This window comes from Aegilops tauschii, chromosome 2, assembly GCF_002575655.3.
Source record: "Aegilops tauschii subsp. strangulata cultivar AL8/78 chromosome 2, Aet v6.0, whole genome shotgun sequence".
Taxonomy (NCBI): Eukaryota; Viridiplantae; Streptophyta; class Magnoliopsida; order Poales; family Poaceae; genus Aegilops; species Aegilops tauschii.
Genome location: NC_053036.3, coordinates 156996485 through 157068573, shown reverse-complemented (window position 1 = coordinate 157068573; position 72089 = coordinate 156996485). Strand labels below are relative to the sequence as shown.

The following is a 72089-nucleotide window of genomic DNA, read 5'->3' as shown; positions in this document are numbered from 1 at the left end:
TACCACACCATATTGTACATCTCCTCCCACAACCACTTGGAGACATCAAACATGGCACCGGAACCCTTCTTGGTCTTCATGGCCACAAGCAAATCCACAAGATAACCATAAACATCATCTTGATTCCCAACCTTGGGTAGCAGCACACAGCGGAACACACGATGCAGAATATCATAGACTCGCACAAGGTCATTGGACTTACCCACGATACCATGACCCGGGATGTACAGAGGGGCAAGCTTCTCCTTGTCCGTAGGGTGGTCTCGATCGTGAGGACGGAGACCACCTTGGCCCTCCAACCCGGTATCCTCATAGCCAAGAGCATTGCAGAAGGCTCTCCAAGGGACATGAAAGAACTCATCACGGCACATAAAGGACAGGTGACGCGCATCATCGGTGCCGAAGTGGACGGTAGCATAGAACTGATGAATGAGCTGCACATCAAAGTCACAATTCACAGTCATGAGCTTGATCAAATCAAACTCCTCACAGATCTCCAGAGCCTCTCCAAAGTAACCAAGGTTGTTCCTCCAGTGATCAATGTCAATGGACCACATCCGGGTGAACTTGTTCTTGTGGTGCTCAAAAATTTCGGACACAATCCTTATCTGCAACTCATTCCGGAACTGAGGGTTGTTCCAACGAGGATGCGGTGCCACAGAGTAGGGATCCTGGAACGGAACTTTTCCCAGTCTGTAAGCTTCCATTTGTGCATTGGCATCGCAGCACGCTGCTTGGCAGCAACAGACTTCTCCCGGCGAGTGGCTTTGGTAGGGATCACAAGCTCGCGAGTATCCTCACTGTCATCCAATGGTTTGCCCCTACGGGCCCTCTTCTTGGTGTTCTGAGACTACTGAGCAACACGAGAGCTAGAGCCACCTGCAAACGCACACAGAGAGCACACAGATACCCCAGCAAAGATGAGAGGAATGTACACAAGATCAGAAGAATAAATCTCATGTTCGTGAGTAGAAGAAGAATAGTGCAGATGGGTTCGGAGAAAGCGGTTGTTCCGGTTGTTCGACTGGTAGAACCGCCTGAGCAGTAGTACCACTGAGAGCGGATCTGCCGAGTTGAAGAACGGGAACAGCCCTACTTTGAATCTAGATGCAATATTCCTACTTCTAGCTACGCACAAGAAAAGGGGGAGTTTATAAGGATCTCTCCCACCAATCATTTGGCTAAAAATGTGGGAGTACAAGCAATGCCCTAGAGGAAGGATTCAACAAAAAGGAACCCTAAGAACAAGCGGAAACAGGTCATTACCGGTATCCATGGGAGGAGATCGGAAGGGAGGCGACCTCCATGGAGCGGATCCGATAAAGGGCCGACCGATCCGGAACGCTTGAGGGCGCTTCGGGGCAATGGGCGGAGCAACTAGCGGCTAGGGTTCAGATGCGGGATGGGCGCGAAGGGGAAATAGAATACCCCTTCAGCCTGCGCCCTTTATATATACGCCCAGGTGTCAGCCGGTGGTACCTGATACGTCTCCAACGTATCTATAATTTTTGATTGTTCCATGCTATATTATATTCTATTTTGGACATTAATGGGCTTTATTATACACTTTTATATTATTTTTGGGACTAACCTATTAACAGGAGGCCCAGCCCAGAATTGCTGTTTTTTGCCTATTTCAGAGTTTCGCAGAAAAAGAATATCAAACGGAGTCCAAACGAAATGAAACCTTCGGGAACGTGATTTTCGGAACGAACGTGATCCAGAGGACTTGGACCCTACGTCAAGACATCAACCAGGAGGGCACGAGGTAGGGGGCGCGCCCTCCACCCTCATGGGCCCCACGTTGCTCCACCGACGTACTCCTTCCTCCTACATATACCTACATACCCCCAAACTACCAGATACGGAGCCAAAAACCTAATTCCACCACCGCAACCTTCTGTACCCGTGAGATCCCATCTTGGGGCCTTTTCCGGAGCTCCGCCAGAGGGGGCATCGATCACGGAGGGCTTCTACATCAACACCATAGCCTCTCCGATGATGTGTGAGTAGTTTACCTCAGACCTTCGGGTCCATAGTTATTAGCTAGATGGCTTCTTCTCTCTTTTTGGATCTCAATACAATGTTCTCCCCCTCTCTCGTGGAGATCTATTCGATGTAATCTTCTTTTGCGGTGTGTTTGTTGAGACCGATGAATTGTGGGTTTATGATCAAGTTTATCTATGAACAATATTTGAATCTTCTCTGAATTCTTTTATGCATGATTGGTTATCTTTGCAAGTCTCTTCGAATTATCAGTTTGGTTTGGCCTACTAGATTGATCTTTCTTGCAATGGGAGAAGTTCTTAGCTTTGGGTTCAATCTTGCGGTGTCCTTTCCCAGTGACAGTAGGGGCAGCAAGGCACGTATTGTATTGTTGCCATCGAGGATAACAAGATGGGGTTTATATCATATTGCATGAATTTATCCCTCTACATCATGTCATCTTACTTAAAGCGTTACTCTATTCTTATGAACTTAATACTCTAGATGCATGCTGGATAGCGGTCGATGTGTGGAGTAATAGTAGTAGATGCAGGCAGGAGTTGGTCTACTTGTCTCGGACGTGATGCCTATATACATGATCATACCTAGATATTCTCATAACTATGCTCAATTCTGTCAATTGCTCAACAGTAATTTGTTCACCCACCGTAATACTTATGCTCTTGAGAGAAGCCACTAGTGAAACCTATGGCCCCCGGGTCTAATTTCCATCATATTAATCTCCCGTCAACAAGTTATTTCTAGCGTCGTCTTTATTTTGCTTTCTTTACTTTGCATCTTTATCATAAAAATACCAAAAATATTATCTTATCATATCTATCAGATCTCACTCTCGTAAGCGACCGTGAAGGGATTGACAACCCCTTTATTGCGTTGGTTGCGAGGATTTATTTGTTTGTGTAGGTGCGGGGGACTCGTGCGTGGCCTCCTACTGGATTGATACCTTGGTTCTCAAAAACTAAGGGAAATACTTACGCTACTTTGCTGCATCACCCTTTCCTCTTCAAGGGAAAACCAACGCAGTGCTCAAGAGGTAGCAAGAAGGATTTCTGGCGCCGTTGCCGGCGAGTCTACGCAAAAGTCAACATACCAAGTACTCATCACAAACCCTTATCTCCCGCATTACATTATTTGCCATTTGCCTCTCGTTTTCCTCTCCCCCACTTCACCCTTGCTGTTTTATTCGCCCTCTCTTTTCTGATCACCTCCTTTTTGTTTGCTTCTTGTTTGCTCGCGTGTTGGATTGCTTGCTTGTCACGATGGCTCAAGATAATACAAAATTGTGTGACTTTACCAATACCAACAACAAAGATTTTCTTAGCACCCCGATTGCTCCTCTTATCGATACTGAATCTTGTGAAATTAATGCTGCTTTGTTGAATCTTGTCATGAAAGATCAATTCGCCGGCCTTCCTAGTGAAGATGCCGCTACCCATCTAAATAGCTTCATTGATTTGTGTGATATGCAAAATAAGAAAGATGTGGATAATGATATTGTTAAATTGAAGCTATTTCCTTTTTCGCTTAGAGATCGTGCTAAAGCTTGGTTTTCATCTTTGCCTAAAAATAGTATTGATTCTTGGAATAAGTGCAAACATTCTTTTATCTCTAAGTATTTTTCTCCCGCTAAGATCATCTCTCTTAGAAACGATATCTTGAATTTTAAGCAACTTGATCATGAACATGTTGCACAAGCTTGGGAGAGGATGAAATTAATGATACGTAATTGCCCTACACATGGTTTGAATTTGTGGATGATTATACAAAAAAATTATGCCGGATTGAATTTTGCTTCTAGAAATCTTTTAGATTTGGCCGCGGGAGGCACTTTTATGGAAATCACTTTAGGAGAAGCTACTAAACTCCTAGATAATATTATGGTTAATTATTCTAAATGGCACACTGAAAGATCTACTAATAAAAAAGTGCATGCGATAGAAGAAATTAATGTTTTGAGTGGAAAGATGGATGAACTTATGAAATTATTTACTACCAAGAGTGTTTCTTCTGATCCTAATGATATGCCTTTGTCTACCTTGATTGAGAATATAATGAATCTATGGATGTGAATTTTGTTGGTAGGAATAATTTTGGTAACAACGCATATAGAGGAAACTTTAATCCTAGACCTTATCCTAGTAATTCCTCTAATAATTATGGTAATTCCTACAACAATTCTTATGGAAATTTTAATAAGATGCCCTCTGAATTTGAGACTAGTGTTAAGGAGTTTATGAATTCGCAAAAGAATTTCAATGCTTTGCTTGAAGAAAAATTGCTTAAAGTTGATGAATTTGCTAGGAACATTGATAGAATTTCTCTTGATGTTGATTCTTTAAAACTTAGATCTATCTCTCCTAATCATGATATCAATGATTCTCTCAAAGCCATGAGAATTTTCATTGATGAGTGCAAAGAAAGAACCGCTAGGATGCGTGCTAAGAAAGATTGCTTTATGAAAGCGTGTTCTTCTAGTTTCTATGAAAATAAAGATGAAGATCTAAAAGTGATCGATGTGTCCCCTATTAAATCTTTGTTTTGCAATATGAATCTTGATAATGATGGGACTGAATATGATCCACCTTTACCTAGAAGGTGTTCCAAAAATTCAGAGTTTTTAAATCTTGATGCTGAAATTGATAAAAGTGGGATTGAAGAGATAAAAAATCTAGATATTAATGAACCCACTATTTTGGATTTCAAGGAATTTAATTATGATAATTGTTCTTTATATATTGTATTTCCTTGTTGCAATCCGTGCTAAATTCTCCTCATGCTTATAGTCAAAATAAAGCCTTTACCAAACATATCGTTGATGCTTTGATGCAATCTTATGAAGAAAAACTTGAGTTGGAAGTTTCTATCCCTAGAAAACTTTATGATGAATGGGAACCTACTATTAAAATTAAAATTAAAGATCATGAATGCTATGCTTTGTGTGATTTGGGTGCTAGTGTTTCCACGATTCCAAAAACTTTATGCGATTTACTAGGTTTCCGTGAATTTGATGATTGCTCTCTAAACTTGCACCTTGCGGATTCCACTATTAAGAAACCTATGGGAAGAATTGATGATGTTCTTATTGTTGCAAATAGGAATTATGTGCCCGTAGATTTTATTGTTCTTGATATAGATTGCAATCCTTCATGTCCTATTATTCTTGGTAGACCTTTCCTTAGAACGATTGGTGCAATTATTGATATGAAGGAAGGGAACATTAGATTCCAATTTCCGTTAAAAAAGGCATGGAACACTTCCCTAGAAAGAAAATAAAATTACCTTATGAATCTATTATGAGAGCCACTTATGGATTGCCTACCAAAGATGGCAATACCTAGATCTATCCTTGCTATTATGCCTAGCTAGGGGCGTTAAATGATAGCGCTTGTTGGGAGGCAACCCAATTTTATTTTTTAGTTTTTGCTTTTTGCTTCTGTTTAGGAATAAATATTTGATCTAGCCTCTGGTTAGATGTCTTTTTATGTTTTAATTAGTGTTTGTGCCAAGTTTGACCTATAGGATCTTCTTGGATGATAGTTATTTGATCTTGCTGAAAATTCCAGAAACTTTCTGTTACAAAAATAATTGTTAAAAATAACCAGAACGTGATAAAATATTGATTCCAATTGATGCTGATCAATAAACAAATTGTCTAGGTTTTCCTATTTTTGCTGAATTTTTGGAGTTCCAGAAGTTTGCGTTAGTTACAGATTACTACAGACTGTTCTGTTTTTGACAGATTCTGTTTTTCGTGTGTTGTTTGCTTATTTTTGATGAATCTATGGCTAGTAAAAGAGTTTATAAATCATAGAGAAGTTGGAATACAGTAGGTTTAACACCAATATAAATAAAGAATGAGTTCATTACAGTACCTTGAAGTGGTGTTTTGTTTTCTTTCGCTAACGGAGCTCATGAGATTTTCTGCTGAGTTTTGTGTTGTGAAGTTTTCAAGTTTTGGGTGAAAGATGGAACAAGGAGTGGAAAGAGCCTAAGATTGGGGATGCCCATGGCACCCCAAGATAATTTAAGGACACCAAAAAGCCAAAGCTTGGGGATGCCCCGGAAGGCATCCCCTCTTTCGTCTACTTCCATCGGTAACTTTACTTGGAGCTATATTTTTATTCACCACATGATATGTGTTTTGCTTAGAGCGTCTTGTATGATTTGAGTGTTTGCTTTTTAGTTTACCACAATCATATTTGCTTTACACACCTTTTGAGAGAGACACACATGATTCGGAATTTCTTAGAATACTCTATGTGCTTCACTTATATCTTTTGAGTTATATAGTTTTTGCTCTAGTGCTTCACTTATATCTTTTAGAGCACGGTGGTGATTTTGTTTTATAGAAACTATTGTTCTATCATGCTTCACTTAGATTATTTTGAGAGTCCTACAAACAGCATGGTAGTTTGCTTTGACAATGATAGGCATTCAAGATTAGTAAAAAAATTCTTATGAGTGTGTTGAATACTATGAGAAGTTTGATGCTTGATAACTGTTTTGAGATATAAAGATGGTGATATTAGAGTCATGCTAGTTGAGTAGTTTTTAATTTGAGAAATACTTGTGTTAAAGTTTGTGGTTCCCATAGCATGCACGTATGGTGAACCGTTATGTGATGAAGTCGGAGCATGATTTATTTATTGATTGTCTTCCTTATGAGTGGCGGTCGGGGACGAGCGATGGTCTTTTCCTACCAATCTATCCCCCTAGGAGCATGCGCGTAATACTTTGCTTTGATAACTTGTAGATTTTTGCAATAAGTATATGAGTTCTTTATGACTAATGTTGAGTCCATGGATTATACACACTTTTCCTCCTTCCACCATTGCTAGCCTCTCTAATACCGCGCACTTTTCACCGGTATCATACACCCACCATATACCTTCCTCAAAAAAGCCACCATACCTACCTATCATGGCATTTCCATAGCCATTCCGAGATATATTGCCATGCAACTTACCACCGTTTCGTTTATTATGACACGCTCCATCATTGTCATATTGCTTTCCATGATCATGTAGTTGACATCGTATTTGTGGCAAAGCCACCGTTCATAATTCTTTCATACATATCACTCTTGATTCATTGCATATCCCGGTACACCGCCGGAGGCATTCACATAGAGTCATATTTTGTTCTAAGTATTGAGTTGTAATTATTGAGTTGTAAGTAAATAAAAGTGTGATGATCATCCATTTTTAGAGCATTGTCCCAAGTGAGGAAAGGATGACGGAGACTTTGATTCCCCCACAAGTCGGGACGAGACTCTGGACGAAATAAAAAAATGAGAGAAAAAAGAGAGAAGGGACAATGCTACTATCCTTTTACCACACTTGTGCTTCAAAGTAGCACCATGATCTTCATGATAGAAAGTCTCCTATGGTATCACTTTCATATACTAGTGGGAAATTTTTCATTATAGAACTTGGCTTGTATATTCCAATGATGGGCTTCCTCAAAATGCCCTAGGTCTTCGTGAGCAAGCGAGTTGGATGCACACCCACTTAGTTCCTTATGTTGAACTTTCATATACTTTTAGCTCTTAGTGCATCCGTTGCATGGCAATCCCTACTCACTCACATTGATATCTATTAATGGGCATCTCCATAGCCCGTTGATACGCTTAGTTGATGTGAGACTATCTTCTCCCTTTTTTGTCTTCTCCACAACCACCATTCCATACCACATATAGTGCTATATCCATGGCTCACGCTCATGTATTGCGTGAAGATTGAAAAAATTTGAGAACACTAAAAGTATGAAACAATTGCTTGGCTTGTCATCGGGGTTGTGCATGATTTAAATATTTTGTGTGGTGAAGATAGAGCATAGCCAGACTATATGATTTTGTAGGGATAACTTTCTTTGGCCATGTTATTTTGAGAAGACATAATTGCTTAGTTAGTATGCTTGAAGTACTATTATTTTTATGTCAATATTAAACTTTTGTCTTGAATCTTTCGGATCTGAATATTCATACCACAATTAAGAAGAATTACATTGAAATTATGCCAAGTAGCATTCCACATCAAAAATTCAGTTTTTATCATTTACCTACTCGAGGACGAGCAGGAATTAAGCTTGGGGATGCTTGATACGTCTCCAACGTATCTATAATTTTTTATTGTTCCATGCTATATTATATTCTGTTTTGGACATTAATGGGCTTTATTATACACTTTTATATTATTTTTGGGACTAACCTATTAACCGGAGGCCCAGCCCAGAATTGTTGTTTCTTGCCTATTCAGAGTTTCGCAGAAAAAGAAAATCAAACGCAGTCCAAACGGAATGAAACCTTCGGGAACGTGATTTTCGGAACGAACGTGATCCAGAGAACTTGGACCCTACGTCAAGACATCAACCAGGAGGGCACGAGGTAGGGGGGCGCGCCTACCCCCTTGGGCGCGCCCTCCACCCTCGTGGGCCCCATGTTGCTCCACTGACGTACTCCTTCCTCCTACATATACCTACGTATCCCCAAACTACCAGATACGGATCCAAAAACCTAATTCCACCACCGCAACCTTCTGTACCCATGAGATCCCATCTTGGGGCCTTTTCCGGAGCTCCGCCGGAGGGGGCATCGATCACGGAGGGCTTCTACATCAACACCATAGCCTCTCCGATGATGTGTGAGTAGTTTACCTCAGACCTTTGGGTCCATAGTTATTAGCTAGATGGCTTCTTCTCTCTTTTTGGATCTCAATACAATGTTCTCCCCCTCTCTCGTGGAGATCTATTCGATGTAATCTTCTTTTGCGGTGTGTTTGTTGAGACCGATGAATTGTGGGTTTATGATCAAGTTTATCTATGAACAATATTTGAATCTTCTCTGAATTCTTTTATGTATGATTGGTTATCTTTGCAAGTCTCTTCGAATTATCAGTTTGGTTTGGCCTACTAGATTGATCTTTTTTGCAATGGGATAAGTGCTTAGCTTTGGGTTCAATCTTGTGGTGTCCTTTCCCAGTGACAGGAGGGGCAGCAAGGCACGTATTGTATTGTTGCCATCGAGGATAACAAGATGGGGTTTATATCATATTGCATGAATTTATCCCTCTACATCATGTCATCTTACTTAAAGCGTTACTCTGTTCTTATGAACTTAATACTCTAGATGCATGCCGGATAGCGGTCGATGTGTGGAGTAATAGTAGTAGATGCAGGCAGGAGTCGGTCTACTTGTCTCGGACGTGATGCCTATATACATGATCATACCTAGATATTCTCATAACTATGCTCAATTCTGTCAATTGCTCAACAGTAATTTGTTCACCCACTGTAATACTTATGCTCTTGAGAGAAGCCACTAGTGAAACCTATGGCCCCCGGGTCTATTTTCCATCATATTAATCTCCCATCAACAAGTTATTTCTAGCGTCGTCTTTATTTTGCTTTCTTTACTTTGCATCTTTATCATAAAAATCCCAAAAATATTATCTTATCATATCTTTCAGATCTCACTCTCGTAAGTGACCGTTAAGGGATTGACAACCCCTTTATTCCGTTGGTTGTGAGGATTTATTTGTTTGTGTAGGTGCGAGGGACTCGTGCGTGGCCTCCTACTGGATTGATACCTTGGTTCTCAAAAAGTGAGGGAAATACTTACGCTACTTTGCTGCATCACCCTTTCCTCTTCAAGGGAAAACCAACGCAGTGCTCAAGAGGTAGCAGTACCGCTCTAAAGAGCGGTAGTACCGCTCCTGTAGCTAGCCGGTGTTTGAGGGCGGTATTTTCGCGCCAGAAGCAGCGGTAGTACCGCTACCAGATACTGGTACTACCGGCCAATGGTACGGGTACAAGCAAGCGCGGTAGAACCGCTCGTGCAAGACCGGAAGTACCGCTGGGACTACACAACCTAGTGGAAGAGCGGTAGAACCGTTCTGACCACCGGTTGTACTGCCAAGATGCATCAGCCCATGCACAAAGAGATCAAACTTGTGTACATTTGGAAAAGATGGCTTGGGATGAGAAGGCTTAGGATGGAAGCAAGACACTGTATTATGATGACGAAGCCCCCAAGAGTGCAAGAAGCAAACAATAAAAGCCACTCCTTGGAGAATTCAAGCATCTAGGAGAACCGAAGGAGCAAGGCAAAAGGAAACACACAACAAAGAAAACACCCTTGCGCAAGGGCTGTGGCCGGAGCCACCTATGTTTGAGTCAAATGGTATGGCGCCGCGAAGAATTATCCTTGGGCCCATGACCAAAACTCGTCTCTGAAGCACAAGTACCATCAACAATGGCTAATGTGAAAGAGTTGATCAATTTATGCATAATGGGGGAGGGAGAGTTCATTAAGAGAACAGCACTCCCCCTATGTCCATGCCTACACCTAAACAAGACATCAAGATGAGTATGGTGGGGTGTGCAAGGGTTCAAGCTACATTGCTCGAATCAATGATATTTAGCTCATGCCTTAACTCGCGAAATCTTGCTTCATCCAAGGGCTTCGTGAAGATATCTGCAAGGTTATCATGAGTGTTGACATAGTTGAGCTCGATCTCCACTCGCCTAATATGATCCCGGATGAAGTGATATCGAATCTCAATATGCTTTGTCTTGAAGTGTTGCACCAGATTGAGAGAAATCTTGATGGCACTTTCATTGTCACACCAAAGAGGCACTTTGTCACAAATGACACCGTAATCCTTTAAAGTTTGCCTCATCCATAGAAGTTGTGCACAACAACTACTGACACAACTTTGCTTCTTAGAAGACCAACTCACCAAAGAGCAACCAATGAATTGGCACCCTCCGGAAGTTGACTTCCTATCCACTTTGGCTCTCGCCCAATCGGCGTCCAAATAGCCTACAAGGTTGAAGTTTTCTCCTCTTGGGTACCATAAGCCAAAGTTTGGGGTATGAGCCAAATATCGAAAGATTCGCTTGACCGCCACAAAGTGGCTTTCCTTAGGTGTGGCTTGAAACCGTGCACAAATTCCCACACTCAACATGATATCCGGTCTAGATGCACAAAGGTAAAGCAAGGAGCCAATCATGGAGCGATATACCTTTTGATCCACCACTTTACCATTGGGATCTATGTCAAGTTGGCATTTGACGGGCATTGGAGTGGAAGTCGGCTTGACATCACTTAGCTTGAATCTCTTGAGCATGTCTTGAGTGTATTTGGCTTCGTTGATGAAGGTTCCTTCTCTTCGTTGCTTGACTTCGAACCCGAGAAAGAACTTCAACTCTCCCATCATGGAAATCTTGAACTTTGAGGTCATGAGAGCGGCAAATTCCTCATTGAGAGCTTTGTTAGGAGAACCAAAGATAATATCATCAACATATATTTGGCACACAAACAACTCCCCTTTGACCTTCTTAGTAAAAAGAGTGGGGTCGATTTTCCAAATTTCAAACCCATGATCTTGCAACAACTCGGTAAGGTGGTCATACCACGCACGTGGGGCTTGTTTAAGGCCATAGAGTGCCTTATCGAGTTGGTACACATGATCGGGAAAATAGGGATCCTCGAACCCGGGGGGTTATTTGACATACACCAACTCATTAATAGGACCATTAAGAAAAGCACTCTTCACATCCATTTGTTGCAACTTGAAATAATTATGAGAAGCATAAGCAATCAACAAACAAATAGATTCAAGGTGAGCAACGGGAGCAAAGGTTTCACCGTAGTCAATACCCTCGACTTGGGAGTAGCCTTGTGCTACCAAGCGAGCCTTGTTGCGGACAATAATTCCATGAGCATCTTGCTTGTTCTTGAATATCCACTTGGTTCCAATGACATTATGGTTCCCCGTTGGCCTTGGCACCAATCTCCACACCTTGTTGTGCTCGAAGTTTTTGAGTTCTTCATGCATGGCATTAAGCCAATCCGGGTCTTCGAGCGCCTCATAGACCTGTTGGGGTTCAACACAAGAGACAAACGCGTGATGTTCACAATAGTTTGCCAATTGTCTACAAGTGCTTACCCCCTTTCATTTGCTTCCAAGCACATTCGTCATGAGATGACCCTTGGTAGAGAGCTTGGGTGCAATCTTGGCAGCACGACGCTCCAATTCCTCCTCAGGAGTGAGTTGAGGAGCGGTTACTTTATCATCTTGAGCGTCGTCTTGAGCTTGTTCTTGATCTTGAGCTTGCTCTTGATCTTGAACTTGCTCGGAGGAGAGAACTTGACCTTGGGCATCACTTGGTGGTTCAACACCATCTCGAGGTTGATCTTGCCCTTGGTCTTGTTTCATGAGGTGGAGGGCCTTCACTTTGTTCTTCGGAAGCGTGTGGGCCTTGGGTTGGTGATGGTTCCACTTGAGTGGAACATTGTCCTTCTCCTTCAGCCACAAGGGGTTCCTCAATGGGTAAGATAAAACCAACACCCATTCTTCTTATGGCTTGGGGAGGAATTTCATCACCTATATCACAAGTGCCACTTTGCTCCACTTGGGAGCCGTTATTCTCATCAAACTCCACGTTACACGTCTCCTCAATAAGTCCCGTGGACTTATTGAGGACACGGTAAGCATGAGAGCTTGTAGCATAACCAACAAAAATGCCTTCTTGAGATCTAGCCTCAAATTTAGACAAACGAACACCTTTCTTGAGAATGAACACTTACACCCGAACACCCGAAAGTACTTAAGATTGGGCTTGTTACCGGTGAGTATCTCACATGGAGTTTTGTTCAAGACTTTGCGGAGATAGAGCCGATTGGATGCATGACACGCGGTGTTGATGGCTTCGGCCCAAAAGTTGTATGGAGACTTGAACTCCGCCATCATGGTCCTTGCCACATCCATCAACGTCCGGTTCTTCCACTCCGCTACACCATTTTGTTGAGGGGTGTATGGTGCGGAATATTGATGCTTGATCCCCTCATCACTAAGAAACTCATCCAAGGTGTAGTTCTTCAACTCGGTGCCATTGTCACTTCTTATCTTCAAGATCTTTGCATTGTGTTGGCGTTGAGCTTCATTTGCAAAATCAATGATGGTTTGTTGGGTCTCACTTTTCCTCTTGAAGAAGTATAACCAAGTGTATCCTGAATAATCATCCACAATCACCAAGCAATACTTTCTACCCCCAAGACTATCAAAAGATGGAGGCCCAAAGAGATACAAGTGAAGGAGCTCCAAAGGCCTCTTCGAGTAAATGATAGTCGTGGGAGGGTGAGCCTTCTCATGTAGTGTAGCGACCCGACCTCATACGGTCAAGTCTCTGTGCTTAAGTGTCATCCCTGGATCGGTATGCTGACACACACAATACTCGAGGATTTATAACAGAGGTAAATCACATGTATGAAATAACGTAAATACTATTACCTCAATCCAAATAGCGGAAGTAACAAGGTTGTGGATTCCCATCAACACCAACGGCAAAGTTGAGTGTAGAAATCGTAACCCTAACGTATCACTTACTCGTCGTAAGAATCCTGCAACATGAGACGTTGCAGCCACAAAGGGTCAGTACATTGAATGTACTGGCGAATTCACACCATAGGACAATGATGAATAATAGGTATCACTACATGCATATATGGCTGGTGGAAAAGCTCTATGGTTATAATGTTTTTTGCGAAAAGCCAATTTTCCCTACTACAAAGGAATATATTTTATTTAACTACAAAGTTGGTTGAAAACATTGAGAATGGTAAACCCCATCTCAATCCCAATTAAAAGTAATTAACAACCCGACAAATTAATTATATAGAGTGATGAGATCAACATGATAATCCAAGAACCAGATACTCAAGATGTCCATAACCGGGGACACGACTAACCATGATTAGTTTGTACACTCTGCAGAGGTTTGCGTACTTTTCCCCACAAGACTCGATCTCCTCCGTTGGATTTCTCGCACTACATGGTGTTTGAGAAACGGATGACCAAGACACAGTCTTTCAGAAGTGTTAGCACCTTTCGATGGGTAGACAGTACCACCTACATCCCCTACATCTGCTAGTCTACCACTATAAGAGGTCACACAACTTAATCAACTATGCTAGAGCCCATAATAGCTTGTGGCTGCACACGGAAGTTTCTAGCATGAATAATCTTATGATCCCTTTGAGCCTTGGTGGCAGTCCATAGGAGAATCACACGGTACCCCGGGATTTCCAAAAAATACAGGCAATCACTGGATACCATAGGTGCCTCAATCCACCCAGATGTGTATTAAAGTTGCCACCTTAAGTTGAACCATTAATTAACAATCTCACATCTGTCATGGATACACTCAAACCCAATCCACGTCTACGAGCATAGCATGACAATATAAGCATAACGTAATAGTAACTCCCAAGGTTTGAATGCAGGGCATAGGTTCCTACCTCATCAACTACTTCCCAATACCCACATGTTATCAATCCTACTCATTCAATGTTTGAGGGTGAAACTAATGCATAAAAACTGGGTATGAAAGGGATATGATCAAAGTGTGAACTTGCATGTACTGTTGATGAAGATGATTCGCACTCATAACTCTTGATAGTTCTATTCGTCACACTCCGGTCAATCTATCGTAAGCAAGCAGTAGTAACCACACATAAGCAATCACTCAAAAGATCGAAAAGAACGAAGAAGACAATTCGGAAAACATCAAAACCAAATAACTCTTGCAACATAAAACAATTTCTAACAGTACCAAAATTATGTGAATTTGGCCTTATCAGAAAGTTTAGGTCAAGAGCTTTAATTTGCAAAAAGAATCAACTCGAACGGAGTTATAAAACTCAAGTTATGAACATAAGAAGTTTGAATACAAATCTGTTTGAAATCAAATTTTAAAACTTTCAAAAACATGTTTAAGTTGATTTACTGGATAGAGGGGAACAAGACGAAGAAGTAGGCGTTGGTTTCGTTGGATTTGGACAAACGGTGTAAAAGTTGTGACCGTTTGAAAACCATGGACTAAACTGTAAAAGAAATAACTACTAACACGTCCCTGACTGAAAATAAAAGAAAAAGAAAAAAAACCTATCCAGCGAACGCTCACTAACAGAACCTAACGAATGAAAATCGTTCGCTACCGATCTAAACGAACGAATGTTCGCTATTTAATAAAACCTAAAAAAACAGATCTAGTCTAGGTTTTAAAAAAAACTTTAAAAGAAACAAACCGGATCGGACCGGGGTCGGGTTTATACCGGTCGACAGCAGTTTTCGTCGAAGAAACGGCGACGGCGGTCACTCCGGCGAGGCCGGGCGGCGGCGCATGCAGGCAGAGGCGAGGGCGGCGTGGGCTGCGCGGCGACGACGCGAAGCAGCGGCGTTGGGGGCGGCGCGAAGGCGACGGCTGCGGCGCAGGGAGGCGAGGAGACGGCGGCGGCAGCAGTGACGCGATGCGGCTCGAGGCAGCGGCAAAAACGGAATCCAGGGGATCCCGGGGCACGCTTTATAGGAGGGCGGGGCGGCTCCGAGGCGTGGAGGAGGGGGCAAGGCGCGAGGTGGCGAGGTCGGGCACGGCGGCGGCGGTGCGTGCTCGCTCGGGACTCCGTCCCGAGCTGGAAGACGAGCGAGGCGCGGCGTCGGGCCGGCTGGGCCGTGGCCTGGCGATTTGCTGGGCCGGCCCAGTTCGGTCCAAAAGGAGTCTTTTTTAAAACATTTTGTTTTTTCTTTAACAGACAACAACCATAAAATAAAACAACAAATATTTAAAATGATATATAGCATATTATATATCAAAATTTCCAGAGAAAGATCCTCTACAACATGAACATTTTTATAAAATCCAATAAAATCCACAAAAATTTAAATAAAGCAAATAGTGCTACTGCTCTAATAAAATTCAATAAAAATCATTTTAAAAAATACCAAAATTAATTCAAATTTATTTCTCTCCAATTTTCTGATGTAGGGAATCATTTTACCCTAATTTCCATATATTTTATTTTTGGAGAAAAATAATTTGAATAAAATCCAAATAACTCCAAATTGAAAATAATTTCAAAATAACTTTGAATTTAATTCTTTTAAAACTTCCAACTCATATTTCATATATTTTGAAGAAGTCATATTATCTTCTCTCGTGAAAATCATTGAGTTGCTTAAAGTTTCTGAATTTGAAATATTTTCAAATGAAATTCAAATGTTTTCAAAAACCCTTGTCATTTAAATAAATGGAAGAAGTCATGCCATCTTCTCTCCATGGTTTTGTGATGAAAAGTATTTGAATTCATGGAGAGCATAAATGCAAAACATGAAAGTTTGGGAAAGTCCTTTTATTCCCTCTCATTTAACTTTCAAAAAGTTTCAAATTTCACTCACTTTCAGTCAATCAATCATAGAACAACCAAACAAGCAATCAAATCTATCTATTTAATATAACATTCCAAAATTTAGAATTTTGGGATGTTACAAACCTACCACCCTTAAAATGAATCTCATCCTCGAGATTCGGAGAGGCTAGCAAGAAATAGGTTAGGTTTGGGGTCTTCTCAAAATCCATCGATCATCACAGGGGGGGGTCTGGGTGCTACCACCCTTAGAAACATGGTTACTGTTCCATCAAAACTCATATACTCCATCCTTATCTTTGACAGTGTCAGTCTTCCCAAATCTCGGGAAATTCCATCTCTGGGCTCTTCCGATAGTGCCATAACCTTTACCGCAATTCTTTTGTCCCTTTTCTTGGTAAGGTTCTTCCATGATTGGGTCTTCTTAGCTAACGGGTCTGGCGCCCATACTAAACAACTACCGATATCTCATGGTGGTCAACAATTATGGTTTCTCCTGCAGGAAATGGGTCTAGGTTGAACCTCACCGTATAATCTACGGTTGGCAGCTGCTGTCGTGTACAAGGGGAAGAAAAAAATACCTATACCATTCTAAGGTTTAAACAAGGTTTTGATCGTCATCTCTCTACCATAGGCAAGTCACTCAGATTTACCATCCCATATAGCAAGGCGAATAATAAGAGTAAGTCAGTATGGTGATCAATCCATCTGCACCCAAATCATTACCCTGTATATGGTTTAGCGAATCTCGCATTCTAACACTCGGTCATCCTCACAAGCATTGCAGAATTTCTCTTGTCGACGAACCAAGTTCGGATAATCCATTGATTCTGCAAGCCAGACAAAACATCTACCGTTCCTTCACAACTCTCAGGTTTTGCGTAAACTCCTATAAAATCATCTATCGATAAAATCGTAACTTCTTCCAGGGTTTTCCTTCAGCAAGATTATGCTTGCTTCTTGGTAGGTCCTGGGGCCTGTGGGTTATGGCCCATCTCATCACTTGCAAACCTTGAACTCATCATCGGGGCAACTGATCATTATTCCAACATCCAGCTTCCTAGCATGCTTAAATCCATCCAATTGTACGGTCCTTCTTCCTTCTATTGGTTCCAAACTAAGGCGTGATTACTCAGACTTGTCATGGAGTTATAATCGTTCCATAATACCAACATCATATGTCCTTTATATCCAATAGTATTTCATCCCTTCATATTCCTGGGGTATCCAACATATCAAGATAAAACTCATACTTATGAAGTCCACCCCGTGGAACATCATTATCCTTTCCAGGGGTCAAGTGTCCTCACAGTTACTACCACCCTTAAAATGCACAAACTCACCCATAGACCATATTTCTCATTCCTCGAAAATGGTCAAAATCTTTCTTCATAGAGTAACAACTCATAAAATCCAATCAATACTAACGATGCTAACTTTATTGATCCTCAAATTACTACAATCTCCTGCATATCCATTACATGCCTCAACTCATCATCTCAATACTGAAAACGAAATGTTCCCACTACTACTATACTCCTTTTTCGTCACAACTATTTAGCATGAGTCTCTTTCTCATTGGGACAATCTCTGGCAAAGTGCCCTGCTTTATTACAGCTGAAACATATTACTTCTGACAAGTCTCGTGGTTTCCTTATGTCTACATAGCCTCTTTGGGTCCTCGGCTTCCTTTTTGGGTAACTGCTGAGGTAGTGCCCTGACTCCTTGCATCTATAACAGGTGATATGACTCAGATCCTTCCTGGAATCCAATCTACTTCTCTTTCTGGACTTTTCCGTTCCAATCAGGGCTTCTATTTCCTGTGGGTCATACTCTACTTCCTCTGTCGGGAATTCTACCAGATCCCCATTCAAACAATTCTGGGAGATGTGTCCTTCTTCTCCACATGAATAGCAAGACTTGGTGCAAGATCTAATTGGTTCTTCTTTAGGTGTGTCCTCCACCTCTTCCTTCATCGTAGGTTCTTCTAAAATTTCCACGAGTGCTCCTTTCATTGCTTCTTTCTTCTGCTGGATGGTTTTTCGAACCATGGGGTAAATGTGACAATGAGCAGGGTAGTGGGTAGTCCCTTCACACAAGAAACATGTTATCTGCTTAGTTGGGCATTCTTCAGCTAGGTGACTTCCTTCACAATTAGGGCATTCATCCTTGTGTTCCTTATGGTTGTGTCCTATTTATCCACAAAGCTTGCATGCACAGGGTTTCTTCATATCCTTTCCATAAGGCTTCAATTTCTGGGACACAAACCGAGACTTTTGCAGAGTCAACTTAAATTCTTTCCAAGTGGTTACTCCTTGCCATCCATTGATGGTTTGGTACATCCTCCACCAAGTAGCAGCACCTCTTTCAAAACACTTAAGAGCATGCTGGGTCATATCCTTTCCAGCTATAGGGTTATTCTCCATGTGATCCTCCATGTTCTAAATCCATCAGTCTGTCTCCAATTGACTTATCGGTCCAGAAAATACAAGCTCATCTCCATTCATCCTCTAATGGGTCCATGGGTTTGGGGTGAGATAAGAGAGATAGAGAGAGATACACACAAGGCAAACAATGGTTTTTGAAAAGACAGATTTTATTTTGTGGCTGTCGGGAAAACAGCAAACAAATGACAGCTCACAAACGTCGCATCTAACGTAAGTGTATAACAGGGGTTTGGTCTTCTAAAGGTCAATAAATCTTCAATGTCGCCAAACTCTTCAAGTATTGTTCATGCCTCCAATGGATTCTTCTGATCGTGCTTGACCTTCTCAAGTTCTTTTGCCAGATCATCTCTGTTGTCGCAAAGTCTATCGTGACGTCCTTTAATATTTCTGGAGTTGCGTTCCAGACTTCTGGGTTTCATCAACCTCGACATGAACCATGATCCTACTGTCCTTCAGTTCCTGACGAATCTTTGATGTCTCAAGGTTTTGCTCCTCTAGCTTGGCTACTTTCAGCTTCTGGGTCCTGAGTTCTTCACGAAACGCTTCCTTATCAAATACTACTTCTTGTAGGTCCATCTTAACTTCTTGATGTAACACTCCAGATCCTGGTGATACACCGGCTAAGATTAAAACTTCATCTTGCTGATAGGTGCTCCATCAGCCTTTTACCATCCCATCCTTCCATCCATATGCATGCTTAACTCAGCACGGTGACAATAGCATAAGCGGGCGATAACATCATGGATAGCCGTGTTTCTGCTCTTGTCATTTCCATGAGCTATCTCTCCATAGTTGATATCTCCTGCCTTAGGGTTTTCCTTGACAGAACTTTGAGTTTTTAACTCTCCATGCTCCGGTCTTTCTCCGATACACCTTGATCTCGAGTATTGACAACTTCCATAGTCTGCCAAGTTCCATAAGGGTAGCCTTCCTAGGTCATAAAAATCTGGGAATTCTTCAGAGCCTTCAAATTCTCCTAGTCTTCGGAGTCTTCAACTGTTGTAGTTTCCATTATTCAGATGCACGATAAAATCCCCTTCATTCCGTAGTGGTCGTGGTTGTCTGATATCTTGTACTTCTTGGAGTGGTCTCATCAGTCGAATCTTCGTGTGGTCAAAAAGGGGAAAGGGGGTATGGTCTCACTAAAAGGGAATATTTGAATAAGAATAGAAGAGAGGTAAAAGATCTTTTTGAAAGAGAAAGTTCTAGAGAAAATCCTTCCTATGGGCTTGCCAGTTTCTAGGGTCACGTCCTACAGTCAACATGTGCTCTGATACCATCTTGTAGTGACCCGACCTCAGACGGTCAAGTCTCTGTGTTTAAGTGTCATCCCTGGATCGGTATGCTGACACACACATTACTCGAGGATTTATAACAGAGGTAAATCACATGTATGAAATAACGTAAATACTATTACCTCAATCCAAATAGCAGAAGTAACAAGGTTGTGGATTCCCATCAACACCAACGGCAAAGTTGAGTGTAGAAATCGTAACCCTAACGTATCACTTACTCGTCGTAAGAATCCTGCAACATGAGACGTTGTAGCCACAAAGGGTCAGTACATTGAATGTACTGGCAAATTCACACCATAGGACAATGATGAATAATAGCTATCACTACATGCATATATGGCTGGTGGAAAAGCTTTATGGTTATAATGTTTTTGCGAAAAGCCAATTTTTCCCTACTGCAAAGGAATATATTTTATTTAACTACAAAGTTGGTTGAAAACATTGAGAATGGTAAACCCCATCTCAATCCCAATTAAAAGTAATTAACAACCCGACAAATTAATTATATAGAGTGATGAGATCAACATGATAATCCAAGAACCAGATACTCAAGATGTCCATAACCGGGGACACGGCTAACCATGATTAGTTTGTACACTCTGCAGAGGTTTGCGCACTTTTCCCCACAAGACTCGATCTCCTCCGTTGGATTTCTCACACTACATGGTGTTTGAGAAACGGATGACCAAGACACAGTCTTTCAGAAGTGTTAGCACCTTTCGATGGGTAGACAGTACCACCTACATCTGCTAGTCTACCACTGTAAGAGGTCACACAACTTAATCAACTATGCTAGAGCCCATAATAGCTTGTGGCTGCACACGGAAGTTTCTAGCATGAATAATCTTATGATCCCTTTGAGCCTGGGTGGCAGTCCATAGGAGAATCACACGGTACCCGGGGATTTCCAAAAAATACAGGCAATCACTGGATACCCTAGGTGCCTCAATCAACCCAGATGTGTATTAAAGTTGCCACCTTAAGTTGAACCATTAATTAACAGTCTCACATCTGTCATGGATACACTCAAACCCAATCCACGTCTACGAGCATAGCATGGCAATATAAGCATAACGTAATAGTAACTCCCAAGGTTTGAATGCAGGGCAATAGGTTCCTACCTCATCAACTACTTCCCAATACCCACATGTTATCAATCCTACTCATTCAATGTTTGAGGGTGAAACTAATGCATAAAAACTGGGTATGAAAGGGATATGATCAAAGTGTGAACTTGACTGTACTGTTGATGAAGATGATTCGCACTCATAACTCTTGATAGTTATATTCGTCACACTCCAGTCAATCTATCGTAAGCAAGCAATAGTAACCACACATAAGCAATCACTCAAAAGATCGAAAAGAACGAAGAAGACAATTCGGAAAACATCAAAACCAAATAACTCTTGCAACATAAAACAATTTCTAACAGTACCAAAATTATGTGAATTTTGCCTTATCAGAAAGTTTAGGTCAAGAGCTTTAATTTGCAAAAAGAATCAACTCGAACGGAGTTATAAAACTCAAGTTATGAACAGAAGAAGTTTGAATACAAATCTGTTTGAAATCAAATTTTAAAACTTTCAAAAACATGTTTAAGTTGTTTTACTGGATAGAGGGGATCAAGACGAAGAAGTAGGCGTTGGTTTCGTTGGATTTGGACAAACGGTGTAAAAGTTGTGACCATTTGAAAACCAAGGACTAAACTGTAAAAGAAATAACTATTAACAGGTCCCTGACTGAAAATAAAAGAAAAGGAAAAGAAAATCTATCGAGCGAACGCTCGCTAACAGAACCTAATGAACGAAAATCGTTCGCTACCGATCTAAACGAACGAATGTTTGCTATTTAATAAAACCTAGAAAAAAACAGATCTAGTCTAGGCTTTTTTTAAAACCAAACTTTAAAAGAAAAAAACCGAATCGGACCGGGGTCGGGTTTATACCGGTCGGCAGCAGTTTTCTCGAAGAACCGGCGACGGCGGTCACTCCGGCGAGGCCGGGCGGCGGCGCGTGCAGGCAGAGGCGAGGGCGGCGTGGGCGGTGCGGCGACGGCGCGAAGCAGCGGCGTTGGGGGCGGCGCGAAGGCGACGGCTGCGGCGCGGGGAGGCGAGGAGACGACGGCGGCGGCGGATCTCATCGGGGCGGCGGCGGTGTTGCGATGCGGCTCGAGGCGGCAGCAAAAACGGAATTCAGGGGGTCCCGGGGCGCGCTTTATAGGAGGGCGAGGCGGCTCCGAGGCGTGGAGGAGGGGGCAAGGCGCGAGGTGGCGAGGTCGGGCACGGCGGCGGCGATGCGCAGTCGCTCCGGACTCCGTCCCGAGCTGGAAGACGAGCGAGGCGCGGCGTCGGGCCAGCTGGGCCGTGGCCTGGTGATTTGCTAGGCCGACCTAGTTCGGTCCAAAAGGAGTTTTTTTAAAACATTTTGTTTTTTTAACAGACAACAACCATAAAATAAAACAACAAATATTTAAAATGATATATAGCATATTATATATCAAAATTTTCAGAAAAAGATCCTCTACAACATGAACATTTTTATAAAATCCAATAAAATCCACAAAAATTTAAATAAAGCAAATAGTGCTACTGCTCTAATAAAATTCAATAAAAATCATTTTAAAAAATACCAAAATTAATTCAAATTTATTTCTCTCCAATTTTCTGATGTAGGGAATCATTTTACCCTAATTTCCATATATTTTATTTTTGGAGAAAAATATTTTGAATAAAATCCAAATAACTCCAAATTGAAAATAATTTCAAAATAACTTTGAATTTAATTCTTTTAAAACTTCCAACTCATATTTCATATATTTTGAAGAAGTCATATTATCTTCTCTCGTGAAAATCATTGAGTTGCTTAAAGTTTCTGAATTTGGAATATTTTCAAATGAAATTCAAATGTTTTCAAAAACCCTTGTCATTTAAATAAATGGAAGAAGTCATGTCATCTTCTCTCCAGGGTTTTGTGATGAAAAGTATTTGAATTCATGGAGAGCATAAATGCAAAAAATGAAAGTTTGGGAAAGTCCTTTTATTCCCTCTCATTTAACTTTCAAAAAGTTTCAAATTTCACTCACTTCCGGTCAATCAATCACACAACAACCAAACAAGCAATCAAATCTATCTATTTAATATAACATTCCAAAATTTAGAATTTTGGGATGTTACATGTAGCTTTGTTTGATACAAGCACTGCAAGCACGATCTTTGGCTAAACTAACATTTGTTAGTCCATGGACATGGTCCACCTTGAGAAGATTTTGCAAAGATCTCATATTGACATGGGCTAAACGGCGATGCCAAAGCCATCCCACGTCAACTTTAGCCATTAGGCATGTCGCAGTCTTAGTGGGTCGCTCCGAAAAGTTAATCACATAAAGACCGTTCTTTACATGCCCAACAAAGGCTACTTTAAGAGTCTTGCTCCACAAGAGGGCCACAGTATCAATATCAAAGAAAGTAGCAAAGCCCATGAGTGCAAGTTGACGAACAGAAAGTAAATTGTATGCAAGGGACTCAACAAGCATGACTTTCTCGATCGTGAGATCACGAGAAATGACTACCTTGCCAAGACCCAATACCTTAGAAGATGAGGCATCACACCACTCGACATTGGTGGGCATAGATGGAATCTTGTGCACGTCCACCACCAAGCCCTTGCTTCCGGTCATATGATTAGTGGCTCCACTATCAAGCAACCATGATCCCCCACCGGAAGCAAACACCTACAAGAGATCAATGCTTGGTTTTAGGTACCCATTTTGTAATGGGTCCTTTGATGTTAGTAACAAGGGTCTTAGGAACCCAAATAAACCATTCATTGTACTCATAAGGAGAACCAACAAATTTGGCATAGACATGCCCATCACTAGCACGGCACAACACATAAGAAGGGTTAAAGTCGTCGGCTTTGTTGGAATAAGTGGCATTGCCCTTCTTGACACCACCACCCTTCACATTGTTCTTATTCTCCTTGGAAGCACCCTCTCCCTCCTTCACAAAAGTTTGCTTGAGAGGAGGAGGTCGTTTGGCCTTGTCATTCTTCTTCTTGTTCTTGGACATGGGTGCGAACCCAATTCCCTCCTTGGCCACGACTTCCTTTTGATTGCTTATGAGAGTGAGATCTGATAGAGATGATAAGATAATATTTTTGGTATTTTTATGTTAAAGACTAAAAGTAAAGAAATCAAGGTAAATGGTAGTAGAAATAGCTTGTTGACTGGAGATTAATATGATGGAAAATAGACCCAGGGGCCATAGGTTTCACTAGTGGCTTCTCTCAAGATAGCATAAGTATTACGGTGGGTAAACGAATTACTGTCGAGCAATTGATAGAATTGAGCATAGTTATGAGAATATCTAGGTATGATCATGTATATAGGCATCACGTCCGTGACAAGTAGACCGACTCCTGCCTGCATCTACTACTATTACTCCACACATCGACCGCTATCCAGCATGCATCTAGAGTATTAAGTTCATAAGAACAGAGTAACGCTTTAAGCAAGATGACATGATGTAGAGGGATAAACTCATGCAATATGATATAAACCCCATCTTTTTATCCTCGATGGCAACAATACTATACGTGCCTTGCTGCCCCTGCTGTCACTGGGAAAGGACACCGCAAGATTGGACCCAAAGCTAAGCACTTCTCCCATTGCAAGAAAGATCAATCTAGTAGGCCAAACCAAACTGATAATTCGAAGAGACTTGCAAAGATAACCAATCATACATGAAAGAATTCAGAGGAGATTCAAATATTGTTTATAGATAATCTTGATCATAAACCCACAATTCATCGGATCTCGACAAACACACCGCAAAAGAAGAGTTACATCAAATAGATCTCCAAGAGAATCGAGGAGAACTTTGTATTGAGATCCAAAGAGAGAGAAGAAGCCATCTAGCTAATAACTATGGACCCGAAGGTCTGAGGCAAACTACTCACACATCATCGGAGAGGCTATGGTGTTGATGTAGAAGCCCTCCGTGATCAATGCCCCCTCCGGCGGAGCGCCGGAAAAGGCCCCAAGATGGGATCTCATGGGTACAGAAGGTTGCAGCGGTGGAAATAGGGTTTTGGCTCCTTGTCTGATGGTTTGGGGCACGTAGGTATATATAGGAGGAAGAAGTATGTCGGTGGAGCTATGAGGGGCCCACGAGGGTGGAGGGCGCACCCCCTGCCTCGTGGCCTCCTCGTTCGTTTCTTGACGTCCACTCCAAGTCCTCTGGATCATGTTTGTTTCGAAAATCACGTTCCCGAAGGTTTCATTCCGTTTGGACTCCATTTGATATTCCTTTCCTTCGAAACACTGAAATAGGCAAAAAACAGCAATTCGGGATGGGCCTCCGGTTAATAGGTTAGTCCCAAAAATAATATAAAAGTGTATAATAAAGCCCATTAAACATCCAAAATAGAATATATAATAGCATGGAACAATCAAAAATTATAGATACGTTGGAGACGTATCAAGCATCCCCAAGCTTAATTCTTGCTCGTCCTCGAGTAGGTAAATGATAAAAACAGAATTTTTGATGTGGAATGCTACTTAGCATAATTTTAAATGTAATTCTCTTATTTGTGGTATGAATATTCAGATCCGAAAGATTCAAGATAAAAGTTTAATATTGACATAAAAGTAATAATACTTCAAGCATACTAATAAAGAAATCATGTCTTCTCAAAATAACATGGCCAAAGAAAGCTATCCCTACAAAATCATATAGTCTGGCTATGCTCTATCTTCACCACACAAAATATTTAAATCATGCACAACCCCGATGACAAGCCAAGCAATTGTTTCATACTTTTGGTGTTCTCAAACTTTCTCAATCTTCACGCAATACATGAGCGTGAGCCATGGATATAGCACTATATGTGGAATAGACTGGTGGTTGTGGAGAAGACAAAAAGGGAAGATAGTCTCACATCAACTAGGCGTATCAACGGGCTATGGAGATGCCCATTAATAGATATCAATGTGAGTGAGTAGGGATTGCCATGCAACGGATGCACTAGAGCTATAAGTGTATGAAAGCTCAATAATGAAAACTAAGTGGGTGTGCATCCAACTTGCTTGCTCACGAAGACCTAGGGCAATTTGAGGAAGCCCATCATTGGAATATACAAGCCAAGTTCTATAATGAAAAATTCCCACTAGTATATGAAAGTGACAAAACAAGAGACTCTCTATCGTAAAGATCATGGTGCTACTTTGAAGCACAAGTGTGGAAAAGGGATAGTAGCATTGTCCCTTCTCTCTTTTCTCTCGTTTTTTTGGGCCTTTTCTCTCTTTTTTTATGGCCTCTTTTTTTTATTTAGTCCGGAGTCTCATCCCGACTTCTGGGGGAATCATAGTCTCCATCATCCTTTCCTCACTTGGGACAATGCTCTGATAATGATGATCATCACACTTTTATTCACTTACAACTCAAGTATTACAACTCAATACTTAGAACAAAATATGACTCTATATGAATGCCTCCGGCGGTGTACCGGGATATGCAATGAATCAAGAGTGACATGTATAAATATAATGAACGGTGGCTTTGCCACAAATATGATGTCAACTACATGATCATGCAAAGCAATATGACAATGATGGAACGTGTCATAGCAAACGGAACGGTGGTAAGTTGCATGGCAATATATCTCGGAATGGCTATGGAAATGCCATGATAGGTAGGTATGGTGGCTGTTTTGAGGAAGGTATATGGTGGGTGTATGATACCGGCGAAAAGTGCGCGGTATTAGAGAGGCTAGCAATGGTGGAAGGATAAGAGTGCATATAATCCATGGACCCAACATTAGTCATAAAGAACTCATATACTTGTTGCAAAAATCTGTTAGTTATCAAAACAAAGTATTACGCGCATGCTCCTAGGGGGATAGATTGGTAGGAAAAAAACATCGCTCGTCCCCGACCGCCACTCATAAGGAAGACAATCACTAAATAAATCATGCTCCGACTTCATCACATAACGGTTCACCATACGTGCATGCTACGGGAATCACAAACTTTAACACAAGTATTTCTCAAATTCATGACCACTCAACTAGCATGACTCTAATATCACCGTCTTCATATCTCAAAACAATTATCAAGTATCAAACTTCTCTTAGTATTCAACGCACTTATAAGAAAGTTTTTACTAATCTTGGATGCCTATCATATTAAGGCTAATTTCACAATTAATGCAGATTACCATGCTGTTTTGTAGGACTCTCAAAATGATATAAGTGAAGCATAAGAGAACAATAGTTTCTATAAAACAAGCCACTGTCGTGCTCTAAAAGATATAAGTGAAGCACTAGAGCAAAAACTATATAGCTCAAAAGATATAAGTGAAGCACATAGAGTATTCTAATAAATTCCGAATCATGTGTGTCTCTCTCAAAAGTGTATTCAGCGAGGATGATTGTGGTAAACTAAAAGCAAAGACTCAAATCATACAATACGGTCCAAGCAAAACACTTATCATGTGGTGAATAAAAATATAGCTCCAAGTAAAGTTACCGATGGACGAAGACGAAAGAGGGGATGCCTTCCGGGGCATCCCCAAGCTTTGGCTTTTTGGTGTCCTTAGATTTACCTTGGGGTGCCTTGGGCATCCCCAAGCTTAGGCTCTTGCCACTCCTTGTTCCATAATCCATCAAATCTTTACCCAAAACTTGAAAACTTCACAACACAAAACTTAACAGAAAATCTCGTGAGCTCCGTTAGCGAAAGAAAACAAAACACCACTTCAAGGTACTGTAATGAACTCATTCTTTATTTATATTGGTGTTAAAATTATTGTATTCCAACTTCTCTATGGTTTATAAACTATTTTACTAGCAATAGACTCATCAAAATAAGCAAACAACACACGAAAAACAGAATCTGTCAAAAATAGAACAGTCTATAGTAATCTGTAACTAACGCAAACTTCTGGAACTCTTAAAATTCTACCAAAATAGGACAACCTAAATAATTTGTTTATTGATCTGCTGCAATTGGAATCAGTATTATATCACGTTCTTGTAATTTTTAACAATTGTTTTCGTGAACATAAAGTTTCTGGAATTTTCAGCAAGATCAAATAACTATTATCCAAGAAGATCCTATAGGTTTCACTTGGCACAAACACTAACTAAAACACAAAAACCAATCTAACCAAAGGCTAGATAAAAGATTTATTCCTAAACAGAACCAAAAGCAAAAAAAACTAAAAATAAAATTTGGTTGCCTCCCAACGAGCGCTATCGTTTAACGCCCTTAGCTAGGCAAAAGAAACAAGGATAGATCTAGGTATTGCCATCTTTAGTTTTAGGAAAGAAAAGAGCAAACTTGTTATCTATGGAATTAATCTTTCTGTTTTGATAAAGCACATGGCTATTAATGGTAGAAGAAAGATTAAGCACGATACGGAAATTTGCATCTAAGCTAGCCTTCATCTCTTTGATAGTTTCGTTTTGATAGGAAAGCAAAAGAGAGGTAGATTCGACCTTCTCATTCATGGGGTGCCCAAATATGGTTTTCATCTTTTCATAGGTATCTACGACATCCCCTTCAAGAAAACCTTCTTCAAAAATAGAGTCTAAGACATGCTTAAACGACGAAGGTAAGGCAACATAAAAGCTTTTTAAGTATATTTCAATTTGATATTGGGGCACAAAGCTAGCCCGGGTTCTCAGTAACCTATCCCAAGCATCTTTCAAAGACTCATCAAGTAAATAACAAAATATTCCGGAATCATCTTCATCGAAATTATTCAGATTCTCATTGACAACCCCGGTAGGTTTTTCCATAACATCGTTATTTATGAGCTTAGAGAGGACGGAAGGGCTATCCAAGGCATTGAAACCTAGGAAAGAACCCCTAGCCCCTTTGTATTTGGCCAATGCAAAGGAAAGGCGAGCAAAACGAGAGGGCGAATAAAATGGCAAGGGTGAAGTGGGTGAGAGGAAAACGAGAGGCAAATGGCAAATAATGTAATGCGAGGGATAAGAGTTTGTGATGGGTACTTGGTATGTATTGACTTGTGCGTAGACTCCCTGGCAACGGCGCCAGAAATCCTTCTTGCTACCTCTTGAGCACTGCATTGGTTTTCCCTTGAAGAGGAAAGGGTGATGCAGTAAAGTAGCTTAAGTATTTCCCTCAGTTTTTGAGAACCAAGGTATCAATCCAGTAGGAGACCACGCTCGAGTCCCACGCACCTACACAAACAAATAAGAACCTCGCAACCAACGCAATAAAGGGGTTGTCAATCCCTTCACGGTCACTTACGAGAGTGAGATCTGATAGAGATGATAAGATAATATTTTTGGTATTTTTATGATAAAGACTAAAAGTAAAGAAAGCAAGGTAAACGGTAATAAAAATAGCTTGTTGACTGGAGATTAATATGATGGAAAATAGACCCGGGGGCCATAGGTTTCACTAGTGGCTTCTCTCAAGATTGCATACGTATTACGGTGGGTAAACGAATTACTGTCGAGCAATTGATAGAATTGAGCATAGTTATGAGAATATCTAGGTATGATCATGTATATAGGCATCACGCCCGTGACAAGTAGACCGACTCCTGCATGCATCTACTACTATTACTCCACACATCAACCGCTATCCAGCATGCATCTAGAGTATTAAGTTCATAAGAACAGAGTAACGCTTTAAGCAAGATGACATGATGTAGAGGGATAAACTCATGCAATATGATATAAACCCCATCTTTTTATCCTCGATGGCAACAATACTATACGTGCCTTGCTGCCCCTGCTGTCACTGGGAAAGGACACCGCAAGATTGGACCCAAAGCTAAGCACTTCTCCCATTGCAAGAAAGATCAATCTAGTAGGCCAAACCAAACTGATAATTCGAAGAGACTTGCAAAGATAACCAATCATACATAAAAGAATTCAGAGGAGATTCAAATATTGTTCATAGATAATCTTGATCATAAACCCACAATTCATCGGATCTCGACAAACACACCGCAAAAGAAGAGTTGCATCAAATAGATCTCCAAGAGAATCGAGGAGAACTTTGTATTGAGATCCAAAGAGAGAGAAGAAGCCATCTAGCTAATAACTATGGACCCAAAGGTCTGAGGCAAACTACTCACACATCATCGGAGAGGCTATGGTGTTGATGTAGAAGCCCTCCGTGATCAATGCCCCCTCCAGCGGAGCGCCGGAAAAGGCCCCAAGATGGGATCTCATGGGTACAGAAGGTTGCGGCGGTGGAAATAGGGTTTTGGCTCCTTGTCTGATGGTTTGGAGGTACGTAGGTATATATAGGAGGAAGAAGTAGGTCGGTGGAGCTACGAGGGGCCCACGAGGGTGGAGGGCGCGCCCAGGGGGGTAGGCGCGCCCCCTGCCTCGTGGCCTCCTCGTTCGTTTCTTGACGTCCACTCCAAGTCCTCTGGATCATGTTTGTTCTGAAAATCACGTTCCCGAAGGTTTCATTCCGTTTGGACTCCGTTTGATATTCCTTTCCTTCGAAACACTGAAATAGGCAAAAAACAGCAATTCGGGCTGGGCCTCCGGTTAATAGGTTAGTCCCAAAAATAATATAAAAGTGTATAATAAAGCCCATTAAACATCCAAAATAGAATATATAATAGCATGGAACAATCAAAAATTATAGATACGTTGGAGATGTATCACTCCACAAGATGCACATGCTCACAACATGTGTTAGTAGCATTTGCATTATCAATTAAAACCATATGAGGAAAAGTGGCCTTTTTCCTTAGTTAGCTTCACTTGGAGTTGATCACTGGACTCTTTGAGGCTAGCATGAGCACCCTTCAAGGCTTTGTGAGCCTCGTCAAGTATATCAAACTCCTCCTTGAGTCTAGCAAGATCAACCCCAAGTTTGGCCTTCTCGGAATTGAGCACACGAGATACAACAAGTGCATGATCAAGATCTTTCTTTAATTTAGCATGCTCATCGTTGTGTGACTCCTCAAGAGCCAAACGATGACCACGCTCTTCTTCAAGAGCATTAGAGAGATCCGATATCTCATCGGCATAGTCACGACTATGCCCCTCCATCTTAGAGATGGTGTATTCGTGAGCCTTGATCATGTCATTGGCTTCACCAAGTTGTTCCAAGAGAGCAACAAAGTGCTTCTTGGATTTGCCCTTGAGCTTACTCATAAAAGACTCAAATTCATTTTCTTCTTCATTAGACCCCTCACTTTCATCAATGCAATCCATCAAAGAGGGATTAGTAGTGATGGTAGTTTTGATGTTGGGGGTTACCTTGTTGATGGCTTTGGCCATGAGGAACTTGGCGGTGATGTTCTCGTTGGGTGAATCGAAGAGGGACACCTGTGGAGTTGTTGCAATGGCGACGGAGGCCATGGCAACCGTCTCACCATCTTCATCATCATCATCATCCTCATTGTACTCTTCTTGTGCCACCAACCCCTTGGGAGGAGTCTTCTTGGTGAAGTTTCTCTTGTTGGGGAAGGACTTGGCCTTGTCTTTTTGGATGAGCTTGCCACCATTGTCTTCCCTCTTCTCATATGGGCATTCCGCAACAAAGTTGCTCACATTGCCACAATTATAGCAAGTCCTTACACGTTGCTTGCCCTTCGTGCCACTTGAGTTGTTCTTGTTGAAGTTGGGCCTTGTGTTCTTCTTGCTCCAAAATTGCCTTAAAGCGAGAGCCATGTGCTCATGATAATCATACTTTGTATCTTCAGGGTTGCTCTCCTCTTCTTCCTCTTCGTCCTCTTCTTCCACACTCGCCTTGGCCTTCAGAGCAAGGTTGGGCTTCTTTGCTCTTTGAGAACGCAACACGGCATTGTCGGCGGTCTTGTCCAAGATACTCATTGCCACAAACTCATCCAACACTTCACTTGAGGACAAGGTGTGGAAGTCTAGCCTCTGACAGATGACGGATGACATGGCCTTATGGTAAGGCATCATGGATTTGAGAAACTTCCGTTTCATCCAATTTTCATTTGTATCCTTGCTCCCATGATCTCGGAGTGAGACCGCGAGAGTGGTTAATCTCCGGTAAAGCTCACGAGATTCTTCACCTTCATTCATTGCAAATTCATCGGCTTCATCTTGCACCACTTCATAGTTGGAGCCACTTCATAGTTGGAGCGTTGAATGCTTGCGCTTCCCTTGTAAAGGGAAACAACATGGTGCCAATCTTCCTTTGCCACGGTGAAAGGTCGGAGATGCACAATATCTTCGGATGGGATTGCATCTTGGATGATGAAGAGAGCATTCTTGTTGAATTGATGATCCGCGGCTTCTCGAGGGGTGAAGTTGCTTGGGTCATGTGGATAGAAACTTGCTCAATGATTCTCCAAAGATTAGTATTGACATGATTTAAATGATCGTACGTTTAAAACGATAGACCCAAGAGTCAAAATCCTCAATTTTCACAATCTTAGGAGGAGAGTCAGCATGATTTAAATGTGTGGAGGGAACCGGTCCTCCATAAGTAAGAGGTGGTTCAACATGGGCATAGGTGTCGTTTCCACTTTTACCACTTGACAAAGGAACTTTCTCACTAGTAGCTTCCCCCTTGTCGGAGTTAGCATCCGTCACCTTGTTAGTGGGATCGACCACTTCCAAAGGTGCGGTGGATAATTTAAGACCATCAAGAAAGTTCTTAAGCATTCCTTTGACCTCGGCCGTCATGGAGGTTTTCAATGTGTCCAAAGCCACATTGAACTCCTCACGTGAGACCGAGGTTCCCCCATCGGCCGTAGACGAGGACGGAATCACACTGGGGTGCTCCTCCCACCGTCTACGGTGTCAACCATACTCTTCGGACGACAAAGTCCTTAAAAAAGAGACGAGGCTCTAATACCAATTGAAAGGATCGATATAGTTGACTAGAGGGGGGTGAATAGGCAACTAACAATTTTTAGCTTTTCTTTACCAATTTAAACTTTGCATCAAAGTAGGTTGTCTAGATATGCAACTAGGCGATCAACCTATATGATGCAACAACAACGAGCACACAAGCAAGCAAGAGATGCAACACAATATAAGCTAGCACAAGTAAAGGTACAAGATAACCAAGAGTGGAGCCGGTGAAGACGAGAATGTGCTATCGAAGTTCCTTCCTTTTGAGGGGAAGTACGTCTCCGTTGGAGCGGTGTGGAGGCACAATGCTCCCCAAGAAGCCATTAGGGCCACCGTATTCTCCTCACGCCCTCACACAATGCGAGATGCCATGATTCCACTATTGGTGCCCTTGAAGGCGGCAACCGGACCTTTACAAACAAGGTTGAGGCTCTCTCCACAACTTAATTGGAGGCTCCCAACGAAACCCCGGAGCTTCACCACAATGGAATGTGGCTCCGAAGTGACCTCTTCCGTCTAGGGTGCCCAAGCCCCCAAGAGTAATAAAATCCACACAAGAAGGTATGGGGGAATCAAGTTTCCTTTGGTGAGGGTGTAGATCTAGGTCTCCTCCTTCAATCCATAGCAAATCAACGAGTTTGAGTGGCTAGAGAGAGAGATCGGGCAAGAAAGCTTCAAAGGCATTAATGGAGGAGAGAGAGAGAGGCAAGAGGTGAGTGGGAGGTGGGAGAAGCACCTCCTTAAATAGGGTCCCCTCAGATCCAACCGTTATGCGCAGAAACCCATAGGAGCGGTACTTCCGCAAAGATCACCGGTACAACCGGTGAATGCGGGGAACCCCTGCTAGGACACCAGGGCGGTACTTCCGGTGGGGCAACCGGTAGTACTGGTATATCGAAATAAGCCGAAACTACCATTCCACCACCGCTCGACTACCGCTTCACAATCAGAAGGTCTTCACCCTAGACCGATAGTTAGAGCGGTGGTTGGGCCGGAGCTACCGCTGGACCAGCAATAACTGGGCGGTGGAGTTCCAGGCGGTTCTACCGCCCTGAACACTGTTGGGGAACGTAGTAATTTCAAAAAAAATCCTACGCACACGCAAGATCATGGTGATGCATAGCAACGAGAGGGGAGAGTGTTGTCCACGTACCCTCGTAGACCGAAAGCGGAAGCGTTAGCACAACGCGGTTGATGTAGTCGTACGTCTTCACGATCCGACCGATCCAAGTACCGAACGCACGGCACCTCCGAGTTCAGCACACGTTCAGCTCAATGACGTCCCTCGAACTCCGATCCAGCCGAGTGTTGAGGGAGAGTTTCGTCAGCACGACGGCGTGGTGACGATGATGATAATGCTACCGACGTAGGGCTTCACCTAAGCACCGCTACGACATTATCGAGGTGGAATATGGTGGAGGGGGGCACCGCACACGGCTAAGAGATCAAGAGATCAATTGTTGTGTCTATGGGGTGCCCCTGCCCCCGTATATAAAGGAGCAAGGGGGAGGTGCGGCCGGCCAGGAGGAGGCGCGCCAGGAGGAGTCCTACTCCCACCGGGAGTAGGACTCCCTCCCTTTTCCTTGTTGGATTAGGAGAGGAGAGGGAAGGAGAGAGGGGGAAAGGAAGGGGGGGCGCCGCTCCCCCTCCTTGTCCAATTCGGACTTGGGGGGGAGGGGCGCGCGGCTGCCCCTTGGCCGCCTCTCCTCTTCCACCAATTGGGCCCATGAGGCCCAATAGCCTCCGGGGGAGTTCCGGTAACCCCCCGGTACTCCGGTAATCCATTAAGGAATGCAGTTTTGTTTATCCATTTGCCAGATTTCATAAAATGCGGCAATTGCTAACATGATTCGGACAGACTTAAGCATAGATAAGAATGAGAAACTCTCATCGTAGTCAACACCTTGAACTTGTCGAAAACCTTTTGCGACAATTCTAGCTTTGTAGATAGTAATAGTACTATCAGCGTCTGTCTTCCTCTTGAAGATCCATTTAATCTCAATGGCTCGCCGATCATTGGGCAAGTCAATCAAAGTCCATACTTTGTTCTCATACATGGATCCCATCTCAGATTTCATGGCCTCAAACCATTTCGCAGAATCTGGGCTCATCATCGCTTCCTCATAGTTCATAGGTTCGTCATGGTCAAGTAACATGACCTCCATAACAGGATTACCGTACCACTCTGGTGCGGATCATGCTCTGGTCGACCTACGAGGTTCGGTAGTAACTTGATCTAAAGTTACATGATCGTCATCATTAGCTTCCTCACTGATTGGTGTAGTAGTCACAGGAACAGATTTCTGTGATGAACTACTTTCCAATAAGGGAGCAGGTACAGTTACCTCATCAAGTTCTACTTTCCTCCCACTCACTTCTTTCGAGAGAAACTCCTTCTCTAGAAAGGATCCATTCTCAGCAACGAATATCTTGCCTTCGGATCTGTGATAGAAGGTGTACCCAACATTTTCTTTTGGGTATCCTATGAAGACGCACTTCTCCGATTTTGGTTTGAGCTTATCAGGTTGAAACTTTTTCACATAAGCATTGCAACCTCAAACTTTAAGAAACAACAGCTTAGGTTTCTTGCCAAACCATAGTTCATACGGTGTCGTCTCAACGGATTTAGATGGTGCCCTATTTAACGTGAATGCAGCTGTCTCTAATGCATAACCCCAAAACGATAGTGTTAGATCGGTAAGAGACATCATAGATCGCACCATATCTAATAAAGTACGGTTATGACGTTCGGACACACCATTACACTGTGGTGTTCCAGGTGGCGTGAGTAGTGAAACTATTTCACATTGTTTTAACTGAAGGCCAAACTCGTAACTCAAATATTTTACCTCTGCGATCATATCGTAGAAACTTTTATTTTCTTGTTACGATGATTCTCCACTTCACTCTGAAATTCTTTGAACTTTTCAAATGTTTCAAACTTGTGTTTCATCAAGTAGATATACCCATATCTGCTCAAATCATCTGTGAAGGTCAGAAAATAACGATACTTGCCGTGAGCCTTAACACTCATCGGACCGCATACATCAGTATGTATTATTTCCAATAAATCAGTTTCTCGCTCCATTGTTCCGGAGAACGGAGTCTTAGTCATCTTGCCCATGAGGCATGGTTCGCAAGCATCAAGTGATTCATAATCAAGTGATTCCAAATTCCCATCAGCATGGAGTTTCTTCATGCGCTTTACACCAATATGACCTAAACGGCAGTGCCACAAATAAGTTGCACTATCATTATTAACTTTGCATCTTTTGGCTTCAATATTATGAATATGTGTATTACTACGATCGAGATCCAACAAACCATTTTCATTGGGTGTATGACCATAGAAGGTTTTATTCATGTAACAGAACAACAATTGTTCTCTAACTTAAATGAATAACTATATTGCAATAAACATGATCAAATCATATTTATGCTCAACGCAAACACCAAATAACACTTATTTAGGTTCAACACTAATCCCGAAAGTATAGGGAGTGTGCGATGATGATCATGTCAACCTTGGAACCACTTCCAACACACATCGTCACTTCACCCTTAACTTGTCTCTGTTCATTCTGTAACTCCTGTTTTGAGTTACTAATTTTTAGCAACCGAACAAGTATCAAATACCCAGGGGCTACTATAAACACTAGTAAGGTACACATCAATAACATGTATATCAAATATAGCTTGTTCACTTTGCCATCCTTCTTATCCGCCAAATACTTGGGGTGGTTCCGCTTCTAGTGACTAGTCCCTTTGCAGTAGAAGCACTTAGTCTCAGGCTTAGGTCCAGACTTGGGCTTCTTCACTTGAGCAGCAACTTGCTTGCCGTTCTTATTGAAGTTCCCCTTCTTCCCTTTGTCCTTTCTCTTGAAACTAGTGGTCTTGTCAACCATCAACACTTGATGTTCTTCTTGATTTCTACCTTCGCCGATTTTTAGCATCGCGAAGAGCTTGGGAATTGTTTTCGTCATCCCTTGCATATTATAGTTCATCACGAAGTTCTACTAACTTGGTGATGGTGACTAGAGAATTCTGTCAATCACTATTTTATCTGGAAGATTAACTCCCACTTGATTCAAGCGATTGTAGTACCCAGACAATCTAAGCACATGCTCACTGCTTGAGCTATTCTCCTCCATCTTTTAGCTATAGAACTTGTTGGAGACTTCATATCTCTCAACTCGGGTATTTGCTTGAAATATTAACTTCAACTCCTGGAACATCTCATATGGTCCATGACGTTCAAAACGTCTCTGAAGTCCTGATTCTAAGCCGTTAAGCATGGTGCACTAAACTATCAAGTAGTCATCATATTGAGCTAGCCAAACGTTCATAACGTCTGCATCTGCTCCTGCAATAGGTCTGTCACCTAGCGGTGCATCAAGGACATAATTCTTCTGTGCAGCAATGAGGATAATCCTCAGATCATGGATCCAATCCGCATCATTGCTACTAACATCTTTCAACTCAGTTTGCTCTAGGAACATATCAAAATAAAACAGGGGAGCTAAACGCGAGCTATTGATCTACAACATAGATATGCTAATACTACCAGGACTAAGTTCATGATAAATTAAAGTTCAATTAATCATATTACTTAAGAACTCCCACTTAGATAGACATCCCTCTAATCCTCTAAGTGATCACGTGATCCAAATCAACTAAACCATGTCCGATCATCATGTGAGATGGAGTAGTTTCAATGGTGAACATCACTATGTTGATCATATCTACTATATGATTCACGCTCGACCTTTCGGTCTCAGTGTTCCGAGGGCATATCTGCATGTGCTAGGCTCGTCAAGTTTAACCTGAGTATTCTGCGTGTGCAAAACTAGCTTGCACCCGTTGTAGATGGACGTAGAGCTTATCACACCCGATCATCACGTGGTGTCTGGGCACGACGAACTTTGGCAACGGTGCATACTCAGGGAGAACACTTTTTATCTTGAAATTTAGTGAGAGATCATCTTATAATGCTACCGTCAATCAAAGCAAGATAAGATGCATAAAAGATAAACATCACATGCAATCAATATAAGTGATATGATATGGCCATCATCATCTTGTGCTTGTGATCTCCATCTCCGAAGCACCGTCATGATCACCATCGTCACCGGTGTGACACCTTGATCTCCATCGTAGCATCGTTGTCGTCTCGCCAAACTTATGCTTCTACGACTATCGCTATCGCTTAGTGATAAAGTAAAGCATTACAGGGCGATTGCATTGCATACAATAAAGCGACAACCATATGGCTCCTGCCAGTTGCCGATAACTAGGTTACAAAACATGATCATCTCATACAATAAAATTTAGCATCATGTCTTGACCATATCACATCACAACATGCCCTGCAAAAACAAGTTAGACGTCCTCTACTTTGTTGTTGCAAATTTTACGTGGCTGCTACGGGCTTAGCAAGAACCGTTCTTACCTACGCATCAAAACCACAACGATAGTTCAGCAAGTTGGTGTTGTTTTAACCATCGCAAGGACCGGGCGTAGCCACACTCGGTTCAACTAAAGTTGGAGAAACTGACACCCGCCAGCCACCTGTGTGCAAAGCACGTCGGTAGAACCAGTCTCGCGTAAGCGTACGCGTAATGTCGGTCTGGGCCGCTTCATCCAACAATACCGCCGAACCAAAGTATGACATGCTGGTAAGCAGTATGACTTATATCGCCCACAACTCACTTGTGTTTTACTCGTGCATATGACATCTACGCATATAACCAGGCTCTGATACCACTGTTGGGGAACGTAGTAATTCATGTAGAGGGGAGAGTGGAGAGTGTTGTCCACGTACCCTTGTAGACCGAAAGATCATGGTGATGCATAGCAACGAGAGGGGAGAGTGTTGTCCACGTACCCTTGTAGACCGAAAGCGGAAGCGTTAGCACAACGCGGTTGATGTAGTCGTACGTCTTCATGATCCGACCGATCCAAGTACCGAACGCACGACACCTCTGAGTTCAGCACACGTTCAGCTCGATGACGTCCCTCGAACTCCGATCCAGCCGAGTGTTGAGGGAGAGTTTCGTCAGCACGACGGCGTGGTGACGATGATGATGATGCTACCGACGCAGGGCTTCGCCTAAGCACCGCTACGATATTATCGAGGTGGAATATGGTGGAGGGGGGCACCGCACACGGCTAAGAGATCAAGAGATCAATTGTTGTGTCTATGGGGTGCCCCCTGCCCCCATATATAAAGGAGCAAGGGGGAGGTGCGGCCGACCAGGAGGAGGCACGCCAGGAGGAGTCCTACTCCACCGGGAGTAGGACTCCCTCCCTTTTCCTTGTTGGATTAGGAGAGGAGAGGGAAGGAGAGACGGGGAAAGGAAAGGGGGGGCGCCGGTCCCCCTCCTTGTCCAATTCGGACTTGGGGGGGGGGAGGAGCGAGCGGCTGCCCCTTGGCCGCCTCTCCTCTTCCACCAATTGGGCCCATGAGGCCCAATAGCCTCCGGGGGGTTCCGGTAACCCCCCCGTACTCTGGTATATATCCGATAACCCCCGGAACCATTCCGGTGTCCGAATATAGTCATCCAATATATCAATCTTCATGTCTCGACCATTTCGAGACTCCTCGTTATGTCCGTGATCACATCCGGGACTCCGAACAACCTTCGGTACATCAAAACTCATAAACTCATAATATAACTGTCATCGAAACTCTAAGCGTGCGGACCCTACGGGTTCGAGAACTATGTAGACATGACCGAGACACGTCTCCGGTCCATAACCAATAGCGGAACCTGGATGCTCATATTGGCTCCCACATATTCTACGAAGATCTTTATCGGTCAGACCGCATGACAACATACGTTGTTCCCTTTGTCATCGGTAAGTTACTTGCCCGAGATTCGATCGTCGGTATCTGAATACCTAGTTCAATCTCGTTACCGGCAAGTCTCTTTACTCGTTCCGTAATACATCATCCCGCAACCAACTCATTAGTTGCAATGCTTGCAAGGCTTATAGTGATGTGCATTACCGAGTGGGCCTAGAGATACCTCTCCGACAATTGGAGTGTCAAATCCTAATCTCGAAATACGCCAACCCAACAAGTACCTTCGGAGACACCTGTAGAACACCTTTATATTCACCCAGTTACGTTGTGACATTTGGTAGCACACAAAGTGTTCCTCCGGTAAATGGGAGTTGCATAATCTCATAGTCATAGGAACATGTATAAGTCATGAAGAAAGCAATAGCAACATACTAACGATCGAGTGCTAAGCCAACAGAATGGATCAAGTCAATCACATCATTCTCCTAATGATGTGATCCCGTTAATCAAATAACAACTCTTTGTCTATGGCTAGGAAACTTAACCATCTTTGATTCAACGAGCTAGTCAAGTAGAGGCATACTAGTGACACTATGTTTGTCTATGTATTCACACATGTACTAAGTTTCCGGTTAATACAATTCTAGCATGAATAATAAACATTTATCATGATATAAGGAAATAAATAATAACTTTATTATTGCCTCTAGGGCATATTTCCTTCAAACACTGGTAGTACCGGTTAGTCAAGACAAACTGGAACTTCCGTTCCACCACCGGTCTACCACCGTACCCGGTACAAAAGGGTGTCACCCCTGAGCGGTACTTGGAGCGGTGGTTTGACCGGAGCTGCATGCCAGCGGTACAAACTGCTCAACAGAGCGGTACTACCGCCATGATCAAAAACTGCACAGTCACAGAGGACTTTTGGGAACCACTCTCTCCTCGAACGGAGGGTATATGGTGGGTGCAAAGAATGTGTACGTGTAGTGATTCACCCAATACCTTCTGATGTGGATTCCCTCTTAATAGTACGGATATCCTATGACCAAAGGAATAAACACGTCGGAAACTCCGTCTTCGATCTTTTTCGCATAGAGGGAAGGCCTAACCGTCTTGCGCCACACAATGTGTACCTGAGAAAACTAGGACGCACGATTAGTCCACACGTGTGTTGTCATCATCACCAAAACCCTAAGGCAGAAGATGCCCTTACACTCGGTGTGACCGATCGCTCATTTCGGTGAGACCGAAATGTTACAAAGGGAAACAGAGAGTTTGCAGGGCCATCTCGGCGAGACCGAGATCCGTATCGGTGTGGCCGAAGTGTCTAGGGTTTTTGGCAGTGGTTATGTCAAATAAACTCGGTGGCGCCAGATAGAACAGCTCGGTGGGGCCGAGTTTGACTTTGAATTTTGGACATATTTGGAAATGAGAAAGTGGTTGAGGGCTTTGGAGCAATATCACTAAGCACTTTGAGCAAGTAGATCATTAAGCAACACCCCATCCCCTTTAATAGTATTGGCTTTACCATGGACTCAATGTGATCTTGGATCACTAAAATATAAATGAAGAGTCTTGAGCTTTTGCCAACATGTTCCTGACACCTTGAAGGGGTTCCATATCTCTTGTCCTTTCCACACCATTGTTGAACTTATCTGAAATACACTAGATAAAAGTATTAGTCCAACAAGAGATATATTAACATTAATTACCAAAATCACCGAGGAAGCACTTGTGCTTTCAGGTTTGCTATTGCGGTGGTCAAGTTGTTTGGACTGGAGTACTTGAGAAAACCAATTGTCGAAGACACCGTATGGTTCATGGCACTGCCAAAAAAGCAAGAAGGTGCCTAAGTATGCTCGGTTCCCTGGATTGCATGCACCGGCAATGGACGGATTACCTGTATGCTTCACAAGGGCAATATTTAGGTCATTGCAAGAAGTCCACCATCATTCTTTAAACAGTTGCATCACATGACCTTTGGATTTGACACTCTTTCTTCGAGATGCCCAAGTCTCACAATTACATCAACATGATGCAGCAGTCTCCATTATTTGTAAGGTTGCGTGCGGGAGAAGCTCTTCCATGCAACATGGACTATTATCTTTGTAATATATCTTTCATTCGTAGGCTACCTTCTTCAAGAACAACTCTGATCTAAGGGGTGAGAAAAGATATCACTTTGCCCAAAGACAAGAAGGGCTATAAAGGATGTCGAGAGGGAGTTTGTAGTGATCCAACTCCGTTTTGTAGTTGTTTGACCTGCAAAATATGGGATCTAGAGACGTTGTGGGAGGTGATGACATCTTGTATGATCATGCACAACATGATTGTGAAGGATGCGGGTGACAGAGTTCGTCATTGGAATTTCAGCGCATGGGTGATCCTATCCAACTTATAGACCAGAATCCTGCGATGTTTGGGGATTTTATCAAAATGTATCAACAGATTCGCCATCGAACAACCCATGAGTTGTTTAGGAATAATCTGTTTGAGCATTTGTGGGCGCTTTAAGGAGATAACTAAAAAATGTGTCTGAATTGGTTGATTCAGATTTTAACTACTCCCTTCGTTCCTTTATATAAGGTGTATTTGTTTTTTGATAAAATTTCAAATGTAAGGTGCATTTCTTCTAATTCCTCACAATTCTCTTATTAGCCCTCTAAAAATAGGAAAGTATCACTCTCCTTATTGTCTATATTTCTACTTATAGCAGAAAAAGGAAAGTATATCTCTCTTGATTGCATGCATCTCTTATTTTTTTAGACTAATTGATTGATTTACTTGCCACTAACCAATAGATTTTTTAAGGTAATTTTGTCCTAACTCCTCTATGATTGTGTGCCCTCGTCATCGAGCCAAAAATAACACACCTTATATAAAGGAACAGAGGAAGAAAACATCATATTTGTAATATTTATCTTTAATTATTTGCACAATATGCATAGACCATTGATGATTTTATTTTTAATTATTTAAGTGTCCCGAATATATTAGAAAAACAGCGTGGCCTCCGTCCTTGTCCACAGACATGTCCGAACATGTATGGGATATTTGGGGTGTCCGTTCTGACGAAAGGCGCCGGAGATGCCCTAGGCCATTCCGCCGTTCGCCTCTATCAACCGTAAAACGTATTACCAAAGCCGCTTTCCCGCATGCTTTGGAAATAGTCACCCATGTGTTAGCTTCCGAAAATAGCGACAAACGCAGGGGCCCAGCCCGAAGTTTGACCGCCCAACTTCTCCTGCAAGAATGGATCGCGAGACCCCAGAAAACTGAGGAAAGTAGACCGAGCCCCAAACGAAATCGAATCGAGAGGAGAGAAGAAAGAGAGAGGAGCACGCGCCGCCGCCAGGCCAATCACATCGCCATGGCCGCCTCCTGCCGCCGCGCGTCCCAGATGCTGGGCTCCGCCGCCTCCCGCCTCCTCCATTCGCGTGCCTACGCGGCCGCCGCCGCCGCGCCCTCTCCGGCGGTGTTCGTCGACAAGAGCACCCGCGTGATCTGCCAGGGCATCACCGGGAAGAACGGCACCTTCCACACCGAGCAGGCCATCGAGTACGGCACCAATATGGTATGTCCCCGCGCGGCCTCCCTTCTCGATGTATTGCTCGATCCGTTCATTTCGTCCTCTAGTGCGGCTCTAGGGTTTGAGATTGAGAGATACAGTCGACAATGCACGATCTCGTGGGTGGGTGGCTGTCGATCTCCATTTTCCGCCTTTTAGGGTTTCGTCTCTTCTCGATGTGTTGCGCCAGGGGTATTCTTCGCTTTGCAGCCAGGGCTTCGGTATTTTATTATGACTCATCAGACAGCAAAACATAGAGAACACGGTTTTTATGGGTTCCTAGATGTTTTGTAAATCTAGGGCCTGCTCGATCTAAACTTAGGAAGAGTTTGAGGAACAATTTCCATGATGCACGCCCTATATTTTCAAGCTGCTATGGAAAATCGAACCTAAATCTTATGTATTGTAATGCTAGAATTCTTCAATAAGTGGGCTGGAGACATCGAGTCATATTTTACTTTTGATATTATTGGTAGCAATTTGGGCAGGGTTTCCCACACAATAAAAATGCCGGTGCATATGAGGAACAAAACTGTCATGTGGATGGTAAGAATTATGTATGCATTCCGAGAGCCTCATCTGGGCAGGTTGCTTGGCAGGTTGCAGGTTCTAATTCCATTACTACATTCTTGACCAGGAGCTCACAGTTAACTGTCGCATACTGGGTGTAACAGTGACATACTGACACTATATGCTAAATTATTAGTTGTCTTATGAATGCATCTGCAAAGATACCTTTGTACCGTCAAATCAAGGCACTGGCATGTTTCTGTAAGGTTGTTTGGACTTCTCTTAAGCCTTAAGATATATAGATATGTAGCTTGATTTTTAAAATATAAGCAATCAACTAATTATTATGTCTCTTCTATGGTTTTCATCAAATGATGCCCTTTTAACTTAAGTACTTCGCATTGAACAGGTAGGTGGAGTTACTCCCAAGAAAGGTGGAACTGAGCACCTAGGCCTTCCAGTTTTCAACTCGGTAGCAGAAGCTAAGGCTGAGACAAAGGCCAATGCATCTGTTATATATGTTCCACCACCATTTGCTGCCGCTGCAATAATGGAGGCATTGGAAGCAGAGCTTGACCTTGTTGTCTGCATTACTGAAGGGATACCTCAGCATGACATGGTATGATATTTTTAACAATAAAGTACATCACTAAGCACATTGTTTGCTGTTTATCTGAGCATAATAATATTTGTGATGCCATTTGTTTTCCTTTGGCTATAGCTGTCCATGCAAGCTGAGTTTTCTTAATACAGAAACACTAGAAATTTTTGCTTGTGATCAGTGTCACTAAATGCATATAGTAGCTATATGCAGATAGGCACACATTGAATGGGTTTAGGTTTTACTTCTACTTCATGTGTAATTTTGTCCTGACCCATTTGGCAGTCAATTTATTGATATTAAGTGCAGTGTTAATAAACAATACCACATCATAGTTATGTGTTGTCTTTCTCACAGTTTAGATAATTTCTTTTAGTTTTCTCTTGCTTTTAAGACTTAGTGAAGTCATCAGAAGGCTCCCTTTCTTAATTCCAGGTGAAAGTGAAAGCTGCTCTGAACAGGCAATCAAAAACCAGATTGATCGGGCCAAACTGCCCTGGTATCATTAAGCCTGGTGAATGTAAGATTGGAATCATGCCAGGTTACATCCACAAACCAGGACGCATTGGGATTGTATCTCGTTCTGGTACCTTGACATATGAAGCGGTATGCCCATTATTGTAGACTTGCTTTAACCATTAAATGCATTTGCCTGAACTGTATTTCTTTCTTATCGATAGGTGTTTCAAACAACAGCCGTAGGCTTGGGGCAGTCAACTTGTGTGGGCATGGGTGGTGACCCCTTTAACGGCACTAATTTTGTTGACTGCCTTGAAAAGTTTGTTGATGATCCTCAGACAGAAGGTACACTAATTCTTGCTGGGCCTCTACATTATTCAGAAAAGCTATTGTTATTCTTTCATTTATTTGTCAGATTTCCCAATTTTCCCTTTATTGGTACTAGGTCACCAGCATGCTTAGTTTGCAGACTCTATTTGAATTCATTGTGGCTCCGATGTGTTGATAGGACAAATAAGTAGACCTTCATCTTTACTCCTGAAGTAGTGAAGTTATGTACCTTTGTATATGCCCACATGAGGGCATCCCACCAATTGTTTGCTCTGGGCCTTGCTGGTACCTTTGAAGGAAATTAGTAATATAACAGAAAGAAGCTCCCTGATTTGTGACTTCTTTGTGCCTTTGATCCCTTGTATAGTAATTAATGCATATGAATGTCCTGTTACATTCTTTGATACTGTGTCTTTCAGTTATGTTCTCATCTGTTAATGCTGTTATATCCCTCTTAAGTATTATTCTCATTGGTAAAATTGGTATGTGCCTTTTAGGTATTGTTCTCATTGGAGAAATTGGCGGTACTGCTGAGGAGGATGCTGCAGCCTTTATCCGGGTGAGAGTTTTGTTGGGATAGCTGTTTCCTTGTTGCATGTCATGCTTCTTAGCATCCTTGCATATATTTCTAAATAGTCGTCCCTCTGTCCCAAAATAAGTGTCGCTGACTTATTTTGGGACGGAGGGAGTAGCATGCTTCTTTATGTCCTGTATTGCAGTTCAAGCTTGGTGGCAATTAGAAAGCCATACTTTTGTAGCATGCATTGTACTATGAATGTTCATTTATATGATCATGATCTTGCCATAAAAGATGCATTGATAAGTCTTAAAAGCCCTTCTGACATAACCTTTAGATAATGCATGTTTGTAATTTAATATGCTTATTAGGCAAGCTCAAAATTTGTCTGGTTTAAGAGTTGGTATGCTTGCATACTTCTAAGCTTCAAGCCATCTCTGCCCTGTCCAGGCCTAGCTTGAGATTATATGGCCATGAGTCTGAAGCTTTAGAAGTTAAAATATTCCGCACATTTCCTGAACAAGCCATTTTGGGGCTATATAGGTCATTTTATCATGTGACCAAACCCTTTATCACTAGCAAAAGAAGATAATTCAGTTTCAGTAAAGTACAAGTAGTCCACCCCACTGTTATTAGTTTTCATGGTCATTTGACATAATGACATGTGAAAACTTAGATTATATCTGGCCTGATTTACAAGTTAAAATCGTGTCCTGATGCTTTCTTAGTGTTGTGAAGTGATGCATGATAAATAGGCACTGCTGATATTCCATGTTATAATATAGCTCGTGTCTACTTGCTAGAACTCTTTTTTTTTCTTTTGATTAGATACATGCTTTAAGTAACATTCTGATCAACTAATCTAACTTAATGCAAATGATTCAGGAGAGCAAAACAGAAAAGCCTGTCGTTGCATTCATAGCTGGACTTACTGCACCCCCAGGCCGTCGCATGGGTCACGCTGGAGGTATTGACATAACAAGTTCACTATTTATTTCCTTTGTCAATTGTATAATCTTTGGTCTTATTAAGTTGAACTATGCTCCTGTCTTGGTATTTGGAGAAAAGATACCGGCAGTTTTATGTTAGCAGATTGTTCATTAGTTATCTGTAGTTTTCTAATACTCTCCCTTGTCAATGGTAGTTCAAATTCTTCAGGAAGAACAGGTCATGTATTTGTATTATTCAGTTGTGCAATAATCGACAGATAACAAAATATAAATGCCCCCTCCATCTGGAAATACATGTCGGAGAAATGGATAAAAATGAATGTATCTATAGAACTAAAATACGTCTAGATACATTCATTTCTCCGGCAAGTATTTCTGGACGGAGGAGTACCTAAGAAGTTTTCAGAGAAAGTTTCACCCTGGTGGGTGTAGTATTAAATCATAACTCTAATGGTTGTTTAGTTTATTCTTGGTTACCAGTACAGAGTATGAACACTTGTACAGTTTAATAGGTAAAGTAACAAAACAGTATTTTGGACCTGGTTTATGCTCTACTTCATAGCTTTATCAGACCCAGTTGCCCCCTTTGCCATCTATTTTTTCATGGGGCCAAATACTTTGTTCGCCGAGTAATGAGCAATGTTTGCCTCTGTTCTTTTACTAAAATGATTGGCAATTATGTATGGATTTTGTGTGTTTTGGAACTGTTTCACCCACACTGTTTGTATGGTGACAATCTGGTTTATTTTCTCAAACTTTTTTGCTGTGATTCTCAATATAATTAAATCATGAAAACAAAATTGCTGCATTTCTTTGATTATTTGCAATGGCATTCAACTTTTATGTGTGCTAATCTATGGATATATTTCACGTATGATGCAGCAATTGTGTCAGGGGGGAAGGGTACCGCCCAAGACAAGATCAAGGCACTCAGGGATGCTGGGGTTACTGTTGTCGAGTCACCAGCTAAGATCGGTTCAACCATGTTCGAACTTTTCAAGCAGCGCGGAATGGTAGAGTAGAGAGAAGGAATGGTACAGTAGAAAAGAAAACATTGGGAAACTTCTTTTTGTTGCTCGTTGGTTAATAGCGAGCAATACGTCGGTAGGGCCCCATCGCTGGTCGCTGAGTTGAGCTACTCAGTCCCTTTTTTCCTTTTCCTTTCCCCGTCTTAAGTGTGAGACTGGCCTTTACATGTGCTCATTTCAAATGTTCAATAAGACAAATTCTCGACATGCTATTGCTTGGAGTTGGAATTCATGGGGTACCTATGCTCTTTCAAGTTTTTCTTAATGGCAATCTTCAAATCTGGCTGTATTTTCTCTCTGAACGTTAAACATTTTCCTTTGAGCTTGAGCTTGTTTTTTCAACTATACCAAGACGGCTGTGCACTGCAATACGTGATATATACTTTGCTTAGTATTTGAAATTGCCACTAAGATCAATGATATTATACTTTACTTGTCGGAAAAAAAAATGGATGTATCTAGATGCATTTTAGTTCTAAATATATCCACTTTTATCCATTTTTACGACAAGTAATTCTGGACGGACGGGTGGACTACACCCTTTTTGTCGCGGCCTATGATCTATCTCCATAACATGTGTCTCATTCGCACGGTAATTCTTTTGTTTGCTAGCGTAGCATCCCGCTTGATCCAACAAATTATTCTTTGTAGTTGAGAATGCTTGCTAATGGTGCAATCATAAGAATATGAGAAATGGAGTTGCAGCATGTTAGCCTAGACTCCACCTTGGAAAATGAGGATTCGTGTTTTCTCCTCCTTCCCTCAATCACTAGGGCAAACTCTCTCCTCCAAGCTTCGCCGATGAGCCTGTGGATTTGTCTCCCCTCCGCCGCTTCGGTGGTTGGTGACTAGAGAGGAATCCTAGTGCCTTCTGTCCAGCTAGTAGTTTTGCTAGATTTTTTTTTTAGTTTCTCGTAGGTGTGATGCTTGGGTGAATGACTGCTCTTCTTCGAGTTTGTCTTTCAGGCTCCGGCCCTTCTCGAATTTGTTGATCGACATAGTCGACGGAGCTCCGACGTAAATTTTCACTATTTTCTTGGGTGGCGAGGTTAAGGTTTCTTGTCGTGTGTGTGCAACACCTTGGATAGCAAGGTTAGGGTTTCTCGGCGTGCGTGTGCAACAACGTTTTTTTTTGCAGGAAACTGTCGATCTATTTATCTTCAATCACGGCAGTGCAACGGACACCAGAAATAAAAAAATTACATCCAAATTCATAGACCACCTGACGACGACTACAAGCACTGAAGTGAGCCGAAGGCGCGCCGCCGTCATCGCCCCTCCCTCATCTGAGACGGGCACAACTTGTTGTAGTAGACAGTCGGGAAGTCGTCGTCCTAAGGTCCCATAGGACCAACGCCCCCAGCAACCGCCGCCAATGAAGAGAATTTTAGACCAGAAGGATCCAACCTGAAGACACATGAACAAAGACGAACAAAGATCCGATCCGAGCGGATCCACCGACCAAATCTCGCGAGATCCGCCGAAGACACACCTTCACACGCCCTCCGACGATGCTAGACACACCATTGGGACGGGGGCTAGGCGGGGAGAATCTTATTCCATCTTCAAGAAGCCACCGCCGTCTCGTCTTTTTGAGCAGGACACAAACCCTAACAAAACTTGAAGAAGCACCTGAAAACGGAGTCCTCCCGCTGGCAAGGGTCAGGATCCACCACGCACCCATGGCCCTAAGGCCACGGGAGACGTGGAAGATCGACGGCGCCGCCGACGGGAGGCAAAAACCCTAGCCGCCTTTTCTTGGAAGAGGGACAAAGGGAGGAGACGCACAAGCCTTGACCTTGATATCAGTTGCTTCAGATCTATTAAAATGTTTAGTGGTGAAGATTGTGGCTCCAATGCGCTGGTCCTTATGAGCACGTACCCTTTAATGATAAAGATTATGGCTCCAAGGCCTGGTTCTTATGGGCACGTGCCCGAAGACTTCCCGGATGTCATCGATAAGGTTAAGTCGGCTTCGATAGGGGGGGGGGGGGGGGAGGGGCAAAGACAAAGGCGCGTCGACAACTCTTTCTGGCGGCGGCGGTAGTGGTCGTTTGGTGATTTAGAGACCTCAATGTTATTTTTAGTATATTTGAGGTGTTCTGTACTTCTGGTGAACTTTTATAATAGATTTAAATCTTTTCCAAAAAAAGCAAACAACATAAAAATTGACACAACTCCATTTATTGGGAGAAATAAAAAGTTCGCCTTACAATAATACCTTGTCCCCTCCAGAAAAACTTGTTCTGCCCACGTGACAAAAGACCCTTTGTTTCAAATGGCTCCGGTTATTTCACTTATGGTAAAAATAAGTTAATCGCCTAGCTCGGGCGACACGGGGAACCTAGCGCCACCGCCACAAAGCTCTCCTCTCCCCACTCCCCCGCATCGCCACCGCTGGAGGGGCCGCCGGCGAAGCCCGCACGTGCCCCAGGGAGGGTGGCGGCGGGGCGTTTTCTCCTCTTTCACGGCGTAGCGCGCGCGCGGCGGCTGCATCTTCCCGGAGGCGCGGCCGGCCGGTGGGGTTGCGGGGACGGCATTTGCGCGGGGAGCGGCTGGATCCTAGCCGGGCTTGGCCGGATCTGGCTTCTCCGCCCTCGGTGGATGAGACGGAGTGGCGCGCGACGCGTCGGCGGGCGGGTGCTCGGCGGCTCCATGGCGGGGTTGTCGACGCCGGCGAGCGGCTGCGGCGGGCGGCGTGCGTCGACGACGTGGTGCTTAGCGGCTCCATGGTGGAGCTGTGAGCTCTGGCGGGCATCGTGGGCTGGCATCCGGGGCGGCGGCCCCGGGAAGGTGGTTGACGTGTCGGCGTCTGTGGAGTTCGCGCGGGCGACGCAGCTGCCGTGGTGTGCTGGTGGTGGGAGGCTCGTCCTGCCTGTCTAGGCAGCTCGGCGACGGCGGTTCTTCGGCGGGTCACAGCTCCGGCGGCTCGGGCTGTGGCATCGGCGTTCTGCGCGGTCATTGGACCACCAGATCTGACTGGCGGGAGGATGCGGGGTGGCAGTCTGCCCTTCCCTGCCCGGAGGACGTGCATCAGTCTACGTGCTGGTGGTTTGCCGTGGTTGACTTGACAGCAAGGCGTGGTGGTGGTCCCTGCACGGTCATGGCGCTGTGGTTGTGCAGGGGTGCGCGGGTCAGTGGAGTTGCTTGCGTGAGAGTGGTGGTGTCGATGATCCGAGCGAAAGCTTCACCAGTTCTTGCTGGCCGGCGACGGCGGTTCTTCGGCGGGTCACAGCTCCGGCGGCTCGGGCTGTGGCATCGGCGTTCTGCGCGGTCATTGGACCACCAGATCTGACTGGCGGGAGGATGCGGGGTGGCAGTCTGCCCTTCCCTGCCCGGAGGACGTGCATCAGTCTACGTGCTGGTGGTTTGCCGTGGTTGACTTGACAGCAAGGCGTGGTGGTGGTCCCTGCACGGTCATGGCGCTGTGGTTGTGCAGGGGTGCGCGGGTCAGTGGAGTTGCTTGCGTGAGAGTGGTGGTGTCGATGATCCGAGCGAAAGCTTCACCAGTTCTTGCTGGCCGGCGACGGCGGCGTCCGTGGTCATCACTTTCTTCCTTGGAGGCGTTGTCGAGGTGATTTGGACTTCCTTCGCTCTTGGGTCAAGATCTTCGGGCGAAAGTCATGATCCTGGTTGGATCAGGCGGCGGCGTCGTCTTCAACGTCGTATTCCCTCTTGGGGGCGCCGTCTTGAAGATCTTGGTCCCATTTGTGATTCCTGCAGACTGGATGTGCACTACATTGCGGTCGGCAGGTGCTCGACCGGCAATGAGGTGGTGTGGCGTTGCGACGTGTGTGGCAACGACGATGGTGGCGAGGAGAGCCGGGTCGTGACTTGTCCTTCTGATGCCGAAGGTCCGGTGCGCCAATGGGTGTGCCTATGTTGGCTTCTGGCTGTGACAGAGAAGTCAGAGCTGCGGGCGGCGGGGCCACTGCGGCAACGTTGACTCCATGAGGGCGATTTTCAACGAGCGGTGCTCTTCAGGTGTTGCGCTAGACTATGTCAATGAGAGGCTTGTAACTTCCTCCTGTGATGCTCGTCGGCAAAATCGAAGCTGCCATGTCCTCAACGCTGCGGTCGAGTGTTTGGCGTTGCTTTGTTGTTCGGTGCTACCTCTCGACAGTTGTCATTGGTTGTGTCGTGATTTTGTTGGTGGCTAGGTCGTCCATGTGTGCCCCTTATGGAGTTTGTAATTTATGTTTTCGTCCGGTTTTCCTCTTAATTAACCGGACAACTCTCTTCTTCTTAATCAATGAAAATAGCAAATCTTTTGCCTTGTTTCATAAAAAAATGTTAATCCTAACCCTTCAGAATAAATTATTTTGAGCCTATAAATACAAACTATTTTGGACTTCAATTTTACAGTTAAGCCACGTATAAGCTGAAAAAATGGTCGTTAGATATCTCCTAGCTAGAGAGGGCAGTCTTTTTCTGTCCTTCGTCTCATCAATACTACACTAGCTAATTGAAACGCCAACTTACGCATACATTACACGATATCGCCCAAAAATGATGCGCATCATCCTAATATCGCCCTCCCTAAAATGCTGGGCATCAGACTAATATCGTGCTGACGTAGCAACTTTATGCGATGAGACGCAGGTTTGGCTACATCCAAGAGATCGTTGCTCTGGTTTTAGATTGTGGATACATCTTTTGAAGCGACCTGTATCTGTATCCGTAAGTCAGTGCAGTTGAAATTTGTTACTCCTGTTTTTTTTTTTGTAAAAGAAAAAATAGAACCGCCCTCAAGGCATTTTATTCATTTTGGCGGACTAAGTCTGATTGTACAATGTCAACCAGAACATCAGGAATTACTGGAAAATCAATTGTACTAGTGTGGATCACCAAAGACTCTTTGGCAGCAACGTTAGCATCACGACCAGTCCATCGAATCTCGAATCCCTGCAAGTTCGGAAGATAGGTGCGCATCTCCTTGAGAAGATATTTCCCCCACCGAGCGATCATCTCGGTGCCAAGCACCAAAGACTGCCCGGCCACAAATCTCGAGGGTAAGATCTCAGCGGCCCTAAACGGCCAATAAGCCGGTAAAGCCATCAGGGTTGAGACTTGAGACATCCACGGGCATCGAGGGCAGAATGTGTATACAAGCGCTTGTAGAAGTATGTTTGAAGTGGCATTATTGAGTGCAGTGTCCACTGATTAAGCCCTCCTAATACCGTTAGGCTAACGAACTACTACGTGAACACGTACTACGCCGGTCGTCGCCGTTTGCCGATCACGGCGCGACGGCGACGGCGGAGACCATGCTGTCGACGCCGCAGACGTTGCGGCCGCGGCAGAGCTTGTAGTACCCGCCCTCCCCCCACTGCTCCCCCCACGAGTTCTTGATGAGCCAGTAGGGCCGGTAGCCGAGCCGCAGCGCCGAGAAGCCGCGCGCGCCGTAGCCGACGAGGAGCACGCCGTGGTTCACCAGCGCCCGCGGGCAGATGAGCGGGCAGGACACGCCGCCCACGTACGTCTGCATGAACGCCGCGTTCAGGCCCACCGCCAGGGGCCCGCCGCGGACGATCGCCGCCCGCATCTGGTCCTCGTCGAGCGGCACGGCGGTGAAGTTGGCCACGCGGACGGCCACCTTGCTCCTGTCGAACCGGCACGGCCCCTGCGCCCCCGTGTAGGGGTACGCCGCCTGCTCCATCAGCCCGCCGGAGCCCATCAGGTACTTGTACGCGTTCGTCATCAGCCCGCCGGAGCAGCCGCTGTTGCACTCGGTCTTCGCCACCGCGTCGCACTTGCACATTTCCACAAGCAGATCAACAATCAGATTATCTTATCTAAGCATATGAATTGGGAGGGCGATTGAATTGAGCTGATGATGTCGCACCGTGTGGTCGCAGTCGACCAGCTGCTGCTCGCTGAGGTTGAGGAGCTTCCCCGTGGCGACGAAGTTGGCGCCCTCCACGGCGCCGGTCGTGCTGAACGCCCAGCACGAGCCGCACACGCCCTAAAACCAAAAAACACATGCATGCAAGCTCTCCATGTAAAGACATCACAAGCTTCCTAGCGGAGTGAACTGCATCGCGCGCGTACCTGCATCTTGACATCGGTGACGGCGCCCTTGTCGCGCCAGTCGAAGCTGGCGGGCAGCGCGGCGACCTCCTTCTCCGTGGCCGGCGCCGCAGCCGGCATCGCCCGCACGCTGCGCAGGACGTCGCCGGCGCCGGCGAGGCCGGTGAGGCGCGCCTCGAACTCCTCCTGGGTGAGGTCGGAGAAGGGCGTGACGCCGTGGCGCGCGCCCGGGTCGAGCGCCTTGTGGGCGGCTGCGCGGGCCACGTTGGCCGCGAACACGCGCAGCCGGCGCGCGTACTCTTCGGGGCCCGAGTACTCCTTGCCGTGCCGCCGCACGAACGCCGCGAACTGCGCCTCCGGGAGCAGACCGGGACGTCCAGCGCCGTGGCCGCCGTCCGTCACCTGCTGGATGACGTCTTCAGCGGACACGCCGGCGTGGCGCCGTGGTGGCGCCACGTTGACGAGCGCTAGAAGGAGGAGGAGGAGGAGCTGGGCAGCCATGGTACGTATGGAAACCTTGCTCGGTAGTCAGTCCTGCACCGGAGGCGTCGTCAAATATAGGCGACGAGGAGCACTGCGAGGTGGCAGCCATGCAGGAGGAAGGGGAGGACGCATGTCCCTCCTCCAAAGTCCAAACGGCGGTGCGGGTGGGCGTGGCGGCACACGTATGTCAATCGGTGCCCGTGTTCTCATCTCCCGACCTGCTGTTCTCGACTGCCCAGCGTCTTACTCTGAGCTGTGACGTCATTAGTCAATCTCCTTTTTAAAGATCAAATTATGATACCGGATGCCGTGGTGATTCGCAGAAGTTCATCAAGCCAAAAATACTCTAGTTCATGCATGAAATATATCTTACAAGCCCAGAAGTTGTGAAATGGTCTCTTTCATGACAGGAAGCTGGATACACAACTTGTTCTCAAGTCAAATATACCATGTAAACAGTCCAGTCCCATTTTCCATTCGATTTCGTTACTCGCGACACTTTTTTCAGACTAAATACAACACATGGTACATTTCAGTTGTTTCGATTTGGCTTCACCTAACAACAGAAGAGCTATCTTCTAGAGAACTTTGACAAAAGATACACAACAAAGAAGCATAACAGAGCAAATAGGACAACATGGACAATATGATTGGAGCCCTGCTGGATGATGCTTTTGTTCATCCTTCGCATGTTATTCTTCACTCCAGCCTGAGCTTTCGTAAGGGTCAGTTGCTGTTCATAAACAGAGGGTAACAAAAAATCAGTGCACAGCACACATATATTTATTAGTAGTGTAGATAAAATGGATCTTCTTGGTCATATATACACAGTAATTGACTCAGCAGACATAGATGTACATCTAAAAATGGTATATAAATGGTAGGAAAGCACAAGTGCACATGGAAAACAATAAACATGTTATAAACATTCAGGAAAAAACATAAATAACCAAGGATTCCACAAAAGAATCATGATAGAACAGCAACAATACCAGTTGGTTGAGGAAATCATTCTGGAACTTGGCCTCGGAGTTTATCTCTTGGGCGACCTGGAAAAGCGACCACGTCAAACAACAAATAAGTTTCTGAAATGTGAAGAAAAGACCAGCATCAACAGCTTAAGTAGAACAAATAATTGATCAGAACATGGCAGTTCTCTATCATCAAAGTACTAAATTCATTGCTTGTTAAAAGTTGAAATTGTATAAATTAAAAACCTAGACGTAATATCATCTCAATGCTTGCAAGATTAATTTTACGGGAACAAAAGTAGCAGTAATGATGTCAACCAGCCATCAACAAATTCACACCAACTCATAAGACTGTTTATAGGCCTAAAATCAGAAAACCAATGGAGTTAATTCCATGCGAAGGTTAACACGTGGCAGTATATCAGAGAAGGTATGGATCAATGAGCATCACACAAGAAGTTAACCATAAACAATAATAATGGACTAGGGAGGTGACGATGAGAAACAAAGAAGTAGATATGGGTATGTTTGGTTTGCTGCCAACACTAGCCCTGCCAAAAATTGGCTACCTATTAAACTTTGGTTGCCAATGGGTGCACCCCTTCATCTCACAGATTTTTGCCAAATAGTTGGCCAAATGAGGGTGAGGAATTCCTTGGCCAAAAAAATTGGCAAGACAACATTTGGTAAGGCTAGTGCGGGCATCAACCAAACACACCCATAATAAGACAGATGGAATGCCGCAAAGAAAGGTATGACGTGTATGAAGGCGGTGTCTAGAGCATGTACAATGCTAAGCGCTTATATAGACGCTTAGGGAGGAAAAATAAAAAACAGAAAATCTAAGCGCTCACTCTTCCAATGGTAGGCACTAACAAGAGGCGCTAAATTCGGATCTAATACAAGGCCCAGCACTATCGTCCGTGAAAGAAAAAGGTAAGCCCTCGAAGCATCGTTTGGCGTCTACGCGGCGCCCGACGCCAGGAATTGACGAGCGAACCGTCGATTGGCCAGGAAGTATTTCCTAGCGCCCCCTCTTAGCGTCTCCCATTGGAGATGCCCTTAAGATGTACTGGGCCCATGATGACTGAGCAAGAGACTTAAAGTGGGTATGAACTTAATTAAACGAGGTTATACATTGCATTTCCATACAACCCAAATCCATTAACATCAGACCAACTATGGAATTTCTTGCCGTGAGACTGATATAAACAAAATTTGGTACCAATTCCTCACTAAGTAAATAAACTACTTACATGTGGCGTCGACTCATACAATCAATCTCCCGTATTAACCTGAGATGGTTCTAATCTAATTTACATCTACTCCGAGTTCATCTTGGTTTAAAGACAATAAAATCATCTTAAACGAACTCTTACAGGCCGCACAGCCACCAAAAATTAAATCATGGATGGAATTACGGTAAAAAAATAAATTGAGAACGAAGTATGTCTTGGAACGTCACATAAAACATCTGCAGCGCATGCTTAACCGCACACACAACATAAGTTTCTAACGTCAAAATTGCGGCAATTAGTAAGACCTCAACTGAGCATACCTAACAGAAATCATGAACCAGCTTTAGAACAAAGGAGACAAGGAGATGGAAGTCTTACGCCTTTCAACATGCGAACCCTCGAGTGCAGCCCATCGATCTCCTCGTCAAGATCGCCATGCACCGGGTCGATCCGCAGCTGGATCTCGTCCGAGCTCGGCGCGTTCCTGCGATCCCCGAAGGAGCCCCCAAATTCGTCAAGGGCTCTGAACTAATTTCGCGGGAGAAATAGATCGATTCGAACAGCAGAGGGTGCGAATTGGGCCAAATGATATCGGGGATCGGACGGGGCGTACCTGGATCGAAGCGGCCCGGAGCCGTACATCGGGTTGGCCATCCCGCGCGTAGGCGGAGCAGGAGACGTCCGGCTCGTTCGCACGTGAGTTCAGTCGGGCCTAGTCTGGATTCAGGAGGGATGGGGCGGTGGCGCACGGGAGGGATGGGGCGGTGGCGCACGGGAGGTACGGGGAGGAGAACGGCGACGGCACGGCGGGTGGAGAACGGAGGGGAGGGTGGGAGAGATGACGCTGCGGCGGACAGGGGAGGGGATGAGATCAAGGGACGAGACAGCAGGCTGACGGGGTTGGAAAACGAGGTTAACCAGTTTTCTTCCGCGACACCTCATCGCGATTGTTTCAGCCGCTTGATCCGCTGCTGGGGACATCTGGAGCGTCCAATGAGGGGTAGTGCTATTCCATGGTTTAGCCACAACTTTCCTCCGTTTTCCTTTCATCTTCCGTAGAAGAAAAACGCGTGTTACTACTCTATGTTACAATCTCAATAGTGGGTAGTAACATAAGTATGGTAACATGCAAAGCTTCATTTATTACGTTATAGACTCATATTGCATTGGGACATGTGATGTTACAGTAACTAGCTAAGTTACTAGTACTACATCTCTCCTCATTAACTCATTGCCACATAAGCAAAATTGCTGAGTTGGACTCGATGTTACCACCGAAGTTACTCCCACTGTGGCTAGTCTAATGACAAGTGGACGCACGCCTCGCCGCCAATGAAAACATCATGTCCTATCGAAAGTTGGATTTAATGAGATATGTTCAACGCCAAAGGGTCTACGAGTTTTTCATAGTCAGTGAAGATGGGGCAACGACGTTGATTGAAATAATCGTTCCTCGATTTTTCACTATGTTGATGTCCATTCTTGGCATGATGTGGACGAGTCAGAAGATAGTAGTGTTGGTGTCATGCAGAATGATAGCGTTATAATGTGCTTTTTGTTCTCCAATCTTATCTCCGTTCGATGAAGCTCAGACAGATACGACTCTGTCGGGGAACTTATGAGATTTGTCTTCCTCTCCTTGTTCTGGTCAAAGTAAGGATTATCTTATGCCCCTTCTTGGTGTCTGGGATGACGATATTCCACTTCGCATTTGTCGGCATCTTCTGGTTTACATCGATGACTTCCTGACTGCTGCATCTACAAGCTACTGGGTTGCAACAAGGTTGCTCCGGTGAGGTGGTGGCCTATTGGGAAAATGAGCTTTGCTCAAGCTGCACCCGTGGGTGCAGAGCGAAGACTACACAGGTTTTTTGAAGGACTTGCATGTGGATTCTTATTCATGTAATGAAACTCTTATAAGACTAGCTTATTTAATATATGGTCTTCGGCCTTTTAAAAATAATGCTTTGACCCATGATGGACATAGGGTATAACCGTCCTCCCAACTATTCGACCAATGCATAACTCCTCCGTACAACTTCTTGTCTGAAAATATGTACCTAGATTTTCTTGCCCATGTTTCCTTTGTGTTTTAGTATCCAAAATGCTTTCTTTGTGTTTTTACATCAAAATACTCCTTATTGCAAGATGATCATCATAATATCTTTTACAAGAGTATCAAGAATATCTACGGCTGGATCTCCATCCACCCCGCACACACCTTACTTCTAGCAAGTTTGGCTAAATCATATGCAATACAAGTAGTCTCTTTAGGGTGTGTTTGGTTGAGGAACCAAGTGGAACGGAATGGAATGGTTCCATTCCACTGGAACAGGTCCGTTCCATTCCTGTGTTTGGTACAAACAGAAAAGTGAAACGGGTCGGTTCCGTTCTTGTGTTTGGTTAGAGAGATGGAATGAAAAATGGAACCACATAAAATTCAAAATTTTGGCAGCATTTCATTTGTATTCCGAAGAAAAACAACATAACAGTATATATATTGACAAGAATCACACATATATGACATCAATCAAACACAAATTTCAACAGAAGGTACCAACTTCATCCATCACACCCAAAAGCAACCAAGTGCACTACATCTATACATGCCAAGTTATCATACTCAGTCATACAACAATATCGAAATATTGGCTTCTTTGCTGCGTCGTTCATGTGGCCAATAATAAGCCAGAGAAATAATGATTAACTACTAGTAGCTCTTTTCGAGCAATGAATTGAAATACATAGAAGAATATCATCACATATAAAACAATATGTTGGTCGTATGTACTCCCAGCTCTTACCAATATGAGAGCTTATTTCTTCTAGAAGCTAAGCTAATTAATCAGCTAGTCTAATCACCCACTTAATAACAATTTACACCACATAGCTTTAGAGGGAGAAGCAGCCCATGCCAGAGCCGGAGTGGAGCGCCACGAACGGGAGCACGGCGTCGGGCGACGTCGCGGGCGCTGGAGCATACGCCTTGTCGGCGGCCCCTACGCCGCGCGTTGTATCTCCGGCGCGCGGACGGCCGGGGCAGGTTCTCCGGCACGACGTTCTCCAGCGAGTTGGCGTGCCACGGCGGGCACTGCCTCCAGTCACATTTTGACCATGATTTTAACTAATATAATTTATAAGTTATACGTAGCAAAAAAACATTGAAAACTACAATACGAAACCAAGAATATAATTTTTTGCGACATGCATTAACATTTTGCTAGTCAAATATGTGGATAAACTTTGACCCAAAAAATGATAATGACTAATTTTTCGACAAAGGGTGGATTTTATTAGCTCAACGGAGCATCAAGAGGATACAAACACAATGAGCACACACCCGACCTCTTCATAGTTAGGATGCGCACAGCCAACACCAACACACACACACACACACACACAATAAACATGCCCACAAATAGCAAAGTCGTATAAGACCAAAGCTATGCAAGGTGACAATAAAAACAACCACAAAGCGAGCCAGATCCGCTATCGGCAAATTATAACAATGATCATATCCGCACCCACTATCTCATTGCACCACACGAACGATAATGTTCTCCAACAGCAACGCCTTTAGGAAGGGAGCGACACTCTAGTGTCGTCGTCACCGGATCCAACCAACGAAAGCCAGAATCTAGGTTTTCACCCTGAAGAACTAGCCGAGTGAAAGAACATGTGGTGCCCCCATGTTTGGTTTTGGTAATTGATGACAGTCTCTATGGACTAATGGTTGCCTTGAGTTATATTCGTAGGATTTGTCCATAGGCATTTCTTGAAGTCCATTTGTTGGTTCCAAGGAGTTTATGTGTTGACTAAGGTGCTATTCAAGGAATTATCCAAAGATGGTCATAGAGAAGACATGATACAAGGTTGATCAAGACTAAGTCAAAGAGTGAATCAAGTTGATCAACACACAAAGCATACAAGATGTACCGAGAGGGATCAAGTGATCCCATGGTATGTCTTATGCGGGGTTAGATATGTTGCCATGGGCTTGCGTCAAGAGGAAGATCTCATACAACCCATGAAGGATGACATCAAGGTTGCGGTGCGCAAGTTCAAGTGGAGCATCACACTGAGATCATGCTTGAAGTTTGTCGTCCATTGTGGTGACAATGGACTTGTGAAGATGTGCCGAAGAGTGACTCACCCATAGTGTAGTATGGGGAAGCAATCAAGTAGTCTTCATCGAGCCAACGCAATCAAGAAAGGTGGTCCAACTTGAGGAAGTCAAGATCATCATCATCTAGCTCAAGTGGACTTTGTGCAAGGCAAAGGTTTGCCCTTGATAAATTTTCTATTTTACCGGTCTCATGGTGGTAGTTGTGAGACCGGGTTATAGGATCGATTGCCATACTATCAATGGGGGCACTCAAGTAAGTAGCTTGATCGTATCGTTCGTAGAGAGCTCAAACCATTGCATCCTTGCATCATCTTTCTCAGTTCTTTTTTGGTGTTTCTCTTTGTGAGTTTTAGAGCTTATGGTCATCTTCATGACAAGCTTGAGTTCATCGAAAACGGAGTTCATATGCATCTTCGATGATGTTTTCGACGTTGGAGTTTATGTCGGTTCCTTACTGATGGAGGTTTCACATCTCTATATCATAGGCATACCCCCCGTCACTTCTTACTATAAGAGTTCGGAGCTCAATTCGGAGCTCATTTGCAAAAGTTATAGCAGTTCTGGATTTCCTGCTTCCATCTGTTTGCTTGGGCTATTTTGAAGCTCACTAGCGGTAGTACCGCCCTGGGTAGCGGTAGTACCGCTTGCATGGTACTTCCGCGGTTCCAGTGCCGCGGGTACTACCGCTTGTTTTCGAAGGAAATATGCCCTAGAGGCAATAAAAAAAGTTGTTATTTATATTTCCTTATATCATGATAAATGTTTATTATTCATGCTAGAATTTTATTAACCGAAAACTTGATACATGTGTGAATACATAGACAAAACACAGTGTCCCTAGTAAGCCTCTACTAGACTAGCTCGTTAATCAAAGATGGTTAAGTTTCCTAACCATAGACATGAGTTGTCATTTGATGAACGGGATCACATCATTAGGAGAATGATGTGATGGACAAGACCCATCCGTTAGCTTAGCATAATGATCATTAAGTTTTATTGCTATTGCTTTCTTCATGACTTATACATATTCCTTTGACTATGAGATTATGCAACTCCCGAATACCGGAGGAATACCTTATGTGCTACCAAACGTCACAACGTAACTGAGTGATTATAAAGATGCTCTACAGGTATCTCTGAAGGTGTTTGTTGGGTTGGCATAGATCGAGATTAGGATTTGTCACTCTGAGTATCGGAGAGGTATCTCTGGGACCTCTCGGTAATGCACATCATGATGAGCCTTGTAGGCAATGTGAATAATGAGTTAGTTGCGGGATGATGCATTACGGAATGAGTAAAGAGACTTGCCGGTAACGAGATTGAACTAGGTATGAAGATACCGACGATCGAATCTCAGGCAAGTAACATACCGATGACAAAGGGAATGACGTATGTTGTCATTACGGCTTGACCGATAAAGATCTTCGTAGAATATGTAGGAACCATTATGAGCATCCATGTTCCGCTATTGGTTATTGACCGGAGAGGTGTCTCGGTCATGTCTACATAGTTCTCGAACCTGTAGGGTCCGCACGCTTAACGTTCGATGACGATTTGTATTATATGAGTTATGTGATTTGGTGACCGAATGTTGTTCAGAGCCCCGGATGAGATCACATACATGGCAAGGAGTCTCGAAATGGTCGAGAGGTAAAAATTGATATATTGGATGATAGTATTCAGACACCGGAAGTGTTTCAGAATGTATCGGGTACATACACTACAAAAAAAGACACATCCGTGACATTTTGGGCCGAACGAAATTTTGTTTGTCATACTTATGACACTTCTATGACAATAATTGTGACAAAACCCGGTATCATCATAGATGTGGTGGGGTCCTACTTCTATGAAAAAAATCATGACAGAAAATGGGCTTTTCGTCCTGGGCGGGCCGGAGACGCAGCTGCATGACATTCTTTCGGCCGTCCATGACGGCAAAAACCGTGGTAGAAGCGAGGGCGAGGAAAATATCGGGGTGTTCCCGGTCACGGTGGGTGGTTGGGGCCGAGCGATGCGCGTTTCTCTCGTACACGCACGCGCGTGGGTGCGAGGCGTTGGGCTCTAACTGAACCCGAGCGAGGCGTTGGGCTCTAACTGAACCCGAGTGATTGCACTGCAGGCTACGCGTTACTGAACCCGAGCGATCGATTGATGGCTGTTAACTGAACCCGATCGAGCGATTCCTTCGCTACTGCTGCTAACTGAAGCCAATCGATGCTGCCTCTGGATGAAAAGTGAGCGTTGCTGGGGGGTTTGGATGAACAGTTCCCGGTGGGGGTGGATGAACAGGACCCCGTGGTGTTGCCTCTAGATGAACAGGACCCCGATAGATCGAGCCAGTTGGGGCTGGATGAACAGGACCCCGTGGAGGCAGGATGAACAGGACCACCCCGTGGAGGGCAGAATGAACAGTAGACGGTGGAGGGCTGGATGAACAGTAGCCCGTGGAGGGGTGGTTGAACAGGAGCCCGTGGAGAGGGCTGGTTGAACAGTAGCCGGTGGAGTAGCGCGTGGTGGAGGCTGGACGAACAGGAGCCCGTGGATGAACAGTCCCAGGTGGAGGCTGGAGGAGGTCGACAGTGGATGAACAGTAGCCCGTGGAGGCTGGAGGGGGTCGACGGTGGAGATGAACAGTGTCCCGTGGAGTCCCGTTTTGCGGTACGCCACACCCCTCCCGATGAATAGGACCCCCGTTTCGACCGTAGCGCTCCAACACAAGTCCGTTTCCTCCGTTTTGCGGTACGCCACACCCCTCCAAATCAACAGGACCCCTGTTTCGACCGTAGGAGGTCTGTTTCCTCTGTGTTGCGGTACGCCAGACCCCTCCCGATGAACAGGATCCCGTTTCAAACGTGGCCGGTCGAACACAAGGCCGTTTCCTCCGTTCTGCGGTACGCCAGGCCTCATTTCCATCGGCTGTTCCGTCCAAACCCTCCCGATGAACACGACGACGCATTTCGTTCTGACCCAGCCGGTTGGCTCCCCATGAACACGACGACGACGCTGTTTCTCCGTTCCGACCCAGCCATGTACACGAGCCCTGGCCGTACGTATGCGCGAGTAGGCGTTCGAGACCCTGCCCATATGTACGTACGTGGCCGTATTTTCTTTCTTGCACACTGGCCGATGTACGTACGTGTACATGCTACGTGCGCGCCTCTACTACGACACGTGCGCGCCTCTACATCGACCAGTATGTACGTACACGTTCGTGACCAGAATGACAATGCTACGTACGCTTCGACCAGGTGGGTCCCGACTGTCAGGCACTTCCTTGCCTGCGAAGATGTAGCTGGTGGGTCCCAGCAGTCAGGGGGCGAATCGTTTTTTTTTCCCGGACGCACTTCCTTGCGTGCGAAGATGTAGCTGGTGGGTCCCCGCAGTCAGGGGAAACTTTTTTTCGCGAAATACAGTGGCCCGTCCGGTGGGTCCCCGCTGTCAGGTGGAGGAATAATTATTTTGCGCGTAATAAGGAGGCACTTCCTTGCTGCGGCTGTGGACCCAGCTGTCAGCCTCTCCATGTACAGTCCACGTCCGATGGAAGCCGTTCCTTGACCACGTTGACCACGCCGCGCCGAGAGCACTAGGGCGGTGGACGACGGCGAGGCCTAGGAAGGGGATGACGCGGAGCCGGGGAAGGCGCGGCAGTGGAAGCCCGCGTGGAGAGGAGTACGAGGGTTCACTGGTTCGGCTGCGGTGTGAGGCTGCCGTCGCCGCAGGGCCCGGCCAGCGGTGGGAATAGTAGGGGGCGGTGAGTTCTCCGCGGCAGCACAGCCGGCCACGGGAGGTAGGAGCATGCGGCACGACCGGCGCTGCTTTGGGCGGCTGGAGGAACAAGACCAGAGGTTGAAGAAGCACTACGGCCGTTGGATGGACATCATACGGTCACTGGAGCTAGAATCGTGCATATTGACTAAGTTGACAAAGCCCTCCATCCCCGTCAACTTAGTAGGCCCACAAGTCAGCCTGCCACTATACTGGGTCCCAGCTAGCAGGGGGAGTATTCATTTTTTGTGCGTAATAAGGACGCACTTCATTGCGTGCGAAGATATAGCTGGTGGGTCCGAGCTGTCAGCGGCGGTAACGTTTTTTTCGCGAAATACAGAGGCCCTTTCTGTGGGTCCCAGATGTCAGGTGGAGCAATTATTATTTTGCGCGTAATAAGGAGGCATTTCCTTGCATGCGGCCGTGGACCCAGTTGTCAGCCTCTCCACGTACAGTCCACTTCAGATGCATGTCGGTCGTTGACCAGGCCGCGCCGGGAGCACCAGGGCGGTGGACGACGGCGAAGCCTAGGAAGGGAACGACACGGAGGCAGGGAAGACTCGGCAGTTGTTTTCCACGCGGAGGGGAGTACGACTATATGAGGGTTTACTGGTTCTTTTGCCGTCGCCGGAGAATAACAACAGGTGTGGGTGAGTAGAGGGATGGCTAGGCCAGCGATGGGAGTACGGTGGGGCGGTGAAGCCCGCGCGGCGGCACAGCTGGCCGCGGGGAGGAGGGAGCAGGCAGTCCCGCCGGCGCTTGTTTGAGCGGCTGGAGCAGGAAGAGCAGAGATTGAAGAAGCACGACGGCCGTTGGATGGACATCCAACAGTCACTGCTTGTGCGTCAACCTTTTTTTAGGAAAGCCTCAAATCTGTAGAAAACAACATACAACCCATCTGCCATTATTTCTAATAATTTACAGCCCATTTGCTAATTCTGAAGGTTTTTTTTGGAGCCCATATTCTTTTTGTTAGCATTACAGCCCATATTATGGCCACAGTTAATTTTTTTTATGAAATGTTGCATATTTCGGTGCGGTTCGACCTGTTTTTAATCCCGAAATTTCGAGTCACATTCAAACTGATTTTAAAAATAAATGTATATCAATATAAAATCCAACAAATTGTCCATGCATAAAAATTAATGCAATTTAAAATCTTGAAATGAAAAAAAGAAATTTGAAAGTAATTGCCGGTTTGATGTGTTTTAAAATGTACAACCCATTTCTCATTACTGATAGGCCATTTTCTCGTCCAGCCGAATGAAGCTCTCCTCGTCTTGAAAGATTTGCAGCCCAATAGGGCCGACAAAGCAACTTACTTGGCAAATCACAAAAAAACTGGGCTAGCCATTTTCAGAAAGAAAAAAAACTACTGGGCTGGTCTGTGGTAAACATAAAAGAGAAGGCTGTCTAGACATGCCAGAGTGCCCCGCACAGCCCAGTTGACACCCTGCTTCCGTCTCAAAAACAAATTAGATAAATGCCACAACAAATATGGCGATTCATAAAAATGCCACTGCAATTTCCAAACTTTGAAAAATACCACTGCAATTTTTGCAAACTTTGGAAAACGCCACTGCAATTTGCAAACTTTGAAAAACGCCACTCCAGACTTCGAAAAATGCCACTAGGGATGGCATGAAATGGCATTTTTCAAAGTTTGGAAATTGCAATGGCATTTCTTAGAAACACCAGATTTGGAGTGGCATTTATCAAATTAACCCAAAACAAAAATAACTGGGCGAGCTGCTGGGTCCCTGATGTCAGCCGCTTGTTGTGCAACTCTCTCGTTTATTGACTACGTTGACAATGGCATGGGACCCAGATGCCAGAAATCCATTACAAGGAGCCATTTTTTTATTGGATTGAAATAAGGAGGCACTTTGCTTGTGTACTGCCATGACCTTGGCGGGTCCCTGCTGTCATCCTCTCCACGTACAATCATCTCCTGGTTGTGTACGCGTCAACTTGGTAGGCCCACAAGTCAGCCTCTAAACCCGTGGAGGACAAATACAACCCATTTAAAAAATAACAGCCCATTCCATATGTTCAAACAGAAAGTTCAACATTCAGAGCAAAGTAACAGGTCTGATCCACATATAGAGTACTGAACTTCCACGTTGACAACCATCATAGCCAAGTTAACTATCTACTTCCACTAATACTCTAGTAGCGTGCAAGTACTATCTTACTCTTAGCAAACTAGACGATGCCGGCCGCCATCTGCGGTACACGCTAAACGCCGGCACCGGCATCCTCCGCCTCGCCTCGGACTTGCCAGAGGTGCGATAGGGCGCGTTGCTCACTTGACGAGCTGGTAGTAAAAATTGGCGTCGCGAACGCGTGCGTGCCCGACAGCCTCCAGGGCTATTAGCCGGGCGCCGGCCTCCACGTAGTCGGCCCACGTGCGGGCGCTCTGCTCGCGACTCAGAGCGTCCGTGCGCTGCTGCTCCATGTCCCGCTGGCGGCGCAAATCGGCGATACGCTGCTCATCCGCCAAGCGGTCGCGCTCCAACAACTCCTGCTCCTCCGCCAGGCGGTCGCGCTCCAACAAGTCCTCGATCTCCGCATTGCCATCTAAAGACCGATAGAATGCCTCCTCCCTCCGTCTGCCTTCCGGTGAAAAACCGAACACAAGTTCCGGCGGTGACCGCCTCCGGCCACGCCTATCGCGGACGGGCGGGGGCATGGCGGACGTGGCGAGAGTGAGGATAAGTGGCGAGCAACGTCGGGCCGGTGGGGGCTTATGAGGATAGGGCGAGTTGGGTCACTGTGCCACCATAGAAGGCCGAGAAACAGTACTTATAAGCGGAAGGTAGCGCGACGGTCATCGGAATTCAATGCATAATGAAGCAGGCATGGCTTAGCGCGCCAGCTTGCCGTGGAAAACTAGAGAAACTGAAATTCTGACTGTGCCGTCCCGTCCCGTCCGTGCTGGGTCGCACGCCGGCCTTATGGTCAAATGAGTGCACTCGAATCATCTCCCTCCTTGTCAATAATGATTCCACGGATTTAAAAGGCCCGCAACAATTAAAGCGCATCTTTTTCGCATCAGTTAGCTGCCTTAATTACGGCCGGCTGCATTGGGCACTCAAAATCGCTCGCAACCAGTACGTGGAGCAGCATGCAACGAGTCGCAGCCGGGGGCATTAATTGATGAACTTTAGCTGGGAGATAAGGCATTTGCGAACGTTTTTGCTAGCAGTTTCTTCAGATTCGCATGGCATTTTCTTCAGAGCAGCTTGTCAGTTTCTTCAGAGGTAGGCATTTCTATTCAAAAAACTGCCACTTCGGATCTTGCGTCGCAACTAAAACAGCCAGGAGCGCATTAGTAGGCTAGCTAGTGATCGATCGGTAACTTGTAAACACTGAGCGAACAGATATAAGGAACCGTTAATGCATCTCAATGATTCACAGATCATATACAAATATGTAGCTCCAAAAGCAAAGATCAGCCACAACTAAAACCAACTAGTACGATTCCCATACATAAGATCAACATGTTAATGCATCTCAATGATTCACAGATCATATACAAATATGTAGCTCCAAAAGCAAAGATCTAGAAAAAACATATGTTCTTCCTACTAACATGGATGCTTCTCTTGACCAACATTCAGTACAGACTGAATGACAAATTTGTTTGTGAAGTCTACAATTCCTCTTGCAAACGTAAGTGGTTTCACCAACAGCTGGAACCATGAGAATGAACCACACATGATGGAGGAACATCCACTGCAATATGATTTGGTCTTCTCTTGATCACACGGCGAGACTATTTTCGGAATACAAACTTTAACTTAGGCAAAATGATGCCCATTGTATAATCAGACCAAAGCAATGAAGCACCTAGTGTTGGCCAATAAATAGTATAGTACTACTTTTCTGCAGTCCATGAAGTGACTATCCAATCTTTCTGTGTCTATTTTCAAATGGCACTGCATGCAGTGACTATACTATTCTCTTATGCAGTTCAACCAAAATTGCGGTCACTTTGTGTGTTCGCTAAATAGCAACGGGCAGACATCTCTGTCTGCGCAAATATCAAGCAGCTAGTAAACATATACCCCACCTTGTATTTTCGGTTTAAACATGTCTCTTCCGCTTAGATCTGTCATGTTTTGCACTGGACAATTTGATACAGTCATGTTTTGCCCTGGACAATTTCATACTGAATTGATTTGCTTGTTCAGAGCAGAAATATAGCGCCTATTCTTCATCAGACCAAGGATATCCATGTTCGCAGTGATGGAAGAGGTGAAATCGATACAACCGAAATTGAGCATCCAGTCATTGAATCATGTCCTGCACCTCCAATGTAGGTCCACCCTGCCAATAAATTCACATACAAACCACTAGTATTACTATCTAATGACAGTACAAAAAGAGTAGCAAGATAGTAGCAAACCATGTACCTTCTTAATGAACAGCTCATAGTGCCACCAATTGGATATAAGGTTTGGGAGAAAACATGCTCCTAATGTTGAACCAGTTGGACTTTTTGTGCAGTTCCACTAAACTCGAGCATCCCTGTTTGCATAGATATTGAAAGTGTGATTACTATAAAAGTGGCACTAGTTGAAGCATAGACTCACAAATATAAGCATTCCAATTTCTTAATGGGAAAAGGTAGCAAGACTATTTCTAACCACCTTTTTGAAGGAATAAATAAGGCAACAGAGGCTAATGTCAGAAAGGCATATATAGTTCTTTCTGAAAGAATGATCGATTCCTGACCTTTCCTCTTCTTTTAAGCATATTTTGTGCAGTTCAACTAAAATAAAATGCCATCACCGCCTTGACAATTCAGTGACACTGTACAAAAGGAAATGACTTAACATTACATCATGATGTCAGGTATGTAGTCAACAGGCATTAGAGACAAACTTACAGACCTCCTCCGATAACATAATGAACATTAATTTTAACAAAGGTGTGACTAGCTTTACCGGGATAATTTGAGTGAACTCTACACCCTCTGTTCCTTAATATAAGAGGTTTTTGCAGTTCAGTTTAAAGTACCCAAACGTCTACTAGTATTTAGAAAAACAGGTAGTAGTTTTCTTGAGCACATATCTGGGAAAGCTTGCCACCCTTTATTTATGTCCATACGCTAATGCAACACCATTCGAAATTTCGAATACTACAAATATACACTAATCCAGTGCTAGTGCAACAGTAGAGTAGTTATTTTATTACAGGGTACAGTATAATGGTTTTACTGAACATATTTCAATAAACTCTGGCACTGGAAGATTTCTATAAGAATTAACAATACAAAATGTAAAGGTAACACGTTTCAGCATTGGTATACTAGCTGTGCATGAGCATTAAACCAAATACAAAATTCTGAAGGTAACTAGCATTATTAACTAATGACAGTATAAAAAAATTGCAAACCATGTACCTCCAAGGTAAATATCATTTTGAACTCGGGGGACCTTAAAAATTGCTATCCCAATCTTGATAATCGATCAAACATAAAAACTTGATCGAACGAATCAAGAGAACAACCGGAGGAGGAGGTGCCCACTCTTAACCTTTCCTCTTGTCTTCATAATTTTTTGTGCAGTTTAACCAAAATAAAATGACATCAGCGCCTTGGCATTTTGGTGACACTGTACAAAAAAATTAACTTATCTCATGAAAGTGAGGTATGTAATCTATAAGCATTAACAGTGCAAAAATCTAAAGGTAGTAACAAGTTTCATCGTTGGTATACTGGTTGTGCAACATCATTAGAATGCCTTAGTTGAAAAATCTTTAATACATCCACAATCAACAGCTAACCCTGAAATAATCCAGCATTAAATGGCATTGCCTAAATTTATCGGTGGCATTAGACTGAGTGCGGCATTAGTTAAATGTGGCATCACTTTAGCAGTAGCATTCCTTGACTTGACTGTTGGCGTTATACTAACAGCAAAAAAGTTAGACTAAGAGCATGTGAGGCCCATTCGGACAGTGGGCGCACCAGTACGATGTACCTCCACGGACGCATAGAGTGGTGAGGGAGGTATGGTTGCCCAGAGCAACAAATATCCAGGCAACATATGTGGATTACGTCCCATTTTTGTTATGTTTAGCCACCTTTTTCCTATGTGAGGACAACAAACCGATCGACCTGGTCATTCTCTATTGCGTTGTCATGCCTTTCTACCCTTCTTCAACCAAGAGACACGAGACTCGTTCCTTAGCTACTGATTTTCCCCTTCTCAACCTAGATGCGGGTTCGATGCCTACTCTCTTGGACAGTACAGTCTCCCTTCCTTTCCTTATTCAACCCAGACATGGATTAGTCTGCATGAAGTAGGGTTTCCTTTAATAGTGCAAATTAAGGTTTTCGTCTGCGTGACCAGCAGAGCAGAGGATAGCAAATTGGGAAGATGGTGGAGTGGAAAAAGATCCACATGCAGCGACATGGCAGATGGGGCAATAGAACAAGGGTATGGTTCGAAAAGAGGTAGCATACCTGAGGGTCGGCGGGAAGTGGCTTCGCTCGTGGTCATCGTCCTCCACACGCACTACGACAGCGAGCTTGGGGACGGAGACCATCCCGCGAGGGCACTAGGTCTGAGAGGACGACCTTGTCGTCAGTGCGTGACCTCGCTCGCCGACGATGAGTGCGTCAACACTGCACGTCCTTTTCTTTCCCGGCAGATCTGTGACCACCGGTGAGGAGGGAGAGAGAGGCCGTCTTTTTTAGATCTGGAGAGAGGGTGATAGTGTGAGAAGCAAGTGGGCAGCCCTTAGCAAGAAAGCTCTGAAGCTCCAGCCTATATATCTTTTTTATACTACTACTACTAGAGGTGGAGTAGTGGTAGAGTAGTTTATATTTTCTCTGCAAACAGTACCAGTTAGTCGTGCTTCAAAACTGAACGGCACGCCATTAAAAAAATAAAGTCGAGAAATAATGCGGCACCTCGGGCCAACGCGGCCAGATCGCATTTTGCACGAGAAATTACACACGATGTTTCGTTGACATGTGGTCCCGTTCCAACATGTCAGTGAGACGACGGCGAGTCCTTTTGTACAATTTCCGAAAGGACGTGTAGGCCGGGGCGCCTCTTCGTGTACCGTGGCAAATTGGCAACCGTCCACCGACTCTTCGCCTTTCCCTCTCGATTTGGAACTGCTGTCGCACGCTCTTCCTCCCTCCTCCATTTGCCTTCACCCTTCCTTCTGCCGTTGTTCGATCGTCTTCTCCATGGAGGGAACAAGCCGGAAACGACCCTGTTATTCTTGCCCCGATCTGAAAGATGACATGGCGGGGGAACTCATTGATCGGTGCGACGTCATCACCTCGGCTAGCATGGCAGGTTCGTTCAAGCCCATTCTCGACTCAACTAATAACATCATTACAAGGAACCCAAGGGTCCAGGAGCGGTTTGATCTCCCTTATCTTCTTCGTTATAAGCCTGTTCGCATGGGCGCGGACGACGGAGGCCTCGCCTTGTGCAAGTTGATGCCGCTTGATAATGATACGTGTGATGTCAAGATGCCATCGCTTAAGGGTAAGTCCTGGGCTGGCACAAATGGAGATTGGGTTGTTTATATTGGGTACAATTGCGAGTGGGAACTTGTGAATGTGTACACTCGTCAGCGGATTCCACTTCCAAAAATCTCCGAGTGCCCTGAGGTTGAGCACACAGATGATCTACGTACGTTCAAATACGATCATGGTGACTGTCGTCTACTGAAGATAGCAATTTGTCGAGTTCCCAACCGCTCTTGGAATTACAAGAACTATCAAGTTGTTGCTATCTTCGACAAGCTTGTTTCCGTCCTTCGTGGTTCGACTGGATGGATATTGCTCAAAAATCAGTTTCTATACACGGATGTGTACTGTGATGCAATTGAATACGAGGATCTTGTGTTTGCTGCCACCACTCGTGGCACTGTTTTTGCATGGGA

General features: G+C 44.3%; 3 protein-coding genes across 3 annotated transcripts; 1 reads left to right on the top strand and 2 right to left on the bottom strand.

The window, feature by feature from the left end:
• The first annotated feature begins 42816 nt into the window (after window positions 1–42816).
• On the top strand, window positions 42817–47845 carry LOC109764550 (succinate--CoA ligase [ADP-forming] subunit alpha, mitochondrial). The gene is made up of 7 exons (XM_020323350.4): window positions 42817–43167; window positions 44081–44290; window positions 44708–44878; window positions 44953–45076; window positions 45559–45620; window positions 46464–46545; window positions 47411–47845. The coding sequence occupies exons 1-7, from the start codon at window positions 42964–42966 to the stop codon at window positions 47548–47550; spliced, it is 993 nt and encodes a 330-aa protein (XP_020178939.1). The 5' UTR covers window positions 42817–42963; the 3' UTR covers window positions 47551–47845.
• Window positions 47846–52671: 4826 nt separating this feature from the next.
• LOC109764551 (probable cysteine protease RD19D) lies at window positions 52672–54277 on the bottom strand. Its single transcript, XM_020323351.4, has 3 exons — window positions 53608–54277; window positions 53402–53521; window positions 52672–53308 (listed from the first exon to the last, which is right to left on the bottom strand). Exons 1-3 carry the CDS (start codon window positions 54085–54087, stop codon window positions 52796–52798), a joined length of 1113 nt encoding a protein of 370 aa, XP_020178940.1. The 5' UTR covers window positions 54088–54277; the 3' UTR covers window positions 52672–52795.
• Window positions 54278–54453: 176 nt separating this feature from the next.
• LOC109764549 (bet1-like protein At4g14600) lies at window positions 54454–57193 on the bottom strand. Its single transcript, XM_020323349.4, has 4 exons — window positions 56892–57193; window positions 56657–56762; window positions 55062–55118; window positions 54454–54802 (listed from the first exon to the last, which is right to left on the bottom strand). The coding sequence occupies exons 1-4, from the start codon at window positions 56930–56932 to the stop codon at window positions 54641–54643; spliced, it is 366 nt and encodes a 121-aa protein (XP_020178938.1). The 5' UTR covers window positions 56933–57193; the 3' UTR covers window positions 54454–54640.
• Between the last annotated feature and the right edge of the window lie 14896 nt (window positions 57194–72089).

Coding starts and splice junctions, on each gene's coding strand:
- LOC109764551 (XM_020323351.4), bottom strand. CDS start 54,087: ATGGCTGCCCAGCTCCTCCTCCTCCTCCTTCTAGCGCTCGTCAACGTG. Junction 53,522..53,607: donor TCACCGATGTCAAGATGCAG/GTACGCGCGCGA, acceptor TTTTGGTTTTAG/GGCGTGTGCGGCTCGTGCTG. Junction 53,309..53,401: donor TGGTCGACTGCGACCACACG/GTGCGACATCAT, acceptor GAAATGTGCAAG/TGCGACGCGGTGGCGAAGAC.
- LOC109764549 (XM_020323349.4), bottom strand. CDS start 56,932: ATGGCCAACCCGATGTACGGCTCCGGGCCGCTTCGATCCAG. Junction 55,119..56,656: donor GGGTTCGCATGTTGAAAGGC/GTAAGACTTCCA, acceptor TCGCTTTTCCAG/GTCGCCCAAGAGATAAACTC. Junction 54,803..55,061: donor ATGATTTCCTCAACCAACTG/GTATTGTTGCTG, acceptor GTTTATGAACAG/CAACTGACCCTTACGAAAGC.
- LOC109764550 (XM_020323350.4), top strand. CDS start 42,964: ATGGCCGCCTCCTGCCGCCGCGCGTCCCAGATGCTGGGCTCCGCCGCC. Junction 43,168..44,080: donor TCGAGTACGGCACCAATATG/GTATGTCCCCGC, acceptor CGCATTGAACAG/GTAGGTGGAGTTACTCCCAA. Junction 45,077..45,558: donor TGATGATCCTCAGACAGAAG/GTACACTAATTC, acceptor TGTGCCTTTTAG/GTATTGTTCTCATTGGAGAA.